Source organism: Phocoena sinus, chromosome 4, assembly GCF_008692025.1.
Source record: "Phocoena sinus isolate mPhoSin1 chromosome 4, mPhoSin1.pri, whole genome shotgun sequence".
NCBI lineage: Eukaryota > Metazoa > Chordata > Mammalia > Artiodactyla > Phocoenidae > Phocoena > Phocoena sinus.
Genome location: NC_045766.1, coordinates 61,711,148 through 61,781,574, shown reverse-complemented (window position 1 = coordinate 61,781,574; position 70,427 = coordinate 61,711,148). Strand labels below are relative to the sequence as shown.

The 70,427-nt window shown below is 53.4% G+C and overlaps 1 protein-coding gene across 2 annotated transcripts; it reads right to left on the bottom strand.

Moving 5' to 3' along the window:
• Positions 1–35,458: 35,458 nt before the first annotated feature.
• Positions 35,459–55,487, bottom strand: EPHB3 (EPH receptor B3). Of its 2 annotated transcripts, XM_032631314.1 has the most exons (16): positions 54,915–55,487; positions 46,258–46,322; positions 44,357–45,029; positions 41,868–42,023; positions 40,731–41,081; positions 40,454–40,578; positions 40,132–40,291; positions 39,943–40,051; positions 39,504–39,556; positions 38,338–38,460; positions 37,981–38,228; positions 37,257–37,472; positions 36,996–37,145; positions 36,710–36,903; positions 36,451–36,606; positions 35,459–36,345 (listed from the first exon to the last, which is right to left on the bottom strand). In XM_032631314.1, the coding sequence occupies exons 1-16, from the start codon at positions 55,027–55,029 to the stop codon at positions 36,237–36,239; spliced, it is 3,003 nt and encodes a 1,000-aa protein (XP_032487205.1). In that variant the 5' UTR covers positions 55,030–55,487; the 3' UTR covers positions 35,459–36,236. The 2 variants fall into 2 exon arrangements, with proteins under 2 accessions (XP_032487205.1, XP_032487204.1); XM_032631313.1 differs by having other exon boundaries at positions 35,460–36,345; positions 36,996–37,472; positions 54,915–55,467.
• Between the last annotated feature and the right edge of the window lie 14,940 nt (positions 55,488–70,427).

Sequence of the window (70,427 nt, the reverse complement as noted above, 5' to 3'; positions counted from 1 at the left end):
CATGCACAGTGTGTATATGTGTGGGCACCTGGGCATGAGCTGTATGCCCTTGGGTAAGTGCCTCAGCCTCTCTGAACTCAGGAGATAATAATTTCCAGGTATGCGCATATTCTCCTGGGCACGGGGTAGTCCATCTTGCTCCTATTAGAAAAGGAACAGCCTCACGGCATAGCCACTGTTAATACCTTCATACACACTGAAAGGAAAAGAGAAGGAAACAACCCAGTACATGCTAGGTGCTCTGTATACAGGATGCCAGATTGACTTTGGGGGTTCAAAAAACCAAAGCACATGAGTTCAGATCCTCTGAGAAGCTAGACCCCAAGATGGGATTAGATATGCAAGAGAGTTATTTGCCGAAGCATCTGTGAAAGAAAAAGGGAAGTGAGCCAGAGGAGCACAGAACTGTCAGGCCGTGCTGTGGGTCTGAGCCCTGTGAGGGAGAGAGGGAAGGAAGAAGGGTGGGATGGGTAGTGTAATTCTTGGGAGGTTTCAGCCAAGCCAATAGGAAGTTTTTGAGCTAAAGTCACTCCCAGAGGAGGCTGCATCGCTCAGGAACGGGCTTCTCTTAGGACCCCTGCTGTGCTCGGTGTGGGGAGAGGGAGAGCAGCCCGTGGGAAGTGTGGCCCCAGCACCGATGCTCAGCAGCTGGGGCCCTTGGTCAATTACACCCACCAGGGTAGGAGACCTGGTCAGTGCATTTTCATGGCCACTACCCAAAGCAAAATGGAACCACTTCATAGCCCAAGAAAGGCTCGGTACTGAAGTAAAGACCATGAGTTTGAGCACACCACACCATGAGGCTCCTCTGCTTACTAACTGTGTGATTCGTTAGATTTTTCGCTAACCTGATTTTCAACTTCTCTACAGAATGGGATAACAACTCCTTTTTCATGGGTTGCTAAGATAATCTAGGACCTGAAACCCTCCCTCCCCAGCTCCAATAGGGAAAAACTACCTGGAACTGATTGACTGAAAGCCTCAGTCAGAAGCCCAAAGGGGAACCCTCTTTCATTTTTCCAAGGGGAGGGGTCAAGAGGTTGGAAGACTGAGAAACATGGATAGAAAGGAAAGCCTCCCTGAGGCCCACTCAAGGTAGACGTGGATGTGGTATGGTCACTTGAGGGGAAAAGTACAGATTGTTCTGCACCACCTTGATATTAAGTGCTTCATAATCTCATAAAAATGTATAGGTTCTACAATTATCTCAAAAAAATTTGTGAACAAAAAGTTTATTCACAAAATTTATCAGTTAAGAATGCCTTCAGAAAACCCAACTAATTGTGTCTTACGGGAATTTCCTGGCAGTCCAGCGGTTAGGACTCGGCACTTTCTCTGCCATGGCCTGGGTTCAGTCCTTGGTCAGGGAACTAAGATCTCCCAAGCCATGTGGCACAGCCAAAAAATAATAATAAATAATTGTGTCTTAAGCAGTAAAGTCATTTAATTACCTCACATAACAATAAGTTTGAAGGTAGTTTAGTTTCTCAGTGATGTCAGGGTGCTGGATCCACGTCTCTGTTCTTCTTTTGGCCTTTGCCTCATGGTCACAAGATGGATACCATAGCTCCAAACATCACACCCTCATACAATAGTGTTCCAAAGAAAAAGAAAGGGGAATGTATAAAAGGTAAAAAGGTATAAAAGAGGCATTTACCTCTCATTTTTTCTTTTCAGGGAGAAAAACCTTTCCCAGAAGCCCCCTGAAGATTAGTCCCTTATGTCTCATTGGCCAGAACTAGACCACGGCTCAACCAATCACTGGCAAAAGTATCTCTGGGCACATGGCTGCTTGAACAAGATCAAGATCTGTTAGCAAAGAAGACTGCAGGAATGTCACTTGAGAAGGCAACAAGAGCACCTGCCACAGGAAGAATTTCTGGAAACAGAATGAATCTTTCCATCCTTCTGAGCATAGCTGAGGGGTTACACAAGCACATAAACACATACAGTGTAATGGGAACATGATAAATAATGTATAAGACACAGGAATCAGGCTAAGAAAGAAATCCATTCAATCAATGAAGGGCAGGGATTCAGGGGTGACTAGAATAGTGGACACAGTCCATTATAGCGGAGATGACAGACTCTTTGCCCTGGGGGTGGGAACAGGTCAGAGAAACCCTCACAGAATCTATGTCTGAACAGAGTGCTACCAGATGAGTAGGAGTTCACAGGCAAACTGTTTTGGAGATGAGCAGACTCACCCACAAAGAGCCATGTTTGTGCAGGTGAACAAATGGTTCAGTATTTTGAAAGGTTAAGGTTAAGGGATGGGCAGTATTTGAGAGGAGGCCGGATCCATGCAGGGGCCAGGAATTGGATAATGGGGAGCTGTTGAAAAGTTGTAAGCAGGAGATTGGCTTAAATAAATATTCACTTTTAAATGATTACAAAATTGAAGGAATCTCAAAAATATTTTGCCAAGCAAAAGAGTACAAACTATATGATTTCATTTATGTGAAGCTCTACAGAATAGGCAAAACTAATCTACGATGAATGTTATCAGAGCAGCAACTGCCCATGGGAACAGGGATTGACCAAAAAAGATCATGAGGAACATTAAGGGATGATGGAAATCTTCTATATCTTCACTGGAGTGGTGGTTACATGGATGTAATATACTTATTAAAATTTATCAAATTGTATACCTAAAATATGTGCTTTCATTGTATGCAAATTATACCTTAAAATTTTTTTTGGTAGAAAGTATCCTGATGGGTGGATTGTGGGAGAATCTGCAGGTGGGGAACCAGTGAGAATGCTGCGGGCATAGTCTAGGAGGAAGATCCCACAGCCTGAATTGAGGCAGGGTGTGGGAGCAGAGGAAGGACAGGGCTGGAGAAGGAACGAGGCTGTTTGATGCATTGGATTTGGGAGGGGAGCTGGCGGGAAAGAGAAGACACAAGATGACTCCTGGCCTCTGGCTGGGATGAATGGCATCAGTCTCTGAGACAGAGACTCCAAGAGGCTGGGAGGAAGGAGAGATGAGCTTAGATGTGGAAACACTGAGTTTGTGATGGAGATGTTTTTTGGGCTATTAACATGTGGATCTAGATTTCAGGAGAGAGAGATGGGCTGGAGAGAGTTTGGTCCTCAAAATATGGAACTAGATGGGTCACCCAAAGGGAACGAGCTGAGTGGGAAGAAGTGGGCAGAGGCAGGAGGGGAGAGAGCCCTGGGGAGTACCAACAGCTAAGTGCTGGTCAGAAGACAAGGCTCCAGCTCAGGGAACTATGAAGGAAAGGTAAAACATAGGAGAAGCGCTGGGGTAGAGGGTGTCCTCACAGAGGCTAGAGGAAGGAAGGAGGTCAAGACGGGGAAAGTGGTCAGTTGTGTTAAATGCTTCAAAAATGCCATATAGGCTCAGAGAGAGTGTGGATAGATTCGAGACCAACACACATAGGTGAAATGCACTCAAATTCACATCTCCTGACTCTAGAACCAGTGCTTTTTCTATATCCTGTGAAACAGTGGGCTCCAAAGGAACATGAAAAATGCAAGAGAATCTACAAAGGCCCTTCCTTATCTTTTTCTCAGTCAGCACCATTCATGAAGCTTCCAGATTTAAATAAATTAGGGTTCAACTGAACAGCTGAGTACTATGGAGCTGTTTGAAATAATAAGGTAGACCTATGTGTACTTCTGAAAGACGCTCACTTTGCTGACTACATGTTTTGTCAGAGGAAATTATACCTCTGGGAGGATATACACCAAAATGTCAACAAGGTTAACTCTGAACTGCCAGATGATGTGTGATTTTTGAAACTATGTTTAAATTTTTGCTAATGTGTATTTTCTAGCTTTTCTAGACATAGAAATTTTAATCTAGAGTGTAAAGGATGCTTAGCTGGATCCTGGGGGAGAAGAGAAGATCCCTGTCTCAGGGGGAGTTCAAGAAGGGTTCATGGAGTTCCTACTGTCACAGCCATTAGGAAAGGGAAGGGATGAGGTCCCAAGTCTCCTCCCAGCAGTGCAGGGACACTGGGTGGCCAGGTTCGACAGAGAAAGTCTTCACTGAGAAGGCAAGTTTGGAGATGACAACAGATGACTGGGACCACTGGGGCCTCCTGGAGAGGTCCTGGAAGAGGCCTTGGCAGGGCCATCTTGACACGACTCATCTAGACCAGTGGATGAGGGCTGGGGAGACCATGGGCCTTCATGGAGTCTGGAGGCTCAGCTTGCCTCATGTGGCCCTCTCTGCCAGGAATGCATACCCTGTTCTGCCTGGAACACCCTCTACATTCCTCTTCCTGGCAAACACCTACCTTGTTGTTGGTTTTTTTTTTTGGCCACGCCATGTGGCTTGTGGGATCTTAGTTCCCTGACCAGGGATCGAACCCGGGCCCCCTGCAGTGAAAGCGAGGAGTCCTAACCATTGGACCACAGGGAAGTCCCTACCTACCTAACTTTAAGACCCTGCTCAAATATGGCTTTCTTGGAGAAGCCTCCCGCAGCACAGAGGGAAAAGACATCACACACATACACCACTGTCTTCATGCCTTGCAATTGCCACCTTCTATGTAATTAACCTGATTTCAGGTCTGTGTACCTTACTAGCCAGTGTGCTCCTCCAGGCCATTATCAAGCTGACTGTCAGGAAGACTCATCCATCCTGTGAGTCCACAGCTGGAAGGTCCCCAAACAAAAACAGAGGTTCTAGAGGAAATAAAGGAGTCCAAGAATGAGCAAATGGGCCTGTGCATGGAGAGAGCCCCCCTCGGTAACCAAACACTCCTAGTGAGTGTCCCCACCCTCACCCAGTGTGGGCACCAGTGACCAGACCCAGGTGCTAGTTCCCTCCCCAGGTGGTTACCCCAATATGTGTCCTGGGGACCAGATGCCAACTAGGTGTGACAGTCACACACTAAAGGCACTGGAGAAGGGAGGATGTATTGAGAAAGGGGACCACCACCTGAGAGAAAGGAAGAAAAGCAGGAACTCAAACAAGATTCAGAAATTGGCCCTTTCTGAAAGCTTTCCACACTGAGCTTTGAGAACCAAGATGAAAAGCACAAAGACTGAATTTAAGCACCAAAGGCACCGTCTAAGGAGAATGGGACATTTCCACGTAAGGCAACAAAATTAGAAGAGAATGAAACTCTCCTGATGCATGAAACAGCTTAAAGGGACCCAGAGATTACTCGTTAGTTACGCAGAAAGCTTCTCAGAGAACTAAAATGATAAGGACTGTGCCAAAGAAAGTGGAAGTCAGGCCAGGTTGTGAAAGAGGGGTACATACAAGAAAATAACAAAAGGCTGTGGAGAGAAAAATCAGAAGAGTCGTTCAGAAAAAGAAATGAGACACAACTTGTCTAAGGTAGCAAAAGAATGAGAAAAACATTTTCTAACTCTAACAGGCCAACAAAAGGGGATAAGGAGATTATTGGCTCATTTTGAGTTGGGGAGAGAAAGTCTATAAGCAATGACACTGAAAAAGCAGAGGCTTTTAATTTTTTCTTAGCCTAAAAAGGTCAGCTGTGATCTAAAAGCTGAAAGAGGCACTGCATGGGATCATGAAGGGGCAGGAAGCCAAGGGGGAAAGGGAAGAACTTGTGTATTCACATGGTTCTAGAGGAAATGAAGGAGTCCTGATGACTTACATGCTTAGGTACTTAAAGAATTGGCCCAAGGTGGAATCAGATCACTAGCTCTCACTCTGAGGGGATTTATGGGGAACTGGTGAGGGGCCTGGAGACAAGAGGGAGACCCAAGCAGTCTGTCCCTGCCTCTCTTTAAACCTGGAGGAAAGCAGATGCCTTTGGAAGTTCTGGGACCAACAACCAAGCTGCCATAATAGATAACTACTGGGACACGTCGTCAAAAAATCAATCTGCAAACACTAGGTCATAAGGAATTAGGTAATAACCAGCACTGCTTTCCAAAGAACACATTCTGTCAGAGTAATCCAATTTCTTTCCAGGACAGAATGATGGGCCTGGTAAACCAGGAATGGCAAGAGACACATAATCTTCCTTAACTTAAAGAGCATGGCATTTAATTTCACCTTTCATGAGAAGTCTCAAAAGAAAAACTAGGGATATGGGGTCTCTGGTTGGCCTTTCTGGGGTTGGGCAAATGAAAAGAGGTTGAAGGGTTAACCCAAATAGCAGTTCTTTATGTTCTATGTAGTGTGGATGGTTTAAAATGGGCAGAGGTAGGGGTGGGCAGGGTAACTGTGCTGGTGGTAGCAGGTAACAGAAGTGTTAAAGGAGATGAGGGGGTAGTGGTAGTGGTGGTGGGGATGGTGATGGTAGTGGAGATGGTACTAGTGAGAAAGGTAGTGATATTAGTGGAGGTGATGGTGGTAATGGTGAAGGAACTAGAGGTGATGATGGAAGTGATGGTTGTGGTAGATGTGGTGGCTGTGAATGTAGGGATGGTGGTGGAGGTGGAGGTCATGGTTGAGACGATGATGGAAATGCTAAGAGTGGCGGAGGTGGAGTTGGTGGTTATAGTGGAGGTGACGGTGAGGAGTGACGGAGATGTTGCTAGGGGCGAGTGTGGAGGTGGTTATGGTTATGGTGATGAAGACAGAGTGGTGGTTGTGGTGGAGATGGACGGTGATAATGGTGGAGAGAGAAGTGGTGGGGGCACAGATGGTGGTGGAGATGGTACTGGTGATAAAAGGTAGTGATACTAGTGGAGGTGGTGATGGAGTTCATGGTTGAGGGGGAAATGATGGTGATGAGACTGATGGTGATGTTGATAGTGGTGGGTGTGGAGGTGGTGGTGGTTATGGTGGTAAAGATAGAGGTGGTGGATGTGGTGGAGATGAAGATGATAGTGGTGGAAATGGAGACAGTGGTAATGATGGAGATGGAAGCAGTGGTGGTGATGGAGACGGTGGTAACAGTGGTGGTTATGGTGGTAAAGATAGAGGTGGTGGATGTGGTGGAGATGAAGATGATAGTGGTGGAAATGGAGACAGTGGTAATGATGGAGATGGAAGCAGTGGTGGTGATGGAGATGGTGGTAACAGTGGTGGTAGAAATGCAAACAGTGATAGTGGTAAGAATGGAAACGGTGACAGTACTGATGGTCATGGTGGTCACAGACTAGACCTGGTAAATCTGGGTTTCACAGCCGTCCTTTTGGACATCTATAATGGACACCCACACTAGCTTGTTCTTCCCACATCTTTCCTGAGAGAAGTGGGCACCCTGTAGGCCATTTGGAGCCCATCCTCATTCTGACCACCTCACCACTACCTGTTAGTCCTGGGGCAACAAACCCCTTCTCTGTCCAGATGGGCTGGGTGGCGGTGGACCTTAAGAAGTCCGTGTGGGGAGGATTTCCTCCAGCCCAAAGGTGTGAGCATGGCCTGAGAGGCCCCATAGCCAAGGAGAGGGAAAGGCTCCCTGGGCCAAGTGGAGACAGGCTGTCTGTGCTCAAGAGCCCTTGTTAGCAGAAAGCTATTCCCAGCTCGGGAAGTTGTACAAGCTGGGGTCTGGGGAGGCCTTTTGCGGGTTCTGGTTTATACACCTCTTTCCAGCCTGACTTCTATTACTGCAGCCCATGGACTAGGGGCTGGGAAGGGTGGGCTAAAAGCTTCCCTCCACCTTGGTTTCTGCCAGGATGTGGCTGTTTTGTTGATGGGAAATAAAATTAAAACACCTCCCAGGTGTGTGGGCCAGTGTGTCTCAGGAGCCCTGGGGGTGGGAAAGAGGTGGGTCGTTGGAGCCTACAGCAGGCTCCGTGGAATGTGTGGTAGAAGAGGGGGTTGCCAGCTCGGGCTGGACTCCCTGAAAACATTCTTGAGGCTGGGAACTCAGCTCCAGATTGAAAAATTCTTGCCCAGCTCCTTGCTGTCTGCACAGTCCCAGCTGGCTGTGTGACTGGGGGGAGGTTCTTGAACCAATTTGGGCCTTATGATGTCCCCTTCTACCCTAGAGAGTTGGACGAGATGGTCTCTGAGGTCCTGCAGCTATAGGTCCAGTCTCCTAAACGTACTTCACACCCGCAATGTCCACAAGCCCACCCCACCCACCCGACTTCACCCATCCTCTCCACCTGTAGGGCCAGAGTCCTCACGGTCCGTGGCCCCAGCTCAAGGTCCAGCTCAAAGCCAGGTCAGCTACAAAGCCCACCTGTGTTGGGCAGGCAGAAGCAACCTCTTCCTCCTCTAGACCCCTGTCGCCTTTGTCTACCCCCTGTGTTGAACTGTCAGACAGGAGGGTGCCAGACTCAGTGCCTTCACCAGCTTGTCTGGACCTCATAGGCTTGAACCTCATTCATACCCTATCCCTCTTGGCAACCAACACAGGGCTGGCTGAAGATGCTGGAAAGTGAAGAGTGAGTGAATGTTATACCTAGAGAAACCGAGGCCCCAAGTGGTCAAGTAGCCAAGATCTCTGGGCCTCTAGTGCATTCCCAGATATGGTGCCAGGGCTGGAAAGGCCTATTGTAACAGAGGTTCCACCTGTCTAATCCTTGCTTAGAGTCTCCCTTCTCATAGATCTTGTCTGTGAGCTCCCAGCAGTTCATAGACCCTGTTTGTGCAGTAAAATGTTTAACTGAAAAGAGTTCTATCTTTATAACTGCTAAATTATTTTAATATCATTGAAATTTAAATCCAGATTTTAAAAATATTCAGAGAACTTAGGAATTCTGAGAATAGGTACCATCCTAGCTCACAAACTCATTCACAGGAAGGTGTGAATGACTGATATAGCCTTTTCACTGTGTTGCTAGGTCCTAGGGTAATTTGCATTTTTAAACCTACCCTTGGAAAGGACAATGCATAACTTATCAGGTGGCCTTATAAGGTGAAATGGCAGTCCTTGGGTCAACCAGCATGGTGAAAGGCTCTTGAAACCCTTCAAAAGAAGCTCTGTCCAGGACACCAGCTCATGCTGTGTTTAAGTTGGGGATGGATATGTGTGTGTGTGCACATACCCAGGCGTGGGAAGGTAAGGGGGCGGGGAGGGGAAGAGGTTCCAGGTTCCAGTTCCAGAAAAAGGATGGCTTCCTCTTCCAAACTGCCACTCTGCTTCCCAATCAGCCCTGCTGATGAGGGAGGGCTCTCCACAGTACTGCAGACAGCCCCCCTGCCCTCCCCCTCCACCCCACATACACACATACACATAGCTTCTCCCTCCAGGCTGCACTCACATGCTCTCTCGTCTCTGCAGAGATGAGGCAAAAAAATTCAGTCCCCATAAAACAGCAGGAGCCCCGGAGAGGTGTCTGGTTCTGAGACTCACTGCGTAACCTTGGGCACACACCCTCTCTGCACCTCTCTCTCTCCAAATGAGAGATTTGGATTAGATGGTTTCAGAGGTCCCTTCTAGCCCTGACCAATTCTCCTCTCCTTATGTCATGAAAGGTCCTGTGGTGACACAGAAGGGCAGAGGATTCAGATTCATATGAATCTGAGTGCAAATTCTGACTCAAGTTCTTTTTAGCTGGGCGGTCTTAGCCAAGGTACTCAGCTTCCCTGAACTTCACTTTTCTCATCTTTAGATTAAGGATAACACCTTCCACTACACAGACTCATTGTAAGCATTAGAGATGAAAAACGTAGTGTGCCTGGTTTGCTCTCAATTAATGACTTATTATTATTATACCAGCTGAGGAAGGTTGTGAAAAGCCGTGTGCATAGCAGCTGGAAGCATGGACGCTGAAGCCCCGTACCCTGTGTCTGAATTCCAGTTTAGCCACTATCTAGCATTGTGACCTTGGGTAACCAACTTAACTCTACACCTCCATGTCCTCATCTCTAAAGTGAGGATAATAATTAGACCTATCTCATAGAATTGTTGCAAGAACAAAATTATTCAATAAATTGAAACACAAGATGATGTCATGTAGTGAGTACGCAAAAATAACAACTATGTTATGAATAGCCTGGGGATAGCTATGTGTATGGGTGTATGTGTGTGAAGGTGGGAATGCTCCTACCACTCTCCATCTCCTCCCACCCCCACTTTTTCTAAGTTAAGAATTTGACGGAATGCCTGGCAGTCCAGTGGTTAGGACTCTGTGCATCCACTGCCGGGGGGCCGGGGTTTGATCCCTGGTCGGGGAACTAAGATCCCGTAAGCCACGTGGCACGGCCAAAATAATAATAAATAATAATAATAATTTGAAGTTCTAGTCTCTTTCCATCATTCAGCTCCTCGGCCTATGAACCTCCCAGTTTTCATTCAGCACCCGGAGCCTGGTGACCCTCATCCTCCCTGGGTCTTTCAGGAAGCTGACCTCATTGCTGGGCCCTCCCTGAAACCTGCCCTCCTCTGCCGCATGCAGCTTGTTAGCTTGTTCCTGTAGCCTCTGTGGAGCCAGGCTTCACCCAGCCTGTATGTGCCTAGGTAGCCAGCCCTCACTCAGAGCTCAAAGGGTGTGTGATCCACCAGGAACACAGGAATGTGCTCACAGAAAGGGATGGTGCTGCCTCCCTTATCTAGGTCCCGATAGCATTCACTGACCCTAAGTTCTTCCTTAGAGCTGCCCTACACCTCTGCTACTCATTCTTGAGATCTTCTTCAGGTCTTTACAAACAATGCTTTCTTCAGCTAATGAGCCTTTGACCAATCTGTACAGAGTCAGGGAAACAAATGAAAACAAAACTGAAAAACTCTTTTTTGCTCACTAGATTGGCAAATATGTATATATTATACGATACCTAGTGGCAAAGATGTGAAAGAATGGGGATGCTCATACTTTGATGGAAGGACTGTAAATTGATACAAAGATACTTCCCTCTTTGGAGGGAAGTTTAGTACTATTCGTAAGAACTTAAAACAAGCATATCCCTGACCCACTGATGCCACTTCTAGGAATCTATCCTGTAGAAATACCTCTATCTGCTCAAAGATATTCTTACAAAGATGGATATGTATAAAGCATTGTGATTGCGAAACCTTGGAGACAATATAAATGTCCAGTGGTCGGGAAAAAAATAAATAATAAATGGAATAGCTATACAAAGGAGGATTATACAACTTTAAAACTGGCATATATATATGTGTGTGTGTGTGTGTGTGTGTATATATACACACACACACACACATATATATATATATATATATGGGAATATTAAGGTAAAAATGGCATTTTGCAGAAAAATATATATGGTTTGATCTCATTTAGGAAAAAATAATGCCCACTCTTTCCCCCCTCATCTCAGCTGGGTGGAGGCTTCCTGCAAGTTCAGGCTGGCTCAGGACAAGCTGCACTGGGTCGAAAGCCCAGCCCCTTCCTTCCAGCCAAATGGGTCAGTGCCCCAGGATGGCCACACCTGGGGAAGGAAGGACCGCTGAGGCCCCAGGGTCAGAACTCCTACCCAGCGAAGCAAACTGGAAGCAGCCTCCAGTCTGAGGCAGTCAGACCTGGGTTCAAGTCAGGCCTTCAACTCTTACCAGCTGAGTGACTTTGGGCAAAGTTCCTCACCACTCTGAGCCTCCATTTCTCCATCTATAAAAGGGGATTAATAACACCTACTGCACAGCGTGGTGGGGAATTAAATGAGACAATGAATAAAAGGATACAAGACAATCTCAGTAAATGCCAGCCCTCTCCTGTCTCGTCAAAGATTTTTTTTACTTTGCTTTCCAATTCCTGCAATCCAACCTCGGCAGCATCCCTGCTGCCATCCCTGCTTCCATCCTCCCACCCTACTCCTGATTTGGCCTCCATGGTGAATTCTTCCCAGGTCCACTCTTACTCCTCACTAGAGGACCACACTGAGGCCTCCTCCACCACTGAGTTGAGTTGAATAAGGCGATGAAGAGTGCTCCCTCCAGGTCAAAACATCCTCTCCTCCTCCCCCCACCTATCACCCGGATGTGTCTCCTTCTGTTCCTTCCCACCTGTGCCCTAGCTCCCACCCTTTGGCCTGCTTCAGGACATGACCCCATCAGTCAACTCCCCTTTCTCTCCATGGCATCTTCAACCCATCCCTCCCCTCCACTCCAACCTTATAGTTAAGCTCAAGCAGGTCCCACCATAAAACACACACTTCTCCTCCCTGCTTCCCACCCCATCTCCCATCTTCTTTTACCACGGAGCCGCCTCCTTCTGACCCTCCCGCCATCAATCCGGGGACCTTTGCTCAGTCTCCTTCCCCGGGTCCCTCACTTTGACTTCTGGTCAACAGTAGGGACAGTTAGCCACAGGTCCTTGGAAACGTGCTCCTGGTTTCTGCGACTCCAGATGCTCTGCAACGCCCAGGATTCTGCCCTCTGACACACACCTCACACCTCCTGCAGCCCGTCCCCTCTCCATCCTCCGACAGCAACCTGAGGGCTGGACTTCCAACCTGTCGCTGACAGAGTGACCCAGCTTGGGAATAAATTTGACCCGTGTTCCCCCTTTTTCAGAGTAGAAAACTGACGCCCAACAACATCGTCAAGTAACTTCCCCAAGGCCACACAGCGGGTGAGTAGAGCCCTGTAGCCTTTATCATGGAATCAAGTGCTTCCGGAACTTTCCTCTCTCCGGAAATTCTTCCCTTCTACCCTACACCCTTTCTCCGTCCTAAAAAAAAAAAAAAAAAAGCTCAGCCAGGTGCATATTTGAATTAAAACGTCCGTAATTAGTCTCCATTTCCGCCAGGGTGGGTCAGACCCCGCTGCGTGGGTCCCAGCCTCTGGCCCGCGCACCTCCACGCCATCCTCTGCCGGGCCCGGGAACCCCGAGTACCTGCCCGGAAAGGGGGCGGGAAGCATCCGCAGAGGCCGGGGCCCTGCCCTACGCTGGCCGGTCCGCTCGGGCCCCCCACCTCTAGCCCTTCGCCCCTCGCCGCCGAGCGCACCCAGCGCGCGCCTCCCGAGCGTGGGAGGGTTTGATTGACCTTGGCAAGAGGCAGCCAAGCTCTCAAAGGCCTCGGCCCCTCGCGGCCGGCCCGGCGCCGGGGCTCCAGTTACTGCTGCCACCATCTCTGTTTCGCGCCCGGCCAGGGCCCGGGGGAGGGGTGCTGGGAGGAGCCCAGTCCGACCCCCGGCAGCAGCGGTCCGCTGCCGGAGACGAGATCTGATGAGAATGTCTTCCTGCAAATTAAGCCTTCTCAGGACTCTCCATCCGGTGCCGGCAGCGAGCCGGGCGCACTGGGAGCCAGTCCTGGGGGCGGCGCGGGCGCAGCGGCGGCGGCCAGGGCTCAGCACCCCTCCCTGCGTCCCCCCACCCTACCGCCTGCACACAGGGTCGGCCGGCTCCGGGTCGGAGAGTGGAGCCCACCTACCAATGCCTCCCAGAACGAGTGCCAGCTGTGCCCCTCCTCTGCCCCGCTCCGGCTGCCGAAAGTGTCCCCGCACCTCTCCCTCTTATACCTCTTACCGGTCGGGAGAGCCCCCCCCCCTCTCCTGGGTTCTAGAGGCGAGACCCCTGGGGTCCAGTCTAGTTTTTGCTCCGAGATAGCAGTGGTACTTGGACAACTGCTTCTCCGTTTCCCCGGATGTAAAAAGGGGTAACAGTACCCTTCTCTGCTGGTTCTCGTGGGGATTCATGATCCTGTATGCGAAGCACGCGCCGCAGTGCCCGGGACGCAGTAAGCCGAGGGTCCTACGCGGCATCAACCCTAGGGCTACAGGAACTCTGGGAACTCCGCCCACCCCCATTGTTTGCAAACGTTATCCACCTGAGCTTTTCAGTGAAATGAATCTGAAGTCTTCACTCATTTAGAGTAGTCTCCAAGGGGTGCGAGAGTTTCAAGTATATTTGGAAGAGGAAGAGGTAGAGGCAGAATTCTGGATAATGGCGCTCTCCTGGAAAAATAGACTGCAAGATTTTCTCCAGGAAAATAAAAAGCAAATGTCCTCACGGAAAGAACTTCGCCTTGCACTTACTATAGGCAGGCTTATAGGCAATGAATTTCATTATTGTTTAATAACTATTATTATCCCCATTTTACAGGTGAGGGAACTGAGGCTCAAGTGATGCCCCCAGGATTACAGAATTGTTTAAATAATGGAGTTCCAAGTTGAACCCAGCTTCTCTAACTCCAAGTCCTGTTTTCTTCTTTGCTACCCTACACCGCCTCTGGACGGGACTATTTTGTGCTATTTATAGTTTCTGAACTTTTTTTCTTAGTATTGGTGAATTTTTTAAAAAAGATTCCTGCCTGTTTTAACTGCGCTGAAGGAAGACGAAGAGGAAAGCGTGTGTCTGCACTTGCATCTCGATTCAAAATACCAAGCAGGGGTTTGGGGTGGGGTGGCAGTGAGCAAGTGTCAGGGAAGGTGAGATTCCAGGAGCTGGAGTGGCAGGGCGTCTTGGGAAGCCACTAGGGATCCCCTCTGGCTCTAACCACAAAGAGGTGGTGCCTTAAACACAGTCCTCCCACACTTCCCACACTGGGGATCCGGGTAGGTCTTCAAGCCCTCAGCCCCAGGCCTGCCCAGCTCTGCAGTGGGAAGGATGCTTGGCCCAGAGGTGGCCCAGCACTAGGCCTGCCTCCCTTGGGGGTATCTGCCTGGCAGCCAGGGCAGGACGCACCTCTGGGAGGACAGACAGAGAGGCATTCAGAGATTGAGACAGGGACAGACAAAGGTGGGGAGGAAGCACTAGAATAAGAGGGAGAGACAGGAACCCAGAGGGGAACAAGGGAGCTATTCAGAGTTAGAAAGAGAGGGGAAGCCGCTGGGGAGAGAGAGAAAAGACAGAGAAAGGGGAGAAAAGAGAGACAGACAACCAGGCAAGGGGATGGTGGACACGAAAGGGAAGAGACAGAGCAGAGGGTGAGAGAGTGGAGGAGTGAGAAAGATGGGCAGAAAAGGCAAAGCAGAGAGTGGAGACAAAGGGGAGAAAGAGGAGAAAGGGAGAAGCAACAAGAAAAGAGAAAAGGTCAGGAGGAGAAGGGAAGGAGAGAAGAAGGTGTGAGGGGACGAGAGGGAGAGCCGAGAAGGCCAAGGGGAGGAAGGCGGAGGCAGCGCCAAGAGCGGGGAGAGGGAGGGGAGTGAGCGGCGACGAGGAGGGCTGCGGGGCCGGTGGCTGGGACCGTGTGCTAAGGCTTTTCTCTCTCTTCTTTGGAGTGGGCGGCGGATCTCCGCCGAGATAACCCAGCCAAGCCCCCTGCCCCGCGTCCCAGCGAGGGGCCGCAGCTGTATAAATAGCGGGGGTGGGGGAGCGGGGCTGCTGCCCAAGGGTCAGCGACACCGGAGAAGGCTTTGCTGTCATTAGCTAATTGAGCCCCAGATGTTAAGAAAAGGTTACGTCCTCCTCCGGAGAGTTTTTCTTTTTAAACACTTTACACAGATTCCCCGGCCAAAATGGCCGGGAGGCGCCCGGGCCCGCACCCACCCTGCCCCCAGCCCACTCCCCTCGTCCCGCCCCCCCCCCCCCACCAGGGCCCCATCCCCCGGGACTCCCGGAAGCTGCCCACCGCGGCCGCTGCCCCTGTAATCCCAGTGGCCTGCCCGGAGGCGCGGCGGGCAGGAGCGGGGACCACCGGCGGAGGAGCCAGCCCCCAGCCCGGGCCGCCGACTGGGAGGTCAGCCCGGAGGGAGGGCGGCGGGGAGCGGGGGACCCCGGGGAGAGGGTCTCTCAGGCTCTTAATCCCCCTGAAGGTTGCAGATCAAAGACGCTAGCGCGGAGGCAGAGGCGGTGCGGGTGGGGGCGGGCGGCTGGCTCGGGCCGCAGCCTCCCCCCTGCGCCGTGGGCGGGGCTCCCCGGCCTAGGAAGCCAGGCTGCCAGCCGCGGGGGAGGGCGCTCCGACTGCGGCGTGAGGTGCGCAGGCCCGCGGAGGAGTCGCCCCAGCGTCCCCACGGTGCCTTCGTGGAACTTCCCCCTCTTCGGGGACTGAGGGAAGGATGCATGTTCCTCCCGCCTCCGGAGAACAGAACTCCAGAATGCCAGACACTTGACCTATATTCTTCATTTAATCTTCACAGCAATCCGAAAATTGTTATTATTATTAGTTCATAAATAAGGAAAGAAGCTTCTGAGACGTTAAAGCCACTTGCCCAAGGACACACACCGTTAGAAAGCTGCAGGGCTGGAAATAATTCCACAGGGTTCAAGGCCCTGCCCTGCCCTTAGCCCTCACTACTCTCCTCCAGCCCCTTTACCCTTCCCTCTTCTCTCCCATCCTCTTCCTCTGTCCTCCCAGGCTCCTGCAGTCCCGGAAGAACAGAGCCACCACCTGTGGCCCTGGCAGGTGAGGTAGGGTGGGGGAACAGCCTGGTGTCGGAGGTGCGGCCAGTGTGGCAACAGCTACAGGCTAAATGTGCAGGATGGGGCCGGGCAAGTGGGCAAGCGTGTGCGTGGGTTGAATCTGAGCTGAACGAACGCTCCTGTTGCCCCTGCCCCAGGGGTGGGGCTCCCTGCTCAGAAGAGAATCAAGCAAGTCAGAGCTGGAAGGGGCCTTCAGATGATCTGATCCAATGCTCTTCTTTGACAGATGAAGCTGAGCCCCAGAGAGGTGATGTGTCCTCCCCAAGATCACACGGCTAGTTGGTGGCAGAGCAGGAATTCGAGTCCGGGAATTGCCCTTTGCTGAGTGCCTACTTGGTGTCCCACACTGGAATGGCCCTGCACACACGATCTTGTTTAGCTCTTCAGCAACACTACAAGGTGGAGATTTTCATCTCCATTCTAGGGATGCGGAAACTGAGGCTTGTAGAAGCTAAGGGTGCCCAAGTTCTCCCATCTAGAACTTGCTAGAGCTGATTTTGAACCCAGATCTTCCTAACAACTTCCCTTTCCACACACCCAGTATATTGGGGCGAAGGAGTGGGGATTGAGGGATGGAGAGGGTGTCTTGAGCTCAACAGCTCTAGAGACACAAAAGGAAGGGGACACAGGCTGGGAAAAGTCCCTTCCTGCAGTATAAGTCTAGATCGGCTCTCCATGGCCTCCCTGAGTGGCCCAAATACTGAGGTCCTACGAGAATTCCCTTTTGAATGTCAGTGGGAGGGAGAAAAAAATTGGCTGGTGGCCCTTTTGGGTTGTGAGGGTCTGGAGAGGCAAGAGAGGCTTTAATCCACAGGTTCCCTCTAATTTCCTGCTGGGAAAGGGGGTGGGGGATGGAGGGGGGAGGGGGAGGGGCAGCAGGCCACAGTTCAGGTCCAGGCAGATGAAGAGGCCCTAGAACTTAGCTGCCCCATCCCAGAGCCACACGTGGCTTCTCAGGGGGCACCATCAGTGCCATCCCGCTCAGCTTCATAGACTCCAAAAGCTTCATCCTCATACCTCTCCCCCTTCGCAGCCTCCTTCCGTGGCCCTACCCCACCTCTTCTTTGCTTCCCACGGACTCCATTTCACTCACTCATCCATAAATACATTCAACAAAAATTTGTTAAGTAAGGACTATGTGTCAACACTGTGCTGGGCACTGGGGATGCAGCAGAAAGCAGCCTTTCTGGGGCTTGCAGTCTAGCAGTAAGGCAGAATTAACCAAACAGATATGTAAATCAACTTATAATGACAAATTGGTGTTAGGAGGGAAAGTACGGGGTGTTTTGAGAAGTTATAACACTAAGAGGTCTGTATGTATGGGATGATTATTGAGACAGTAGAGACTAAAAATGATTATTGCTAATAATTACCCAAACAGGAGGGCTGAGGCAATCATGCCCACGCACCACCTGCAATTCTAGGGTGGGTCGCCAGTCCTCCCCCATGCGGTGACCACCCAGTCTGTCCCTGAGGGCCCAGCTGATATGGGTGGTAGTGGAATGATTAGATGGTGGCCCCGATGCCGACAGCCCCCTCTGCCACCCTGCTCAGAACTGAGGGGATGCCCAGTCCGGAGGTGGTAAGGAAGCTGGGGGCAGGGGTGGGCTGGGTCTGGAGGAGGGGACAGTGTGCCCAGCTGATGGGAGTATGAGCCTCTGGCATCACTCCAGGGAGAAATCCCTCCCTGCTCTGTCTTCTGACCAGGTCCTCCCGTGTGCACTCTGGCACTCCCTGACTCTTCAGGGAAGGGTCTGTGTAAAGTGCAGTAGAGCTGGACAGGCCCTGCGTTGAGGTCAGACAGCCTTGGCCTCAAACCCCACTGCAGCCGGTTCCTGACCTTGTGACCTCAGGCAAGCCTCTTGGGACCCTTGAGCCTCCTGTCCGCTCTCTGTTCCTGGAGAGGGCAAGAGCCTAGCCATGTATGGCTGTGAGGAATTAATGAGCTCATGCACGGAAAGTACCGGATATAGTGCCTGGCCCCATGGCTCGCCATTAATAAATGGCAGCTGTCACTCTGATTGTATAACATGATAATTAATATATAATGGTAATGAAAGAAACCTCACTCATGCCCCCTGGGCTCCCACCTGGTTCCCTGAGCCTCTCGGGGAGGTCGCTCCCATGGTCGACCTCCTGTGAGAAGGAGCTTTAGAGGTCTGTGAAAATCATCTCAGCAACCCCAGAACCTCTTGAGGTCAAGTCAGGACACACAGTGGGTGCTCAGCATTGACTGGGGTAGCTGGGGAGGGGTGGGGAGGCAGAGTCTGGAAGAGGCCCATGTATGCTGCGGGGGACGGCACCTCCTGGCTCTGAACCCCAGGCTCTCTGAGCGCAAGGTGGACTGTCCCACTGTACTGAGTAGGGCCTGGCCCAGCTCTATACTCTTCACAGGCTGGAGGGCCAGGCTGGAAAGGTCTGGCCCAGTTGAGCGCTCCCAGTCAGTGGGGCAGAGTCACAGCCAAAGCCACCGCAGCTGCTTCAGCGGCTGCAGGGCACAGGGCACACCTGGAATCCATTAGGCCCGGCCAGGGGCTTGTTCCCTCTCGGCATAAATAGAGTGAAGGGTTTGTTTTGACTCCTTTAAATTGTGAAGATTGTAGGGCCTGAGAATTGGAAGCCCCCAATGCCCTGATGGACAAACAGACCATGAGACAGAGGGCTGAGATAGCAGGATGAGAGTCCAGTCTGTTCCTGGTTCCTTGTCACCTTCCCTGCTTAGCTAGGCCTCCAGTAATGATAATCACAGCCATGCACGGGCATCATGCTTGCTCCTGTGCCTTATCTCCCCAGCAACTATGCAAGGTAGAATTTGAGGCCCAAACTTCTAGATGAGGAGGGGCAGTGACTTGCCTAAGGTCACTGGGCTAGTAAGGGCAGATCTGGATTCCACACCAAGCTTGTCTGATGCCAAGGCCAGTAGAGGTCTTTCCAGGGACCACCAAGACTGCAGTGGGGGTGGAGTGGAGCCCTGGGTCACTGTCAGGAACTCTAGACACACAAAACTACAGTTGCTCAGACCCACACCTCAGCCAGAAGACAGGAGTCTGAACCTCAGCACTGGGCTCCTTCTCCCAAGTCACCAGCTCCTGACCTCAATTGCCCCGGGCAGTTGTGCCCCCCAGGTCAGGGTCAGGTTGACCTTGGCGGGAGGGAGAGTCTGTGGGCCCTGGGCTGCTGCCAGAGGCCTCACGAAATGAAAGGGAACCTTGTCCCGTCCCACACAGGGCCCATTCTCTGAGCATCTTGTGCCAGCCCAGCCCCCATGGACCAAGACCTGATCCCTCTTTGCCAGCTATTCATAGACTCACGGAAGAGCATCCGTCGCCAGGGGCAGAGCCCTTAGAAGTCCCCGGGCCCAGCCCATAGGGTTTACAGTTATGGAAACTGAGGCCCAGGAAACGGAGGGACTTCCTCAAGGCCATACAGTTAGTTATTGCAAGAGCAAAGACTCAAACCCTGTCTGTCCCTTTTCCCCAGGATCTGGGCCTCACCCTAAACAGGCAGTCTGCCGTACCTCCCTCCCTCATGGAGAATCCACAACTGCACTCCCCGACCCTTTTTCACTTCCACAGAGAGACCAGCAATGAAGGTTTGTTGGATTCTCCATTTCTAACTTTTCAGTCATCCCAACTACCCAACTTAGAAGGGGTTGTCTTGTGAGGCAGTGATTGCCCCATCCTTGGGAGTGGTCAAGCAGAGGCTGGTTGCCCGCTGGTCATGGAGGTTGCAGAGTGCGGACCCTGCTCTCTGAGAAGTGGTCTCTCTAGACATTCCCAGCTGACCTGGCTGGACTCCTCACAGCCCTGGGGTGACCCAAGTGAAGATGAGGCCTTGCAAGAGCACTGGGCCCAGAGTGCCAAAGTGCTCCCACAGTGTGCGTGCACTGGCCCCGTCCTCTGGTGGAGAAGACAGATTTGTAAAGGTTCCCTCTGAGAGCCTGTAAGCCATCCCCTCGCCTCCAGGCTTCTCACGCTTCCTTCGCCATGGGGAGCCCACACCTTCAGACAACAGAGGTTTGGTCCCCACAAGAGCCACCCAGCAAAGTCTAGGCCTTCTTAGGCCTCTGATTCCATTGTCCTCCTCATCTTGGGGAACAGACCCTTGGGGCTGAAGCAGGGTATGAAATCCCAGAGGAAAGCAGGGCCTCCTGGGAAAGGGGAACCCCCGCCCATCCCAATTCTCCCCAGGCTGAGCCCTGGGCTTGGCCCAGCCCAGCGGGTCTGTTCAGACTCCAGAGTAGGGACCTGGAGTGGCATGGGCCATTGCTTCCCCACTCCCTACACACTCTGTGGTTCCCCTTGAAGAAAGGGCCCTACCGCCTGGAGAGGAAGGTAAGCCTGGGAGTGGGGAGGGGAGCTGAGAGCAGAAGGTGGGTTGGTCAAAGTTATTTTCCTGGGAAATAATCACATAATGCAGTTGCAAAGAAAATCTTATTTTCTAGGAAATAAACACACTGCTGCCCCTCCGCACTCTCACAGAGGCACATACAGTACCTCAAAAGTCGGCCCTTTTGCTGGTTGAAATGTCTCCATGTATCATAATGGAAATCTGGTTGAACCGGGTGAGGCCCAGGTCCAGAAGGGACTGGAGGGCAGCCCAAAAGAGGTCCTCAGGGGCTCTGTCAATAGCCACAGGAACCTGAAGGGGGATGGAGTAAGGGGCAGGAACAGGACATTGGGGTGAGTACCTGGAGGGGAAGGGCTGAGAAAATGGCGCTGTTGGACTTTTGCAGGAAGAGGCCAGGGGCCAGCAAGACTAGGGGTTAGGACAGCAGCGGCTGATATTCAAGTGAACGTGCTTGGCTGCACTGTGCTGGCGGCATCCTTCTGACACAGCCTAGACCTTGGTTTATGGCCCACGAGGCACAGCCCAGAGTTCCTGTGTCCTGAGTGGGGCAACGATTCAGGAAGACACCAGCCACCACAGCAGCGGGGAGGAGAAGCACAGACATCTCAGGAGTCCTTGGAAATACTGACGGGGTGGGTTGTGAGGGTTTCCTGTGTTGCTGGTTTGGGAGCTTGGGCCACTCGATTATTATGAATACTTGAGCATTAAAGGGAAGAGGCGATCCTTGGAAGGCTAAGACTTGCAGACACCCAAGAGGTGGACACAAAATAAACAACGGCTTTTAACTAAGAATCTGCCATGCCAAGCACTTAACATACATTGTCTCACTCACTGGCATAACAGCCCTGCCAGGGAGCATTATTATGCCCATTTGATAGATACAGAGACTGAGGATCTGAGAGGTTGTGTCCAGCCCAAGGCTGGTTATTAAACAGCAGAACCTTGATTCTTAACTGTTGTCCAGAGCAGTATTCTTTCCTCTGCTCTACAGCACCGAGAAGGGCTGGAGCGTAGTATCAGGGGTTGCCAGACCCCTTGCCATGCCCATCACACACCCTCTCACATCTGCGGAAAATGAGGGGCCTGGAGAGGTGAAACACTTGTCTGCGATCACACAGTTCCTCAGGAGTTGAACCAGGCCAGCCTTCAGGGCAATAAAAGTGTTCTGAACTGCTGACCAGAGGGAAACTCCCGCCCCCATCAATCTGTCACATCCACCCTGGTTCAGCTTCTGTGGTTGTAAGTCGTTTTCTTAGACCACCCCCCAGCGCACACACCTGTTGTTTGGGGGGTCTTGAGACAGGGCCCTCTGAGCAAGATACTGCCCCTCATTTCAGCCTTTCCTCCCCCACCATCCACCCCAGCGGATGGCTTGCTCCCCCCTCCCTGGCCCCAGCCCCCAAGGGACCCTGGGTCTCTGGTTTTTGTCAGGCCTGAGAGCTGGTGGGATTGATTTATGAGACGAGCCCCTAACCCCCCCTCACCCTGAGCCCTTGGTCCTCCTCCCCCTTCTCCTCCTCTTCCTCTTCCAACTCCTCCCCCCCGCCCGACTGCCTGCTCAGTTTTCCACAGAGTCAGGATTTCCCTGGGGCTGGGGGCTCCAGGCCAAGAACAACACAAGACCGGTTCCCCTACCTCCCCTGCCCCTCCCATCCCCCTCTAGCTCACGCACCGCCGCTGCACGGGCCCCCTCAGTTGAGAGGGGGAGTTGAGAAGAGAGGTCTGGGCCCAGCCAGGTCCCCAAGGAGGGGCCAGAAGCCGAGGCCCCTCCCATCCTGAGCCGTGGCTGCCCTCCGCCCCCCTTCATTCCCTCAGAAGTGCCTTTCTTCAAGGGCTGCCACTGGGGAGTACACAGAGGAGGACTCTGGAAGTCCACACTGGGCTGGGGGGAAAACAGAATTCTGAGAGCTCGCTGAGGTCGGGTGGCGCGTGTCAAGAGTGGTGAACACGTCCTGCACTCTGACGGGGCAGGTCCGTGAAGACCCTGAGAATCTACACTGAGGGCAAAGCAGAAAGGAGTCTGGGAGCCTCTGTTGGCTCTGGGAGGGGCCAGGCAGGGCAGAGAGGTGTCCAACACACCCACACTGGAGGTGGGTGGGGAGTAAGGTCTCCAGAAGGTTAGTGGGCTCAGGTGGGAGTGGGAAGGGGGGGTCCCGATCAGTCTCTGGTTTCCTCTCCACAGGGTGGGACTTGAGTCACAGGGAGGAAGGAGATAGAGGACAAAAGGTATGACAAAGGCAGAAGCCTGCACGATGGGGATAGTGTCAGAGGAGCAGCCAGCAGGCAGAGCCCAGGGCAGGGATCAGGGTAGGAAAGGGTCAGGGCCGAAAGGGGGCTGGAGTCGTGGCCTGGGTCTGTGTCCTTCTTCCATCCTGATCCCAGACTTGATTCTGGCCCTTGAATTTAGACCAGGAGGTATGGGAGTGGGGTGGCTGAGGAACATTGTTTCCTGCTGGAGAAGGGGTCCAGACACCCAGACCACGACAGGCAGACTGACAGAACTTCTCCCTAGAAAAGTACTTCCTTGGGCTTCCCTGGTGGCGCAGTGGTTAAGAATCTGCCTGCCAATGCAGGGGACACGGGTTCGAGCCCTGGTCCGGGAAGACCCCGCATGCCGCAGAGCAACTAAGCCCGCGCGCCACGACTACTGAAGCCCGTGTGCCTAGAGCCTGTGCTCCACAAGAGAAGCCACCGCGATGAGAAGCCCGCGCACCGCAACGAGAAGAGTAGCCCCCGCTCGCCACAACTAGAGAAAGCCCGCGCGCAGCAACGAAGACCCGAGGCAGCCAAAAATAAATATGTTAAAAAACAAAAAAAGGAAAAGTGCTCCCTGGAGCTCCGCCCACAGCTGGCCAGCCAGCAGGACAGGAAGCTGGCGCTGGAGGAGCGAGCGACCTGCTGTCCCGCTGGCCACTCCCTCCCTTAGCCCGTCCCCTAGCCGCTCCCCCACCCCACCCCCATCAGAAGAGGCCTTAATGCCTCTCCAGGCGGTGTGAACCCGGTGACCCCTTCAAGGTTGCCTCTTTCACACAGCAGCTCCTTTGATGAGTCTCTGAAGGCCTTGGTTTTCCTCTGCTGTGTGTGCCCCTGCCTGGCCCCGCAGTGAACCCCCCATTGCTCACCCCTCCCCTTATTTCAGAGCAAGACCTAGTCCTGGCGCTAACTGGGGAGGAGAGGCCCTCCCCTCTGCCCCGTGAGGGCCAGCCCCAAGACACCTCCGCAGCTAGGACAGGGAATGAGGATCCATCTTCAAGTCACACCTCAGAGCCTTGGCAATCAACTCCTCCCCAGTCGCTGAGGGCCCTCAGCCAAGTTCATCCTTGTACCCTCAGGCTTAGTACAGAGCCAGAGACTTAAAAGGGAAACGGAAATTTTGAATGAATACTTGGTAAGATGGGGAGTCACAGGGGCTCCTCTGCTTCAGAAGTAGAACAGGAACAGAGACAGGGGGAGGGATGGGGCAGGGTCACAGCTGGGCAGTCCTAGGGAGTCAACGATGGCCTAGCCCCGTCCCCTTCAGGAAGGGCACATGGGTGCCTGGGCACCTGGCTTCTCCCTCCTGTAGCACAGCAAGCAGCCCAGGGGATGGCTGCCCACTTCTACCCATGACAGCCCAGGCCTGGGCTCCTCCTGGGAACACACGTGGGAGTCCTGTCCAGCCCCTCCCCCCTCAGCCAGGGCCCAACCTCCTCCACCCCCCAAGTAACCCCCCTTCCCCTCAGGCCAAATCTGGCCAATTTGTTCTGAGACAGGGTTCTGGTTTCATCGCCTCATTTGAATGATTTCCAACCAGAATTCCCTCCTCCTTTGCAAAGCTCTGCCCTCCCCTCCCCCAGCCTGCCTCTGCCTGGGCTGCTGCCTCAGCCATGGCTGGTGTGGAAGGAGAAGGGATGACCCTCCACCCCCGACACTCAAAGTGACACCGGCCACCACCACCCCCGGCCCCGCCCCAGGCACTCCCGGCCTCCACACAACTTGCGACCCCAAAAGAGAGGCCCTGCAGGCTGGCTCCTCAGAGCTCTGTCTCAGGTCTGAGAATGTGGGAGCTTGGGCTCTGCTATCTGTCCTTTCTGGGGCCTCAGTCACCCCACCTGCCACAGGAGCAGATGATGTTCTAGAGCTGAGCCCAGAGCCCAGCTCTGCCCTCAATAGAGTTGAGCTGCCAGACTAGAGCAAATCCCTATCCTACTAGCCGCCCCCGCCTGCCTCCAACACATTCTTTAGTCCCCTGGAGCAGGAAAACTCTGTTCAGATACCACAGCAAGGGTATCAAGAGGAAGCTGTCCCTGTGCACAGCCAGACTTGTGAAAAAATTACAGGCAGCCCCCGGGGTGCTGTCTCATGCTTCCTAACACTCCTTACCAACAGAAAGATCAGGCAGAGATCCGTTCCCCCACCTCTTTCCTAAGACTGTGTTCTGACCCAAAGTCAGACCTGCACAGTGTAGATGGTCTCTCTCCCTCCAGGCCCTATGCGCAGAAGGTAGGCAGAAGAAAATTTCTACCTTTGTTTACAAACAAGGAGTATGAAGCCCAGAGATATTTAGTAACTCGTCTAAGATCACACAGCAGGACTTGAGCCCTGGCCAGTGTCCGCCACCCCACACTGCTGGGTCTGGGTCAGCCTGGAGGGCATTCTTCAGCCCAGGACACCTGGCCCTCCTCCCTCTTAGGGACCGCTGAGCCACCATCTGCAAACTCCTCTCCTGGGAGGTGATCCTAGAGATGGGTCCAACAATCTGTTCTGCAGTGCAGGTGTGTCATTTCCTGAGCCCTCGGGTGGGGGCTGGGTTGGCACAGATTCAGCGACTTCGTTTTATTTACTTATCTATTTATTTATTTTTGGCTGTGTTTGGTCTTTGTTGCTGCGCGCAGCCTTTCTCTAATTGCAGCGAGTGAGGGCTACTCTTCGTTGCGGCGCGAGGGCTTCTCATTGTGGTGGCTTCTCTTGTTGCAGAGCATGGGCTCTAGGCGCACGGGCTTCAGTAGTTGTGGCTTGCGGGCTCTAGAGCGCAGGCTCAGTAGTTGTGGCGCACGGGCTTAGTTGCTCCACGGCATGTGGGATCTTCCCGGACCAGGGCTCGAACCCGTGTCCCCTGCATTGGCAGGCGGATTTTTAACCACTGTGCCACCAGGGAAGCCCCAGCAACTTCGTTTTGCACACACAGAAGAACTAGGCTCCCTGCACAGAGTGGCATGTGAAGCCAGAGCTCTGGCACTGAGTCAAACAGAAAAGCACCCCACTCCTCCCTGTGCTGCTGGAGCTTCTTGCCTCCTCTCCCAACCCTTGTGGGGGTCCCTGTCTTCAAGGCCCCCTCTCTAAGGTACCACTTTTGCCAAGTGTCAGATACCCTGGGTTAAAATACAGGCTGTAACCTTCAGTAGGCACGTGCCTTCAGATAAGGCAGTTTCCTTATCTGTAAAATGGGGCAATAACAAGTTCCTTATAACCTCATAGGGTTGCTGTGGGGATGAAAATACATTAAAAAAAAAAAAAGTCTAGTACAAGACACAGTCATTCCCTTCTCCTCCCTTCATACATTCTGTGTTCAAGCCCAGTACAAGCCCAGTTTAGGAGGAGAAAGTGCCCCCAGCAGAGTCAAAAGTCCAGCTATTCAGTATTAGAGATCTCCGTGAAACCCAAGGCAAGATGCCCAGCCTCTGTTCTTCCACCTGAAAACATATCAACATGGTAGAGATAAAATGAGACAAGAGAGGTGAAAGTAAGAGCAGTGGGAAGGGGAAAAGGTACAAATCCCAGTTTCTGGCTTCCTTTAATCCACACGCTCCCCACCTGCTCACACACTGTGGGAGAAGGCTCATTCCTGGATAAGAGGAGGAACCCTCTGCCCCTCTTTTCTCCCAGGGCCATTCTAGGGTCTCCGTGACTCATCCTCCACAACAAGCCACTCTTTTTTGTTCAGCACTGAGCGGGGTGCCCTGCCTGCTGGTGCCTGGCCCAGAGAGACAGGAGCAGGGGCTGTGGGTGGGTCTGGCCTCCACAGGGGTTCCACTGCTAGATTCCGGTCCCACCTGCACCCCGATGCCACTTCTTTCTGCCCAGGCCTTAGAAATTGCCAAGGGGCAGAAGGCAGGGGAACGGCTTCTCCAGGAGGTTCCCATGAGGCTGTGCTGGTCCCCAGAGGCCATGGGGACCCTAGACCCATGACATCATTGTCCCCTCAAACCTACACTTCTTCCTAAATGGACGCAGAGCAGAGAGCCTTAGCTATCTACCCCTACCCTCAAGTAAAAAATGAAACCTTCACACTTTATTACCTCTTGAAAGCATTTGTTAATGGTCTACTATGTGCCGCACACTTTCTTTTCATCATCTTGTTTCATTTTTTCATTTTCTCAGTGACCATGTGAGGTGGATGCTATTAGTTCCCCTGCGGTAGAGCTAAGGACTTATAACTGGATGCCTTCAGAGATGGGTCCTGCCTTCTAACTCAGCAAGGCCTCATTCCTTCCAGTCTGCCTGACCGCTACTTCCTAAAACCCCTTCTCTACCTGAGAAGAGACATGGCTGTCCTGCCAGCCCCAGAGAACACCCCTCTCCCCTTAACACTGTGCCCCTAACACCTTCTGTGATGCCTGTTTCCTACTTTAATAACAACCTTCCAACCCTAGCATCTGCTTGTGTCCTGGGGCTCTGGGGTTAGGCCTATTAAAGAGACCACACAGGGGACAGAGGGAGGAGCCCCTCCTCTACCACTCACCTTCTTCCTAGGCTGGTTATTTGGAAGGAGCTTTCCCAGGCCATCAAAGCAGAAGATGAGGAAAGGAATCAGGGTTGCTGGAATCCGTTCCAGGATGTCTCTGTACTGGGGGGTGGGGAGGTGTTTAGGACCAAGCTTTGGTGTCTGGTTGTGGGTTTGTGTGGGGTGGGTAAGACAGGACAGATTCCATACACAATGTGGAAGAAATGGCCAAGAGAAGTCATAGATATATCTAGGGAAAAGGATAGAGGCTATAATTTGTGGGTTTCCTTATTCTCTCTTATAGCCCTAAATACAGGAATTCATTCCTTTATCCAGCCAACCATCTAAACATCCACTCATCCATCCAACCATCCATTCATCCAATCATCCAGTCATCTGATCATCTAATTAGCTGTTCATTCATGTATCCTTTCATCCATATACCCATTGTCTTATCCATTCATCCTACCATTCATCCATCTTTCCATCCACCCATTCATTTATCTACTCATCCATCCATTCATCCATTCATCTGCCTAAAAATCTTCTCATCTATGCTTGTGTATCCATTCATCTTTCCATCCCTCCATCTATCTTTCTATCCAACCATCTATTCACCTATTCTTCCATCTCTTCTCATATTCATCCATCCATGCATTCTCTCATCCATACACCAAGTTGCCTATTCTTTCATTCATCTACTATTCATCCATCCATATATCCATTCATCTATCCATTCACCTACCCGTCATCCATTTATTCAACTATTTATTCATACAGACATTCACTTATTTATCCATCTATCCCTCTATCCACCCTGTGATTTACTTTCTCACCTACTCATTCATTCATTAATCCATCATTCATCCACTTGTTCATATATACATACAAACATACATACATATTTTACTCCATCCATCAATACGTTTATCTGTTAACTCATTTATATAGAAATAAATTAAATAACTTAATCAAGTTCTTAACACAGTGCCTGGCACAGTAAGCATTCAATAATGGTAATCAGAGTAGTTGTTCTTATTCTAAGATTTTATTTGAGAAGCAGAATACTGTGGGAGTAAAAAGAATCAACTCTAGAGCTAGCCTACCTGGATTCAAATCTTGGCTCTTCCATTTACTAGTTCTGTGACCTTGGACAAGTTATTTAACTTTTCTTAGCCAAGTTTTCCCATGTGTAAAATGGAAATGGCAAGAGTACATTACCACTGAGAGTTGGAAATGTAGAGTTGTCCCGGAGACTAAATGAATTACTAAATGTAAAGCACTTAAAATGGTGCCTGGCACATAGTAAGCCCTTAACACATTGCTATTATCATCCATCCATCCCTCAGGCATTAACGTGCTTCTATCTTGTGCCAGACCCACGTACATCTTCCTGGGAAATATGCTTCATAAGGACATGGTGCCTCCTTCAAGGAGCACACATCCAGGCAGAGAAGACAAGCAGGAACACTTATAAGGCATGTGATAAGAGCTCTCAGAGAGGCATGAAGGATGCCTAGGAGTAATGAGGGGGACATTCCCCACATACCCACCTCAGCCTCTTCTCTTCTCTATAAACTCTCTTGGGCAATCCTACCCACTATCTGAACTTCATCCCTGGACTCCATCCTATGCCTGATACTCCAGCTCAGACCTCACTCCTGAGCTCCAGATCGGTATATTGAATGGCTTACTGGCCATCTCTCCTTGAAAGCTTCAAACTGAGCCTACTTTTCTCCTTCACACATCCTGTTCTTCTTCCTGCACTCCTGAATCCATAAAAGGTGCCAAAGGACACCCAATTGCCCAGTCCTCAGAATCACCCGGGCCCAGACATCTACTATATTTCCCCTCCCACATCCAGTCAGTCACTAAGCATGTTGCTACTTACCTTTGCAAGATCCCTCACACCCTGTCTTCTCCTCACCATCTCTACAGCACCTCTTCCTCACCGCATTTCCATCCAGGACCTTATTACCCTTCCCCCAGACCGTGGCCTCCTCCCCTGCCTACCTGCCTCTATCTCAGTGTCCTCCAATCCATCCCACACCTGCCTCACTCCACTTCCCAAAACAGTGTGCTCAAGATGTCACTCTCTTCAAAATCCATCAGTGACACCTGGAATATTCCTATATCACCCTGTCACTTGTCTTTCTCCTCCCCTGGACTGGAGGCTTCTTGAGAGCAGCTCACTTATCTACATGGCCTGAGGCTCCATGCCTGGCAAAGAGGAAGTCTAAGTGTTTGTTGAGAGGATGCATTCTTTTAGTAAAATAGGAGATGATAATGGAAGAAGGTGCAAGTGGGGGCTCGAGTAGTGTAAAGTCTGCACAGCTGCTGCAGAGGGAATTTTATTGAAAATTAGAAACAAGAAACAAGAAACAAGAAAAGGATTGCTCAGAGAGATCATGGTGGGAATGTTTGGGAGTGGGAATAGTCCAGGTTGGGCAGGGAGAGAAGTGCACCTCAAAAGGCCCCCAGGTGAAGAGAAAAAGGGGTTTGGGGACCAGAGATTTTGAAACTAGGCAGACAGGAGGAAGTGGTGGGAGCCAGGGGTATCAGACTTGCAATCTGGAGGAGATGGCTAAGTGATAACCAGGATTGCAGTGTAGCCCAATGTGCTGCACTAAATGGAGGCCAATTAGAAATGAAAGAGGAGGTCACCGGAGGTGAGAGGTCAGCATCTGGGTGTGAAAGCCAAGAGGTTGGAGCCAGGAAGAGAGGTTGGCCAGGTACCAAGTCCCAGAAGAAGCTTAACTGTGAATCTGAGGCTCAGAAAAGTCAAGGGAGGTGAGGATGGGAGGAAGGTAGTACAACGGAAGAGTTCAAAGGTGGCTTCAAAAGTAAGTGGAGGGTTTCCCTGGTGGTGCAGTGCTTGAGAGTCCGCCTGCCGATGCAGGGGACACGGGTTCGTGCCCCGGTCTGGGAAGATCCCACATGCTGCGGAGAGGCTGGGCCCGTGAGCCATGGCCACTGAGCCTGCACGTCCGGAGCCTGTGCTCCGCAATGGGAGAGGCCACAACAGTGAGAGGCCTGTGTACCGCAAAAAAAAAAAAAAAAAAAAAGTAAGTGGAGAGGATGGTGGGAGAACAATGCCTGGGAGCAGTGCTGGGGGTGGCTGAGGGGAAGGAGTGGCAGGGTGTCTGGAGAAAGCAGGCTCCAGTGTCCCCCACATTCCTGCAGACACTCCTTTCCTGATCCCCTCAGGCAAATACCACCTCTCTCTCTCGCCCCAAGTTCAACGCCCAGGGAAGGAAGACGGGTCCAGGGAGAGTTGTCTCCTGCCTTTCTCCTTCTCCCTATCAGGCCACGACAAAGCAGGGAAGGGGGTCTTCCCCAGCCCCCAATAGTCAGGGTCAGGGCAGCCACCTCCGGGCTGATGTCACAGCCGGCCTCCAGCCAGAGCCCAAGTCTGTTTTCATTCCTGCTCCATGAGACAGGAATAATTAATGAGAAACAGAGAAGGGCAGAGAGGCAAAGCGGAGGGACAGAGCTGCTTGCCTGTCAGACCGCCCCCTCCCCCAAGGTGGAACCCTGTACCATTCCTGGACTGTACTCCTGACAAGGGCCTTCAGCACCTGGGGGCCCAGCTCTCCTCCTCCCTCTCCACTCCATTCTCTGAAGAAGGAAAGCTGAGGCAGCCCTTGCCCATGTGTGCAGAGCCCCCCCCCCGCTTGGGGGGAGAGTGTCACTCTGAAGTGGCCCAGGTGAAACACTTCTAGGTTTCCTTAGGCTCCTTTCCAAGCTATCCTGTAGTGGGAAGAACACAGAATCGTGGGTAGGTTAGGTCTGATTCAGATCTTGGCTTTGCCATTGACTGGCTCTGTGACCTCAGCCAAGCCATGTCATCTCTCTGAGCTCTTCTGTAGAATGGGGACAGAAGGCATCAGGTGCTCAGAAACGCTTGTAGACAAATGTGCCTTGCAGCAGGGAACAGGTAGAGCAGAGGGCTACAGAAGTAGCAATGGAGAGGGTGCCCAAGTAGAGTTGTAGAACTGCTGGGACCAGGTGCCCAAGACTAGTCTTCTGGGCTGTGAGAAGTGGAAGGCCCAGCTGGGGAGGAATTATGGGAGAGGGGAAGTCTTGGTCAATGTCATTTGTCCATGACCCTGTTCCTTCCTCATCCTGAGTTGGAATGTCCTGTGTGCCCCTGGACTGCCCTGCTCTTACCTGGCACAGGACCTTTGCAGATACTGCTCCCTTCTCCCCTCTTGCCAACTGCAAACAGCCTCCAAGGCTTAATTCAACTCACCTTCTGTGGCAACCTTCTTTGATGGAATTCCCAGCCCAGGTCCCTTCCTTCCAGCCCCTGGTGCTTACCTAGCTGTAGCACTTACCTCACCACATTGTATTAGTTGATTTATATATCAGTGTCCCCCTCTGAGCTGTGTGTACCTTGAGGAAGTGGGAGCTGTAATCGGTTCATCCCCACACCCTCAGCTCCATACACTCGGACTGGCATATGGAAGAGCCCAATGAAGGTATGTTGAATAAATGGAGGGAGGAAGGGAGGGAGGGAAGGAGGAAGGGAGGGAAGATACACTCAGGGTCAGATACCAAAAGGCTAAATAAAGGGACCTGGATAGTAATGGGGGTCCCAGCTTCCTCTGCTGGGCATCAGATAACTGGTTAGAGGACCCCTGGCCTTGTCCTAGACTGGCTCAGGTCACTAAAGCTGTGATTTTATCCTGCACCCATAACATTTACTTTGCCTTGTAATTATATACATTTCTTTGCATGATTATTTGAAGAGCATCTATGTTCCTATTAGACTAAGCTCTTTGAAGCAGCATCTGTCTTTGCTCTTGTTCATCACAATATCCTAGTGCCCAACACAATGCCCGACACATAGCAAATATCCAGTAAATATTTGAAAAATGAATGAATATTGGAGGGAAGGAATCCCCTCCCCCACCCCCAAACAGACCCAGGATCAGGGCACTAAGAGGAGAAATGCAGAAACCACGGTCCCTCGGTTCCTTGGCAAGTTGCTGCATTCTCTACCCCTTAATGAGCTTCGTCACCCTCACCCTCACTGCCATCAAACCACCCAGGCCCCAGCAGCCCTATCCCAGGAAGTAGGCCAGTGCCTGGGCTAAGCCTGCAGCATAATGTCCAGCATCCCCGTGGCTGAAACAGGGTTGGTGGATTTCCCCCCGTGCCTTGGTTTCCCCCCTGCTATGCCACCAAGCACTACTCAGCATTTTCCTATCTGTTCTTATATTTTATTCAAACGTCATACTAATAAAAATGGTAGCTGACATTTTTGAGTACTTACTATGATCCCAGCACACACTTTACATGTATTAACTGATTTAATGTTTGCAACGGTCTCATGAGGTAGAAATGATTACTATACCTTTTTATAGATGAGGACATCCAGGCACAGAGAGGTCAACCTGCCCAAGGTCAAAGACTAGGAAGCTGGGCTTTGACCCCAGGTCTGCCTATACTCTAAATCTGCAGCCATTCCCACTGCACTACCCCAGTCACCCCAGATCTCCGGGTTCTAATCCAGGGTCTGGCCACCCAGACTTAGATCCAACAGCTGCTGTCCAGGGACCTCTCCCTGGGGCCATCCTGGAGGAGGGGGATACTGTCAGGGGCTGAGCACAGTCTAGAGCAGCTTACTCTCTCTACTTATCCCTACTCTCTGTGTTCAGGCACAGAGAGAGGCACGAAATGTGTCATTTGGGGCTGCAACTCCCTCTCTGGGGCAGATGGGATGAGGGAGGTGAGGGGAAGCTGCCGGTACCCCAGGGCTAACACTTCCCCCCAGCCCCCATCCCACTGGCTTCCCTTTTTAAGCACTAACTTGGGAGATCTAATTTTCTGCCCCCAGGAATGTGTAATTAATTAACGAAGACTCTAACCAGATTAAGACCTTACTACCTCTCATTCCTCACCTGGCCGCAGGAAAGCCAGACCCCTCCGGAGTACCCTCATCCTTCCTATGCCCTATCCCCATCCCTCTTTACCCAACTGCTCCTGGGTCTGAGGACTCATCCCAGCCCCCAGTGAGACAGACACAGGTTAGCAGGGTTAGGCGGCCCAGGTGGGAATGCACTGGGGGGGAGGAGCCTTCCAGGAAGGGGGATGGCTTTTGTCCTTCCTTCTCGGCATCCCTTCCCCCACCTCTTTTCAGTCGTGGGAAGCTCTTATGGTGTGTGAGTTGGGAGATGGGGCCAGGGAGGATCTTGTAACAGGACGTGAGAACCTGGGTAAGGGAGGTGACTTGGGGACATAGCGTGCATGCAGGGGAGTACAGATCTGATCACACGTGAAGGGAGGTATATGTCCTGTGCTGCACAGGGCACATCCAACAGAGTACCTTATGCACCCCGATTGCTGAGTTCCAGACGCCCCTTGAAATCTTTAGCCTGGAGCGCACACACCAAGTGTCCCTTCATTGTGCGGCTCCCAACCCCCTACCCTATCCCCCCCACCCCACGCCCCGCCCCCGGCGCTCAGCGCCCAACTGTCCCGCTCCCTCTGCCTACCCAGTAGGCGGCGATGCCTTACCTCTTCGTGCGGAGCCCCCAGCCCAGACTCCCGCCAAAATGATTAGAGTGAAGGAATAAGTTAGGGGATCACTCCAGGAGACGCGGGCCACGAACCCTCCCCCATTCCGCAGCCTCGGGAGTAGGAAGTGGACACTTGAGCAGGAGCTTGGAACGCCCCCTCCCCTTTATCTGAGCCCTCAGCCCGGGAACGCGGCGCAGGGTGTGCAGGACGCCACTCAGCACCGCGTCCCCTCCCCTGGCCGCCCGCCACACCTCGCGCCGTTGACAGCGGCGGCGCCTGGGCCCAAGGCGGCCTCGGGGCCCCGCATCGTCCCTTCGAGCCCCCGCCCTCAGCAGAGTCCCCAGCCAGGGAAGAAAGGAGGGCTCGGTGGAGGAGCTCCGTCCCACCCGATCCCCGGTCCCCGGGTCCTCCCCCACCCCCACCCGCCTCCTGCCCCACCCCCTCGGGTCCGCCCCTCCCCCTCTGCAGCGCTGCTGGGCTCCGTGGGGGGAATACTAAGGAGCGGCGCGGCGGGAGAAGCCCCAGAGCCCCAGAGCGGGAGCGCGCGGCGAGGGGCAGAGCGGGCCCGGGAGCCGGCACCGCGCGACAGCCGCGCCCCTGACCCTCTCCCCGCCAGGTTTTGAGCCGGCGGGCCGAAACCCTCCACCTCCGCCTTAGACCAACTCCATTCCCGCCGGCCTGGCCTGCCTCCCGGGGCCGGTCCCCTGCACCTGAAATAGCCGCCTGGGTCTCCACAGCTGCAGCATCGCCTCCCCCTAGCTACTGCCCCCACTTAGAATTCCTCTACGGAGCTCTGCCCTGCCTGGAAAGATGTGCGAGATCTGTGAGGCTTTGTCCACACTCCCTCCCGGGTCCAGCCAGACCCGGATGGGCAGGTTCTTTAGAAACCTGTTCCATGCCCCACCAAGGTTTATTGCCCAAGGTTCCCTCCTTCTGACACTGGGAAAATGACTGCACACACCTCCCACCCCACCTCCCTGCGTGTGTCTGCATCTATGGGGCCTCTGAGCCCCACGCCCACTCCACCCCCTTTCTCCTTTGACATTTATTTCCAGAAGCTGTTTTCCTAACCCTCTCCCTGGTTCTGGTTATTTATCCTCTGAACCTTTCAAGTGTGCAGGCAGTCTCTGGGTGGGAATCCCAGCCTCAGGCCTCACTTACTGGCTCAGGGACTTTGGGCAAGTTACTTAACCTCTCCCTTTCCTCCTCTGTAAAAAAGAGATAAAAATACTTCCTTCCCTGGCTGGGTTGTTGTGAGATTAAATAAGATCCGTGTATAAATGGAGCGGTTTAGCCCAGTGCCAGGAGCATAGTAATCGTTCAGTAAAGAGGAGCCACACTTCTCCACTGACACTTGCTGAAAGGAGCTGGCCTCTGCATCCGAACACCAGTGGGTTCTCATCCCCTTTGTCCAGGGCCATGTGACCCTGGGAGCTGACCAACTCCCTCTACCCCCAGCCCCCTCAGAGACAATGGGTGTGAAACACCATCCGTAAAACACCTTCCAGACTCCGACAGCCCCTGGGAAGGCCTGGGCCTTAGAAGGAAGGAGCTCTGGGGTAGTTTCCTCTCTACTGTTACTGCCCCACTTCCAAGAAGTTAGATGCAGCAAGGCTGAAGCATAAAAGGGAAGTTGAACTTGGAAAGGCTTGCATCTGGCCTCCCAAAGACTCCTGGGAATTCTGAAGGGCTGGTGCTGAGGGACTGTGAACTCGAGGGCATCAGGGAATCCTGCCTTGGGAGGTCGAATGAGAAGGGGCAAAAGAATCATCTTATTGCCTTTATTTCGCTGACAGCCCAGCTGGCCCCACGGCAGGGCAGAGGGCCAAGCTCTCACCCATACTCTCTGTGCAGGCCAGTGCGTACACACACACACACACACACACACACACACACACACACACACACACACACTCACATCCGACCTCTGGCTCTGAGAGTCAGTCTCTGGGGGGCAAGGGGTTGCTCCTCAGCCTGCCCCTGCCTGCCCTTTTATGACAGCACCAAGGGCGGGGGTGGGGCAGGGCCCTCAGCCCCCAGAACAAGTCCCTGTGCAAACTGGAGGGGCCAGCTGGCTTCGGGATGGGGGTGTCACATTTCCCCATTCCCGGAGTTCCCTCCTCCAGTTCCTGAGGGAGGGACTGCTCTCTGCCTACCTGGGGGTCCAGACCCCTGCCAGGGCTGGGCCCTATGGAACCCAGGTTTATTCCCCACCTGACCGCGCCAGGACCTCCAGCACTGAAGAACAGCCAAGTCTGAGGTGGTGGGGATCCCCCACTGGAGAACAGGAAGGCCAGGGCCCCGAGGGGCTTGGGAGGGGTCATCACCCCCTCTCCTAATCCATCTTCAATATGAAGAGGTTTGGGGCAAACTTCCTGGGGAGGGAGCACAGGCCTGGAGGAGAAGTCCTAGCTTGGGCCTTCCCCAGACTTCCATCTTCTGGGCCACAGCCGAAGGCCAGACATCCCAAAGTCCCGAAGTCCAGCCAGCTGGTCAGAGTCCCTGCACAGTCCTTGGAGGGCACCCATCCAGTGGGAGCTGGGTGTCAGACCTGCACAGGCAGCGTCTGGTTCATCTGCAGCCGCATGTCCTGGATACTGCTGAGGATCTTCTTCTGGTGGCCCGCCAAGGTGACCCCGATCCGGAGCAGGTCTCTGCAGACGGGCCAAGGGCACAGTCAGTCCCTCCCCGACTGCCCACCACTCTGGGCCCAGCTCAGGGCCCCCAGCCCTGCCCCTCCAAATGGGAGGCACACTCACTCTGCGGTCATCTGGGCCACCAGGTCAAAGGATGCAAACCCCGCACTGACAAAGCTCTCCTTGTACCGCCCCATCTTGATGGCATCTAGCCAGTCACCAACTGTCGTGAAGGTCGTGTAGTCTGGGACCGTGCGGTCCAGGAGGGGCTGTGACATGCTGTGGGGAGAAGAGAGGGACTTGATGAGTCCTGATGTCAGGGGAAGCAGGGGGAGTGCTGCTGGCTCGGGAGCAGGGCAGGGGCAGAGGCAGAGGAACTGACCCAGACTGGGCACTGGCGATGACCTTAAGGCTGGCGGCGTTGCGGATGAGCTTGTCCAGGGTGTTGACGATCTGGGAGAATTTGGGCCTGAGGTTCCGGTCCCGCACCCAGCAGTCCAGCATGAGCTGGTGCAGTGCTGTGGGGCAGTCCATGGGTGGGGGCAGCCGGTAATCCTGCTCCACGGCATTGATGACCTGAGCCAAGAGCAGGAAACCCTGGAGTAAGCCACCACTCTGCTCCCCAGCCAGTTCCCGCCCACCCGAGCGCTCTGGCTGGCCCCACTCACATCCTGGTTGCTCATGTCCCAGTAGGGTCGCTCGCCATAGCTCATGACCTCCCACATGACGATTCCATAGCTCCAGACGTCACTAGCAGAGGTGAACTTCCGATAGGCTATGGCCTCTGGGGCGGTCCAGCGAATGGGGATCTTCCCGCCCTGGTGGGGGGGGCACATGCCCTTCACCCTATGTCTCCGGGCTGATCCCCAGCCCCGAGCCCCTGCCTGGTTGGCCCCGCCCCCAGTCTCCCTCCCGGCGGCTTCCTGTACCAGGGAGCTGGTGTACGTAGGATCAGAGGGATCATCCTCCAGGAAGCGGGAGAGACCAAAGTCTGAGACTTTGCAGACCAGGTTGCTGTTGACAAGGATGTTGCGGGCAGCCAGGTCTCGGTGCACGTAGTTCATCTCAGACAGGTACTTCATGCCGGCAGCAATGCCCCGCAACATGCCCACCAGCTGGATGACCGTGAACTGTCCGTCGTTGAGCTGGAGGCAACGAGCAGGCTCAAGGGGGTGCCCATTGCCTCCTGCCTGGCCCCAGGCCCACCCAAGACCCTCCTGCCTGCCCGCCTGCCCACCCTCTCCAAGTCCTCCAAGACCACGCCTCATCTACCCCTCTGACCATGTCCATCGTGCACTGAGAGTAAGGAAGCTGCCCTCCTGTGTGGCCGGCATCTGTATATATCAACCCAATTAACCCCTGTGAGGACCCAAATAACTTACCACTCTCATTTTACAACCAAGGCAGCTGAGACTCAGAGAGGTTAAGTAAAGCCTGAGGTCACACAGGCAGTAGGGGGCAGACAGAGTCCGGATGAGAACTCTGGTCTTTCTGGCTCTGAAGGCCCAGCTCTTTCCCTGCACCATGCCACCTCGGTAAATGTTTGGACTTGAATAGGGTCTGCCTGACTTGTGGGAGGGGGTGGTTTGCCCAACCTAGCTCTCTGGGGGGTGGGGGTAGGAAGAGGGGGAGGGGCCAGGGGCTGGCTCTTACCCGGAGGAAGGAGTCCAGGGCACAGTTCTCCATGAACTCAGTAAGGATCATGACCGGCCGACTTTTGGTGACCACGCCCTCCAACCGGATTATGTTGGGATGGTCAAACTGACCCATGATGGAGGCCTCGCTGAGGAAGTCCCGCCGCTGCCTCTCTGTGTAGCCCACCTTGAGCGTCTTGATGGCCACAAACACTTCCCGGCGGCCAGGCTGTTTTAGCCGACCCCGGCACACTTCCCCGAACTCCCCTGCAGGGCACAGGGCACAGATAGTAAGCTATTTCTGTACCCAACCACCTCTGCCCTCCCTCGGGGTCACCACCAGCCTCTCCTCCCCACCGTACCCCAGGGGACTCACCAGCTCCAATCACCTCCTCGATCTTGACACAGGACACATCGATCTCCTTGGCAAACTCCCGCACAGCCTCATTAGGGTCTTCGTAGGTAAAAGGGTCGATATAAACCTTCATTCCAGGAGCAACTAAGGAAGAAAAGGTGGGTGTGAGAGGGGGTGAGATCCTTGAGCTGGGGACAGTGAGGGAACTCTGCGACCCGGGATACTGCCCCAGGCTCTTCCCCCAGACAGGAACACATTCCCAGCCTCTCTGCTAAACCTGCTCCGTATTCCTCTGTTGAAGCCAGAACTTGCCCCTCCCCACCCCACCACTGTCCTCTTGGTGAGAACTAGTAACCATGACGGCTAGACACCTAGGATTCTTCTTCTTTCTCCCTCATCTCTCATCGTGTCAAAACCTATTTCAGATCCGTCCCTCTCCTCATTCCCACTGCCCCCGACCTTGTCTAGGCCATCAACACTCAGACTACTGCAATAGCCTCCCAGCTGGGCTCTCTGCCTCTAGACTTTGCTCACCAATCTAGCCCACATACCTGTCTTCCTACAACAATACTTTCATTGTATTGCTCCCCAGCTTGAGAGCCTTTCAGATTACCGGTGGTGCAGTCAAGTCCCAACTCCTCTGCCTGCCTTTCAGGACCCTCCAAGGACTGGCCGCAACTACCCAGCCTAGCTTCCCAGCAGCTGTCAAACCAGCCTCTCACTGGCCCCCGTGTCGGGCACTCTCCCCACCCCACCCACTACCTTCCAGCGGCTCCTCTAGCCAGGAATGCTCTCCCCCACCTCTCTAAACCCTGCTTATCCCACCTGGCTCAGCTCAGCCCAAGGCTACGTCCTCCAGGAAGCCTTCCTCTTTTCTGAACTCTCACTGCCCTCTGTCCCAGGAACACCCGGCTTAACACTTAATTGTTCTCTCATTGTTTCCTGTGTATACCTACGAGGTCTTTCTTACAAGACTGACTACCCCTGAGGACAGGGGTCACATCTCACTCATCTCTGGGGCTAGCAGGCGTGAGGTAGGGTCTCAGGAAGTGGCACTTAATTGGAAGCAGGAGGGGGCAGCCAGGGCAGGAGTTAAAGGAATATAGTCCCAGACAGGGAAAGGGGTGTCTCCAAGCCCTGCAGGGACGAAGGGAGCTTTGGGAGGTTGGGATGAGGAAGCAACTCACCGTATTGCTGCAGCTTCTCCGTGTACTCTGAATCAGAGCTGTGCCGCTGCTTCCTGGAGGGGCGGGGTGGAGGGTAGGCATGAGACAAGTCCGCAGCTTCTTCCCTTCAGGGGACCCTTGGGCTCACAGGAGGGGCAGAGAGCATAGGGGACCACCCAGTGCCTGGTGCTATGGTCAGTGGCTACAGCTGCCACTGGGTCTCCGGGCAAGAGGCTCAGTGGACTTGGTCCCTGAGGGAATCTGCCAGTAGATTCAAGGGACAGGGAGGGGACAGGACGAGGACATAGGCATGGACTGGAGAGAGCCTTTCCGACAAGGATAGCCTGGGCCTAGGAAGGCTGTGGTTCTAGGTCTGACGTGGGTGATGGTTCACCTATGTGGCGAGAGGGCTCTAGGGCACTGAAGGGAAACTCTAGTCAGCCCCTGGGCCTGGGAGTACCTGAGGCAGACGACAGCAATGACCACAACAGCTACCACGAAGACAAGCCCAGCTGTGGCAGAGCCCACAATGAGGGGGAGCTGCTCCTGGAGCTGCTGGGCACCAGAGCCTAGAGACGGGGAGGGACAGGTGAGTGGTGGGGTGGAAAGTGTGGACAGGGGCAGGGACAGGTGTGTGGGGGGTGTGTACCTCTCTCACTTGTGGTCTCAAACTCAGCCGGGTGGCTGTACTGCCCATAGCCAGCTACGGTGCGGGCGCGGACCTGGACCACGTAGCGGGCGTCAGGCCGCAGCCCATCCAGCTGCACGGAGTTCTTCTGGCTGGTCACTGTGGAGGCGATGCCCTCACTCTGCAATACCAGGAGGAAGGCTGTGTCTCAGTGGGCCCTGACGCCCATTGGCCCCTGCCCACCCCCCACTCAGTACCCAAGGCTTTGCTCTCAAGGGCCCCTGACACTATCTGGGGTAATCTTCTTGTCCCAAGGCTTCCTCCTGCCCCTGGAGGCTCTGACCTTCTCAAAGTACTTCATCTCGTAGTCCAGGATGACTCCGTTGGGCCGCTCTGGGGGCGCCCAGGACAAGGTCAGGCTGCTTCCGGAGCTGCTGTGCAGGTGTAGTGTTGGCACTTCAGACGGGGCTAGGGGAAGAGCGGGGGGCTCATCACGGGCCCTGGCATCCTTCCCAAGGACCCAGTTCCCATGGGACCCCCGATGGTCTGTGCCCCAGGCAACCTCAGCTCTATGTGGGGAAAGATGACCCAGGCCCTACCCTCCTGTGTGCCCTCCTCACCGGCCTGGTTGGTGGTGATATTCACAGCCGCGTAGTGGGGGGGCAAAGGGCTCTTGCCCGAGACACCGTTGACGGCCTGCACCTCAAAGGTGTAGCGCGTGTGGGCCAAGAGATGGCTGATGTGGACCCGGCGTTCTGTGAGGCCCAACTGCCGAGGCACAAACTCCACGTTGTCATCACAGCGTGAGCAGGTCGTGGTGCCCCCGGCCCCAAGGCCCCCATGGCACTTCTTGCAGATGACATTGTATAGGAGGTCGTCCCGGCCACCCAGGTCCCGGGGCTCACTCCACTCGAGGATCAGCGAGGTCTCATTCACATTGGAGATCACACCCCGGGGCGGAGACGGCACCGCTGTGGGAAAGGTGGAAGGAGAGGACAGTGAGCTAGGGCCCTAGGACCACCGTCTGTCCAGAGTTCCTGCACACTCCAAGCTGCTTCCTACCTCCTTGCCTTTGCCTCTGCTTTAATAAGCGGAATACCTTTTCTACACTTCTTCACTGGGCACACTCCTATTTATGTGGCCTTTAAGGCTCTACTGGAGAGGTCACCTCCTCTTGGAAACCTTCCTTGATTCATTCTCTTCCCGTCCTCTGCATTCCTGTAACAATTCCTGGGCATCCCTCCAGCCCAGCACTTAGCACATTATATGGTCATTATCTGTTTCTCCCACCAGGTTGCAAGCTCCTAGAACAGTGACTGTATCTTTTCCTCCACATCCCTGGCACCTGGCAATTCCTGGCACTAAAGGCTGAAGCAGGGAAAAAGCAGGACACCAGGCTGCCCCAGGGCTGTGACGTCCCCTCTCCGGTTAGAGTTGGGCCAAAAGAATAGCAGTTCTAGACAGAGGAAGGAGTAATGGACTAGAGGGTCCTAGCCAGTTTCTGATACCCAGCGAGGAGCTAACAAATGCTTATTAAATGTTGGTGCAAGGGCTAAGCCTTTCAGCTCACCTGGATTCTGGCTCAGGGCCGGTCACTTCCTACCTGTGCCATGTTGAACACAACATCTAAGCCCCCTGAGCCTCAGTTATCCTATCTGGAAAGTGGAGCTGTTCATAGAGACTGTTTGGGCAGCCCCGGGCTGGCCCGCAGAGGGAAGGCCTGGAGTGGGAGAGTATGAGGACACGCGCTCACTCACTGGTACAGGCACTGTCTGCGGAGTCGGAGTCTGCGCGGTAGAAGTTACTGTGGCAGGTGCAGATGCTGGAGGCTGGCGAGGTGGTGCGGCTGTTGGGTGGGCAGGGCAGGCAGGGCCCCTCTCCCTGCTTTGCCTTGTAGCTCCCAGGCGGACAGGCTGGGGGGGAGAAGAGGACGGACGTCTCACCTCTATCCCTGCAGACACCAACCGCCACACCTCTGTGGGAATCCGGCCCTTCCCAAGCACAGGTCTCGGTCCCCCACCTCCCAGACTGCGGGGGCTGTGCTGGTACTGCCTAAGTCCAGCTGCAGCTACAAAAGGCCCTTTTGCCCCGTGGAAACCCCACGTCAGCGGACTCCTCCCCGCCCCTGCCCCGACCCCGACCCCCAACTCTGGGGCCTCACGGACGAAGACGTCAGCTCCATCACCCGGACAGCCTGGACTTGTCGAGGCAGGGATGAGAGGGAGGAGGAAGAGGAGGGAGGGGGATGGGAAGAGACCATTAGTGGGCTGGCAGCAGCCTCTACTCTGCTGGGGTGCCCCACCCCTCCCTGAAGCTCGAGGATAATTATTCCTGAAGATCCTGAAGAACGCCCCAGAACAGCCAGGAGGTGGGGCCTCTGAGTTTCACAGCCAGCCTCTCTCCCCACCCAGCCAGGAGCAGGGAAGCAGCTCCTTTCTGCCCTGGGGCAGGGGTGGGTGCTGAGGAGGGGTGAGAAAAGGAGAGAAAGAAAGCAGGCAGGAAGGCCGGGGTCACCTGGAGTTCAGAGGCCTCAAAGCATCCACGAGGGGAACCCCAATCCCCAAAGGGAGCCCAGAGCTCGGTGCCTGAACACCCCTTCAGAGCCTCTGTTTGGGCCTGGCTCTGGAGAGTCCCCATATCTACGATGGCCATATAATTTATTATTCAAACTGCACTATTTTGAGAGTGAAAGCGAGCACTAGTAATAATCACGTTAGCATGACAGGCATAAACCAGGACTGCCCTGGACACACTAAAGCATATGGTCATCCTGCCCATATACAAACTGCCTTTGGGGAGGTCGTCCGGGGTGTTGGGTCTGTGCCCTTCTCTGGGGTTTAATCTCCCTCGACTAAGGTGATATTCCATCCCAGCTCTTTTGAGCCACTGGGAGAGGGGGCAGGGGCCAGGCCAGCCTGGTTGCTATGGGAACCATAGTGCATTTCCTGCTAGGGACCTGCAAAGTGTTAGCCGCTCTTCAGGTTGTCAGGCTCATCACCCCCACCCCTTTCTCCACTTAGGAGGAGGAAGTCTGGGGGCAGGTTCCCATAGAGAAGTGGAGAGGGGCAGGGCAAGGCACTGTTCACCTTCCCACAACAGCACCCGACACTGGGCCTCACAGCCAGGTTGGGCCTCCAGCCCCCTTACACTGAGGGTTGTGCTAACAGCCAGCTCCCACCCCTAGTAGCTTCAGGTTGCAAGTGCCAGGTGGGAGAACAGGGCAGAGGGGACAGAAGACAAGGCCCTCAGCACCTTGGCCTGCATGGTACAGCACTGGATGAGGCTGCAGTCCCAGCTCCCACATTCCCAGCTATGAGGCCTAGAGTGCAGAACCTCTCTGGGCCTTCTTATTGGCTAAACAGGAGACGTAGCTGGAATCTACCTTACAAAGTTGGGGTAAGCCTCAGATGAGAGAACCTCTCGTGAACGGGTGTTATAGCTGGAAAATCTAGCACACCGTGAGATCTTATGAGTCTCGGCAAGCCACCCAAGACAGGCCTCCTAACCTCCTCGTATATGAAACCAGGACCAAACAACCCTTGTCCCCCGTGTATCCCAGGGCTCCCGAGAGTCACAGCTAACATTTACATGGTGCTGTGCTTCCCCACGTCCCAGGCACTGTTCCAAGGGCTGCCATGCACTGATTCAGTTAAGCCCCACTACAACTCCACGAAGGAATCACCATTAATGTCCCCATTTTGCACATGAGGAAACCGGGGCTCAAAGAGTTAAATAACTTGCCCAAGGTCTCACAGATGGTAAGTGGCAGAGTCAGGACTCAGGACTTCAGAGACTGGGCCCCTAACCTCTGTGCTATAAATACTGCTTCTCAAGATGCAGATGAGACCCCCTCAGGTTAAACGGCCAATCACGAGGTGCCTGCAGCTCTGGGTCCCACCTAATACTTGCAGGGTGAAACGTAAACGTGGCACTGGACAAACGGGCATCTCTGCTGGCCTCCCGAGACTCTGAGCACGTTCTTCAGCTGCCTCCTTGTCAAGGATTCTCCATGTCTTCCTTCCTCTCTCTTTAGTTTCATTTTTTTCTCCTGGTATTCTGGTGTCTCTCCTCATTTTCTCTCATCTCCTTCCTTGCACCATGTTTTCTGCACCTGATACCCCTCCTCCCTTTCCTCCCTCTGCCCCAGACCTAAGGCCAGACCCCCCTGTCTGGCAGGTAGGAAGCGGTGGGTAGGGGGCAGCGGGCGGCTGTGGCCCAGACCCTCCCCAGGCCAGTCCCCACTCACGGCGGCACTGGGACTCCTTGGCGGCTGGCTCGTGGCCTGTGGCACAGGTGCAGGCACCCACAGGCACCATCCACTCCCCGTCACCGTTGCAGTAGAGCTTGAGGGGTACCGACACCTCCACGGCATTGGCGATGCAGGTGCCAGGGGCAATGACCAGTGAGGTGGGCTCAGCCCCAGTGAGGGTCTCAGGGAAGAGCGCGAAGCCTGCGGTGGTGGATGCGCACTTCTTGTAGAAGGCCCGCACGGAGATGAGCGACATGCAGGCGCCCTGGTCCTGGAAGGCCAAGTAGAAGCCGGCCTTGGAGAGCGGCCCGAAGCTGCGCACCTTGGTGTTGACACGGCCGGCATCGAGCCGCGAGAAGCTCTCATCGGGCGCGATGGTGTCCACCTTCACGTAGGGGTTCTCCATCCAGAAGGGGGAGGAGGCCGAGGCCACGTCGCTGTCAGCCTCATAGTAGAAGAGGTTGAAGGTCTCCTTGCAGGAGCCAGGGATGTTGGGGATGCTGTTGCAGTCACGCACAGTGAACTTGAGCTCCACGTAGACCCGCTGCACGTCCTGCCGCCAGATGAACCCTGTGCGAAGCCAGTTGTTCTGGCTTGACTCGCGCACGTTACACACCTGGTACGTGCGGATGGGGTTCATGGCCTCGTCATAGCCGCTCACCTCTTCCCACTGTGCAAGTGAAAAGGACAGAGAGTAAGCACCGGCATTTGCTAGGTGCTTATCACATGCCCAGATCTGCTATATTTACTTCACAGAGATGCTTCCATGGTGCAGTGGTTGAGCACACAGACTACGTGGGCTCAAATCCCAGTTCTCTGCTTGTGGTGTGACTACAGGTAAGTCACTTAACCTCCCTGTGCCCCCACTTCCCCATCTGTAACATGGGAAGAAGAAGATGTATAAGGAATAAATGACTTTAAATGACTACAGCACTTAGAATGGGGCACTTGGTAAGTACTATGTGAGAATTAGCTATAATGTTTATTATCTTTATGGCCTCAATTTCATTGTCTATAAAGTGGGACTGATTGCAAGTAAATGAGGCTGTGAGGAATTAAATCAGTTTAATATATGTAATGGGCTTGCACCAATGCCTGGTACAGAGAGAGCAAGCATTCAGTAAACTTTGGTTATCATTATTACCATCACATTTAACCTTCACAGCTCCTTAATAAGGTATTGGGTTGGCCAGAAAGTTCGTTCAGCTTTTTCCGTAACATCTCACGGAAAAACCCAAACAAACTTCTTGGCCTATCCAATACATCTGTTGTCCCCACTCCAGAGGAGAGGAAGTCAAGACTCACAAAGGCAGGGACTTGCCCAAGGTCACAGAGTCAGGCCTGGTGACTAAGGGCCTATAATATCACCCAAATCCAGTGTTCCAGAACTTAGTGTAGTTGTGAAGGACATCTAGGGAGGCTAATTAGAACACTTTAGAGACGTCAGGACTACAGGAATGTAACAGTCAAGACATGGAGGCCCAGAAAGGCAAACTGTCTTGCTCAAGGTCACACAGCAAGTCAGAGATCTGGAACCAAGGTTTCCTTGTTCCCAAGCACCCAGGAAGGAGGGAGATGGGCAGAACAGACATGCAAAGGGATGTCAGGCAGGAGAGGGATGGAAATAGGCTGAAGACAGGCTGGGGGGTGGGCAGAGGGAGAATGAGCCAAAGGTGGTGTGTATGGGGGAGGGGGGACAGAAGCAGGCTGAAGAGTCAGAGATGAAAACACTCACAGCAATGGACCATCGGGCAAAGGAGGAAGGTGACAGATGAAGAGGACAGGGATGCCGCAAGAGGGGGAACTGACAAGCAGTGGGCAGAGGCAGCCCTTCTTGAGCCCTGCTGCAGGGGTTAATTGGCAACCGACACTCAGGAGAAATGGTGGGGAAGTCTTACCCCACTTTCTGGATGAGATGTCCATGCCAACTCAGACGTCACCCATTTTGTATCCATGAGGGTCTCTGGGGGAGCAAAAGGAGAAAAAAGGTCAGGGGCCAAGTTTAGGATGAAGAGAAAGAGGAGGTTGCCCAGAAAAGGCCAGGACGCCAGACATTGATTCCCACCAGGTACTCCCACCCCATCCCCAAGTTGCCCAAACCCTCAGCTCCCCTGTCCCAGAGGAGACCCTGCAGCCACCCCCAGAGATGTCATAGCCCCAAAGATGTCTTGTCCGGCCAGCTGGGAGTGAGTGTCAGCTGCTGACCCCAGGTCTGGGTTAATGAGGCAGAAGCCAGGGCCAGTTCACACACCTACAGGCTCTGCTAATCTCCACACAAAGGGGCTGGCAGGGCCTTTATCCTGGAACAAAGGGCCGTGTGCTTCAGACCCTGTTGCTCAGGCCTCCCCTGACTCCACTCCCAGCACAAAGGCCCAGCTCCACACACGCCCAGGGGAAGGGAAGAGCAGTCACAGGCCAGAGCCCACTCTCACCCAGCCTCCCACAGACCATCTCTGGAGGACAGGACAGGAATGCTCTTTGAGGACGGGGTGAGGGCCACCAAGGCCCAGACTAGTTCCTCTAAAGCTAGTTCAGTTCTTCCTACAATCCTTGGATAAAAGTACTGTTGGCGTACCTCTTTTACAGATGAGGAAACTGATGCCCAGATACAGTACATATACGGCGTAAGGTAAAACTGTTAGGACTTGAGGTGAAAAGTTGAAAGGTGACTCAAATTCAGGTCTATCTGATTCCACAACTAACCCCTTAACCACGGCACTCTGACTGCTATATGCCCCTCTGTAAAGGGGGAACAGAGAAAACCTGGAAAGCTCTTGTGTATACTTTAAGTCCCAACCAAGATGTCATCTCCAGGAAGCCTTCCCTGAACCACCAAGTCAGGGTTGGATGCCTTCCTCTATGCATCCAGGGCCAGGTGCTTTGTCATAGCACCGATCCTGTTCTGAGCTTCAGATTTTTTTATCAGTTTCCTTTTGCTTGGCCACAGGAGGCGCCTATTAATGTTTCTGACTTAAACTTGCTCCCCTAGGAACCTGGATCCTGGGTTCTGGCTTGAAAACTCTCCTCTCTGACAGTGTGACCCCAACATTAGACCTAGGAGCAGAAAAGAGGCCCCACGTCCTTTCCCATAGCCTGGAAGACAGCCAGCAGTCCTCCCCTCAACTCCAACCTGGAATGGGGCAGGGCCGCCCCAGAACTTCTGAAGGCCTCTACCTCAATAATGGGGCAGGCTGGAGGTATCCAGGAAGGGAAAGACCCAAACCCCACAGGCTCCAGGCTTTCGGCCTTCGCCAGTTTCCTGCAGTCTGGGTCTGAGCCTAGGATGGTGGATGAGGCAGCTGTGGCCCCAGGCCCTCATGTGAGGCAAAGGAAGCAGCGAGCAGCAGCCATTCACTTTGGGGAGTGAGGTTCCCTCGTCTTCCTGCGGCAGCAGCTGGTCCCTGGAGGGCCCGGCTGCAGGATGCGCTATCCCAGCTTCATCGTCGGTGGCCTGACAGGCCCCTCTGGCAGACAGACAGACACAGACATTTAGCAGGGGGGTAGAGGGGTACGGAAGGGAAGACGGGATGGGCAGAAGCAGGGGCCCCAGAAAAAGGCAGGGAGGAAGACAGGCGGTCGGAGCAGGCGGATGGTGGGCGGCACCGAACTGGAGAGATGTGCGGAGCCGTCTGGCTAGGACCAGACAGCCGGGATGGCCGGCGGTGGACTACAGAAGACAGCGAGATGGAGAGACAAGGAGGCCCCAGGAGACAGACACAGAGACAGAGAGGGAGGCTGCCAAGTAGCCTCTTCGCTAGCCAGCGGCTCGGAGTACCGCTGTCCCTGGGAGCCGTGGAGCCAAGCGCACCCCCTCCCCCCAGCCAGTCCGCCTGCTTGTCTGCCCGCCGCCCGCCGCCCGCCGCCGAGCAGGCCAGGGCTCCCACCGCTCCCTCGCGCTGCCTCCCTCCTCCATCTCCCTCACTTCCTTCTGCTCAGCCAGTGCCAAACCCATCTGGAACTGTTTAAACCCAAATATTCAGCCCCTCCCCCCTCCAGCCAGATTCCTCCGCAGTTTAAAACAAGCCCTGCGCCGGCTCGGAGAGGAGTGGGGGGAGGGGCGGGGGGGTTTGGTGGGGTAGGATCTTCGTTTCTGTTTAATTTCTGGGGGGCGAGAGAGGGAGGGGGCGGGGATCGGCCCTCGGCCATCGCTCAGCCTTGGCCATCGCTCAATCTCGGCACATTTTTCCCATTAATGAGGAGAGGACTTAGATTTCGAGTCATGTGTGCCTGAGGAAGGGCTCGGTCACCCTGGTGGGGAGGGGGCTTGCTCTCTGGGGGAGGGGAGGGGCCTGCTCGCTTCAGCAAGAGGGAGACCCGGAGGTGCCTGGGTCCCAGCCTCAGGAAGAACATGGGGGGGGTCCCCAGAATCCATCTGTCTGGGGGGTGGGGCAGGGAGAGACCCAGCCCAACAGAGCCCACCTTTTCTATGTGTGTGGCATGTGTGGGTGTGGGTGTGTGTGTAGGTACACACGCGGGGGTAAAGGATACAGGTACAGGGGACAAGGACAAAAGAGGAATGAGGGAGCAACCTCCACACTCCCCAGCTGCCAACTGCACCCGCACCCCCCTCTGTCCCACCAAGTGGCTGCTCCCCGATACAGCCCCGCCAACCCACGAAGCAAGCAGGGAGGTGGCCACCAGGCCTTTCTGGGATGTTCTGGGACTGGGGCTTCAATGCTCAGAAGGAAAGCAGCACCCCTTTCAGGTTTCACAGGGCCGCGGGGAACAGCCACGTGGCAGCAGCCGTGTGGCCCCGGCCTGTGCACACACAGACGCACACACATCACCCAGTTCTCAGTGGCTGGGCTCGTTCCCGCCACTGGGGCCAAACAGCGACAAGTCACACGTATGGTGGACAAAAACACACAAAGCCACAGCCACCCGCAAACACACACACGGCTTCACACACAGCTACAGTCTGTCTTTGACGGACACACGGATACATATGGTACAAGCAGATCAGTCTTCCTGAGACATTCGTATACAATGAGTCTTTCCTACACGCAGACCGGGCTTGCCTTAGGCAAGGACTCACTCTCACAGCCCTCAGATGTGCGGATCTCCTGAGACACATGCATACGTGAGGGCACGTGCATTCAACAGTGCGTTCTCCCTACACACCCAACTGCACACTGTTGCCGACCACAAGTCACAGTCTTGAGTGTAGTCAAGTACAAACACAAACACCAGTTTCTCTGTGCAGACACGGTGACGTGCTCTTACACAGTCACACACAACTAGCATCAGCTACACATGCACAGATGCCCGTTTGCACCAAAACATTCTGCAGGAGCGTGCAGACACAGTATAAGTACCAATATCTAGAGGTTGTGTGCATCCTCCATGCACATCTCACACACACACCCACACCCACACACCCACACACACGCTACAAGCACGATCTTTCTATGAGGTGAGTTTTCAAGTGGGGTGGAGGAAGAGTTGGGAGAGGGCATTGTCTGCTGAGAAAGCAAAGGTACTGGGGCAGCCTCGGCCAGAGGCTCAGGGAAGGAACAAGCCCCAGACCAGCTTCCTGTGGCCCTGACCCAGGCAGGAGCTGTCACAGGTCACGAGGCTAGGGGTGGGGCAGGGGCATGAAGATGATTCTGGGTGTGGCTGGGTGCAGCCTCCCCAGGTGCAGCCCTTGCCCAAGCAGCAGGCCACTTCCCGGCCAGTACAATGCCACCATCCCCAGCACTGAGCCCTTGGGGAGGGGGTGGCACGATGAAGGCATTTAGCCTCAGGAGCTTCGGGCAACACGTAAGTTGGGGGCCCAGCAGGAGGAGAACATCGTGGGCACCCAGCCTGTGTCTGAGGGCCTCACTGGGCCGCCCTGGTGCTGGGAGCCTGCCACCTGCCCTAGTGAAGGGCCAGGGACACACAACTTTATGGAGCTGCCAGACCCCACAGCGACCCCAAGTCCCAAGTCACACAGAGCACCCCACCCTGGGAACAGGCATGCCAGTGAGACCAGAGAATCAAACAAATCTAGAGACCGGAGCAAGAAACCCACCGGCCCAAACTCCAGACCGAGGACGTTGAGGTGGTGGGAAAGGTCATGGTCCTGGGCTGGGCCAGCAGCGCGTGCAGGGGCAGGAGGACAGAGGGGCAGGGTGCAGGCGAGAAGGCACACCCTGGAACCCTGCCTGCAAAGAGAGGGAGGAAACTCCCGGTCACCTCAGAGTTGGTCCTCCTCTTCCACCTGGGGTCCCTACCTCAGCCAACCAATCCAAGGGATCTGTCCTGTCTTCTCCCATCCTTCTCCTCCCCTGCGTGTCGGTGTGTGTACACGCGTGTACCAACCTGCACACTCCGTGTGGTCAGCCCAGGGAGAAAGGGGTCTTAGGCAGACCCTGCCATGGGACCTGGAGGGCCACCTCCCTCCCCCTGCCATGGCCCCGAGGGCCTCCAGTCTGGGATGGAGGAGAGGGGAGCATCCCAGAACAGAACACATTTTGGTTTTCATTCTTCCCCTCAGATCACGGAGATTTATAATTAAATAAACCTGAGAGGGAGGAGAAGGGAGGAAGAAGCACAGGACAGGAGCCCAAATGCCTCAGTGCTCATCCATAGCCCCCCATAGCCCCCACCCCAGTTGTGGCCCTGCCAGCAGCCAGAAGGACGGATGAACAGCTAGCTTTTGAGCCCTTCCCTGGGATCCCAGCCACAGCGGGTCTGACCAGGAGTCTGGGGGCGGAGAGGCAACAGGAGACCCGATGCCAGGGCCAGCCCTTGGGGCAGGGGGCCTCTCCCACCCCATCAGGTGCCCAGATGTATCCAGTCTCCCTCCCCCCACTCCCAGCTGCCCAATCCCGACAAACCAGTTTGACTCAGCACAACAGGCAGGGCTACAATTTTCAAACTATGCAGGCCTGGTGATTCAGCCTCTTCATGCTGTTTAATTAGTGTAAGGCGGGTGGCGGAGGCCTTGCCCACAGCAGCTTTGGGTTAGCTTGCTGCTGCTGAGGCCACAGTGGCCGCGGTGGCAGCAGTTCTGGTTAAAGGGAAGACAGTGACGGACAAACTGGTTCCCCCCAATCCCTGCTGCTGTCCCTTGTCGCAGCTCTGAGGTGCCAGCTGAAGACAAACAGGGGCGGGGCGGGGGGGCTGGAGAGCCAGAGGCCACTCGAACAAGTGAGGAAGCCACAGAAACCCCAGCCTGCTGTCCCCTCTTAGCTGCCACCTACTCGGTGGTCACTGCTGCTGCCTCTGAGAAAGAGATGGGTCACACACTGCCTCTCCCCCGCCAGGGCCTGCTTCCACTACAGCAGCAACTCAGCTACAGGGCTTGCCTGGGAGAAGGCTGTCCAGCCCCCCCCCTTACATCTGGTAACTGTTTCTTTTTTCTCAAAAGAGTCTCCTCCCAGCAGGGACCTCTTCACCCCATCTGAGGTATAAGGACCCTATGGTCCAGACATCCTTCCTATCCCACGCCTCGTTCCTGGTCCGCTCACCTACTGGACCCCACTCCCTTGCTCATGGTCCTGAAGGGGAGAATGGTCTTGGCTTGGGGGACTGGGGAATATTACTTGAAAGCAGAGTGAGCAACAAGGTGGCCCTGTTTCCCTGTGAGTGAGGGTAAAATCAAGGGCAATTTGTGTGTGTGTTTGGTGCGGTGTGTGTGTGTGTGTGTGTGTATGTGTGTCTGTGTGCAGGTGGAAATCAATCAGAGGGCAAGGAGAGAGGTGTTTCTTCAACCAAGGAGGATAAGCAAGGACCCTGGCTCCATCCTCATGGAAAACTGATGAGATATTTGGATGCAGAATCTTAATGAACCCCAAGTGTATAGAGAGGAAGAACAACCAGGTACTAGACAGCATCTAATCAATGAGACCATGAGGGACAGCACCCACAGCTCAAGGACCCTGGGCCTAAATATAATGACCTCAGAGGCCAAGAGCCTAAAGGCTCCCCTAAGGCCAAGGGCAAACCAAATCCTGGCAAAACCAAAGGGAAGGCTGGATGGAGCAACGGAGTGAGATCCTCCACCCATAAAGCTTGGGGGGCTGAAGAGAGCTTCAGTGCTGGGCGTCCCACCCAGCCCTGTCCTCTGGCCACGACCCCTAGGTCCACCCATCCCGCCATTGGAGCTCCAGAGGGATGGGGTACAGGCAGGAGTCAAGGACAGCTGTCTCCTGACCCAGCTCTCTTCCCATCCCATCCTTTCCCTCCCAAAGCTGGAAAAAGATGGAGGTGGGGGGACAACTTCCTCCCCAGACGAACTTTTCCTCCTCCCATTATTGCGTCCTCTAAGCTCCCTCCAGCAGGGCAGGGTGCACACCAGTTTCACTTTCTGGTGCTCCCCAAGGAGCAGACCCTAGGGTAATAATAGTAGCAGTTAATCCTTGAATAACAATGGCTGTGCTAAGCACTTGACACACATTAAGGATTCAATCTTCATTACAGCCCTAGGAGATGAGTTCAACTACTATCCCATCTCACAGTGAGGGAGAGCAGGAGTGTGGTTAGGTAGACCACTGGGCTGGGGTCAGCACCCTGAGGCGTCATCTCTCTTTTTCCTTTCATTCTCACGCCAGCGGAAGACCCTAAGTTCTCATATATGGCAAAAGTGAAGGAACTCGTGAAAGCCACACTTGGGAGGCACTGCTACCTTCCTAGGGGCACCCCACACTGGCCTGGCCTCCCAGCCACCACCCACCCAGCCAGGGAATAGCCCCAGATCCCACTTCACAGCCTGAGGGAGAAGGGGACAGAGTAGGGGCAGTGGCCCCCCTGTCCTCTCTTTCCTGGGCTGCTACAGCTCATCAGGCCTCTGCCTCCTGGTCAGCCCCTCGGGTCCTGGGCCTGGAGGCTTGGATGCCAGCTCCCAGCTAGGGCCTGCCAGCTGGGGTCTAGAGGGACCAGCAGATTATGAGGGGTGAAAAAGAGGATGAAAGGAAGGGAAAGAGGAAGAAGGGAGGGAGGAAGGAAGGGGTGAGCCTTTTCAGGTACCCCTTGCTCACCTGACCCAAACCACGCCCCCACTCCACTCTCAGAATCAGCACCCACCACGCCCCACAACAAGGGCTTTGGGGCCTGGCACACACAGTCCTGTAAGTGCGTGTTCCTGTGTCGCCTCTCCTGGGCTAAGACACAGACCTGGGAACTCCAGCAGGCTCCCTGGCTCACACCCTTGAGGCAATCAACAACAAAGCCCCACACCGGTTTCTCACGCCTGTGATCCTATCACACACATGTGGGAGAGTGTGCACAAGCGTGGGCGCGACCTCGGTGTGTCTGTCTGGATTTGCATGTGTCCACCCGTGTGAATCAGTCTGTCAGCACCATTGGGCTCAGAGATAAAAGACGTTCAGAAGAATGTTTTATCCCCCCTGGAGAAAATGAGAAAGAACCAGAGAATGCCTTTCTCTCCGAACTCTGTTCTTTTTTCTTTCCAACCTTCAAGTTTACCAATTACGAACATATGAACAAACCAAGTCACGTGGAATTCATATGTTTGTTCTCAAACTAAGAAAGTGACCGGATTTGTTAAAGATACCAAATATAAGTACTGCCTATAATCCCAATTTCCCCCAAATTTCTGTGGTGTCCTTCCGTCCGCCTTAAGGAAGGTTTTTTTCCCCTCATTTAATGGCTCCAAAAATTTGGGGAACTGTGCGTTTGTGTCTGCATCTGTTTGTATGTCTATTGTTTAACCAGTGTCAGTGCCTCTGTCCCCTCAGGCTTGTGTCAAGTGGATGTGTGTGAACTCTCCCACCGGGGCCAAAAACACTTGGGCTGTCCATCCAACCACAGTCGTTTGGAAGTTGGAGCAGTCTCGGCAGGTTTCACAGAACCCATCGAGAGAAGCCTGGCCTTTTCCCACCGGCTAATGCGTAAGGCACCGGCTCCGGCACTACCTGGGACAAGCCCCGGAACCTCAGGGGTTCGGTGGAGACCCCAGCACACGGGGTGTCCTGCTAGAAGGCAGAGGGGGTGCCGCAGAGCCGCGTGTAACGCCGGGTGAACACAGCACCTCGTGCATAGTTGGTGCTCGTAAACCGTAAACAATAACAGGCCCCCGCCTCTCCATCCCCGCAGCCATTCCCTGACAAAGCGGGGTGAACGCACTCACACTCTCACTGATCACTCCAAGGGGTTCCGAACCAACGCCGCCCCTCAACCTGGGGAGTCCCGCTTCGCCTCCACCCTCCACAGCCCCGCATCGGCCTCAGAGCCCCCGCCTTGCCTGGTGGGTCGCCCACACTTCCTTGCCTCCAGGTGCCCGGGGCCCCGCTCCTCCGCCCTGAGTGCGGGGTACTCCCTCAGAAGCTCACGGCCGGGCCATGACTTTCGGGGACGCTCTCCCGAGTCGAGCTGCCCGCGATCCCGCAACCGGCGGACTGCCTGCCACAGAGGTAGCTAGAGCCTCCGAGGCGGCGCCGAGAGCGTCCTCCCCACCCCATCCTCCGGACCCTGGAAAGGGCGCGGGTGACCGAGCTTCCTCCGAAGTGCGCCCAGCCCTCATCGGACCAACACCGCAGACCCTCCCCGGCCCACGCTCGGGCGACCCCGGACACCTTAACCCTTGGACGCGCCCCCCGACGCCGCTCACCTTCCAGCGCCCGGCAGCCGGAGGGCAGCAGCAGGGGCAGCAGCAGCAGCGGAGAGAGCAGCGGCAGGAGCCCCGGCGGCGGCGGCGGCGGCGGCGGCGGGCGGGCTCGGGCCATGGCCGGGGCGGGCTCCGGGAGCCGAGCCGAGCCGAGCCGCGCCGGGCCGCGCCGGCGGGGCTGCGGGCACCCGCGGGAGGGTCCGCTCGGCGGGCTCCGAAGAAGGCTCGCGCACGGTGGTCCTACGAGATCCAAGCAAGGAGAGGGTGCAATCCAGGCAGGTGGCTCCGGGACCGAGGCGGCGCCCTGAGCCGGGCGATGCTGAGGGATGCGGGCAGGTCGGTCCCAGGGGAATCTGGACGGACCGGTCCTGGAGGATCCGGGGCGCTTGGAGAACTCGGAACCAGTGGACTCGGGGGGGCGGGCCGGGGAGGGAGTGCGCAAGTGGTAGCAGTTCGGTGTGCACAATAATCCAGAGGTCTGCTGCGGGTCCGACTCGGATCGGGGACTCCGGGTGCGCGCGCCGTCCGGGGTCCGAGCTGGGCTCTTGCTGCGCCGCTCACGTACTCACTTCTGCTGTCCCCAGCGCTGGCGCGGCCGCTCTGGGCGAGAGGGGTGGGGCCGGCCGCCTGCCTGTCATCTCTGAGGCCCCACCCTTAGCCATCCTCCACCCACTCACAGACCGCCAGACGCGCTGGTTCGGCCTCGAGAGCACTCTGCCGGAGTTCAGTTGGCGGCGGCTCCATCACGCCCACCCTCGTTCTCTGCGGACTGGGGTGGGCGGGGCCAAGGAAAAGATGAATCAGATTGGGCGGAGCGATACTGTCCGTCAGAGGGAGAAGCCCGCCTCCTGTCCCCCATTGGCGATTAGTAACCGAACCTGAGTCCGGCGAGGTGCCATCCACGTACAACGAGCCGGGGGCGCCCCCGTGTGGTCTGTACGTGCCCGGGGCCGCCGCCATGTGGCTGTGTTTCCAGGCACGTCCTGACACTAACGAAACTCGGCTTAGGCAATACCAGGTGGGCGTCCTCCGCGACGCATCCTGCAACGAGGGCCTTCTCGCTTGTTTATTTATTCATTCATTCATTCAGCTGTGTTTTATCATTCTTTGAGCCAAAGACTCTAGCAACTTCTGGCGATACAGCAATGGATAAGACAGAGGTTCGTGCTCTCTTGGAGCTAGTTTAGCGATGGAAGCAGGCATGAAGTTATCACAGCAGAGTGTAACTTATTATTATGGAGGAAGGACAGAGTTGCTGGAGCACATGTGAGAAGGACGGCTATGTCTGGCCCTGAGGAAATGACATTCAAGCTGAAATGTGAAAGATGAGTAGTAGGTGAAGGATGTGTGTTTGGCGGGGGCAGTTTCAGGCAGAGCAAACACTCTTTGTGTGAAGTCCCAGGGGCAAGAGAAACATTTATCGGAGGAAGCCGAAAGAAGTTCAGAATATCTTAAGTGTAGAGTTGGAGGCTGAGGGGGGCCAAAAGGAAGCTTGCAAATCGGTGTGGGGGACCGGAGGAATTTTTTTTTAGATTCATAAGGCCTTCCTGGAGTGAGGGGGGGGAAGGTTGGGATTGACATATGCACACTACTATATATGAAATAGATAATAAGGACCTACTGTATAGCACAGGGAACTCTACTCAATACTCTGTAATTGCCTACATAGGAAAAGGATCTTAAAAAGAGTGGATATATGTATATGTATAACAGATTCACTTTGCTGTACAGCAGAAACTAACACAACATTGTAAATCAACTATACTCCAATAAAAATTAAAAATAAAAAAGCCCTCCCTGAGAGCTAGGGTTTGAAGCAGAACCATTACTTTATCAGATTAACATGGCTTCTCTGGGAAAGAAGAATGGGAGGAGGAAAGGGTGGAAACAGGGAGATCAGAGAGGAAGCTATGCAGTGGTCAGGCAGAGGAAGATGGTGACTTGGACTAGGGTGGTGGCTGTGGGGATGGAGAGAAGTGGGCAGGTCTAAGATATTTTAGGAGGGCTTCCCCGGTGGCACAGTGGTTGAGAGTCCGCCTGCCGATGCAGGGGACACGGGTTCGTGCCCCGGTCTGGGAAGATCCCACATACTGCGGAGCGGCTGGGCCTGTGAGCCATGGCCGCTGGGCCTGCGTGTCCGGAGCCTGTGCTCCGCAATGGGAGAGGCCACAACAGTGAGAGGCCCGCGTAACACACACACACACACACACACACACAAAAGAAAATAAGATATTTTAGGAGGGCTTCCCTAGTGGCGCAGTGGCTAAGAATCCACCTACCAGTGCAGGGGACACAGGTTCGAGCCCTGGTCCAGGAAGATCCTACGTGCCGCGGAGCAACTAAGCCCGTGCGCCACAACTACTGAGCTCACGTGCCACAACTACCGAAGCCTGCGCGCCTAGAGCCTGTGCTCTGCAACAAGAGAAGCCACCACATTGAGAAGCCCACACACCACAACAAACAGTAGCCCCCGCTCACAGCAACTAGAGAAAGCTTGTGTGCGGCAACAAAGACCCTTCGCAGCCAAAAATAAATAAATAAATTTATTTTTTTAAAAAAGATATTTTAGGAGGTAGAGTCACAGGATTTGTGATTGGGTGGTTGAGAGGTATGGGGCAGATAGAGACATCAAGAAGAACTCCCAGGTTTCTGGATTGGGCAAATGGACTTGTACCCCATTTGCTCAACAAACATTTGCAAAGTGCAATAAACACTCTGAAAAAAAGTCTTGTTTATTAAGAATTAGAAGTTATCATAGCCTCATTTTACAAACAAAACTGACATCTAGAAAGGCTTAGTGACTTGCCTCAAGTCACAGTGCTCATAAGTGGCAGGGTGGGATTTGAATCAACGATTGTATAGCTTTTAGACTCACTCCTTCTACTTAATCAGAGACCTAAGGATCACCTAGATTCTTGTTAAAAACTAAGAAGTCGGAGCCACCCACTCATCTTGGATTTTGGGACTCAGAATCTCTGGGGTATGGGGCCCAGGATTCTGCATTTCAAATAAGCATTCCAGGTGATTCTGATGCACATTGAAGTTCAAGAGTCACTATCACCATGCAGCCTCTTACTGTCCTAACTGGAGAAACATCCCTCCATGGTCCCTCTGAACCTTCCCCAGCTACCCTAAGATTTCTGAGGACAGAGAGTGTGAGAGATCAGATTCTAGGTGGCCTCGGAAGCAAGATGGTCACTCTTAATCCTCTGACCATGAAGTACCCTAGATGTGGTGCTAAAAGCTCCATTAGTGTCAATGAGGTCATGGATCCATTGCTCAAAGACATTGCTGCTCTAGAGAGCTCAATCCTCCTGGCCAGAGGTATGCATGGGTACCTGGGGCTGGGGTGGGGGTGGAGGGAGGAGGATGCCATGAGATTCCCAGATTCCACACCCCCACCCCACCCCCATCCCCAGGAACTTCTGCCTTCGATCTCTTCTTAAGCCCTAGAGACTCCCAGCAACATCATTCAAGGTTCTAGACCACAAAAGGGATCTTGGAGATCATCTTGTGCAACTCCCGCATTGTAGAGCTAGAAAGCCTGAGGCTCAAGAGATAGGTCAGCTTGGCCTAGAGCCCCCTCTGCCCTGGGGCGCTGGTTGCAGCAGGGCAGGGTAATATTTCGGCAGGTGGCCTGGCAGTAGCAACACCTCCCAGCTGAAGCCCTGCTCATTGTAAGGCAGATCCGTGAGGCCGACACTCCTGTTTGCCCAGCATCTGTGCCAGGGTAGGCCTCGCCCTGGACAAACACAGCCTGTCTGGCGGCAGGCACAGTCTCCTTTGTTCTTGGGCCTGATAGCAGAGGCAGCCGGGCCAGCAGGTAACAGAGGGCCCGTCCTCACCGGATGTTGGCACCATGGTTCCCACGGGAATGGTTCCTGATCAAGAGGCCGACAGGCTGGAGGGCACCTGAGTACTGGCTACAACAGCCTGGGGCAGGAAGTTGACCACCTGGCAACAGAACAGACATGAAAGGAGGGCAGGTGGAGGGACAGGAACTAAAAGCCAGGCCAGATAAGGAGGGCTGGGACACCTCCATCTCTCCAGGCCTGCATGGGCAGAAGGTCCTAACCCTCTTATCTTTCCAGGCTGACGAGGTACCAAGGAACCCAGGGAGTGGGCCACAACCTTTGATCCGGAATGAAGGAAAAACGTCCAGACTGAGGTCAAGATGCCTCTCTCTGTGCCCATCATTCTTTGTCTATTTGTTTCTAGGAGGAACCTGAATATAGAAGCAAGACCTTGGGCTTTGGCATCAGAGGGACCTGAGTCCAAATCCTAGCTCAGTCATTTACCAGCTGGGGAACTTATGATAAGAAGCTGAACCTTTCTGAGTCCAAGTATCTACAGGAATGAAGGTGGGACAATAATCATACCTCCCTTGCAGGGCTGTTATGATGCTCTGGCCAAAGGGTCAGGAGCACTGCAGGTGCCTAATAAATGCAGGTGCCTCATAGCAATTAACACTCAGGCCCCAGAACCAATCTTGAAACACGATCAGTTTAGGGATAATCAGAAGAACGTGTGTGAATTGAATTGGGGCTTAATACTCCCGTGGCTGTGACCAACTCCAGATTCTCTTTGAAAAAGATAATAAATATGTGTCCCTGGGTTTGCGGTTTGGGGATAGTGGCAAGAAAGACAAAACTGGGAGAAGAGGGCTTTGGGACAGTAAGTGATGGAGGGATGAGCGCTCTTTGGGCTTCAGTTAAGAACTAGGGTGGTGGCAGGGAGACCAGTGAGGAGGGCACAGGCAAGATGTGATGGCGACAGGGCTGGGGTCATAGCACACTAGTCTGAGCATTGGAGTGGCTGGTCATTTATGGGAAGAGAAGTAAAAACTTGGGGAAGAGCAATTTGGTTGGGAGAGAGGGGAAATAGGGACTGAGGGTGTCATTTTGGACTGGGTAGGATGGGGAGGCCTGTCAGCATGGAGCAGATGGCTGGCTTCACCACTCCCACCTCCTCCACTGACCCTCTCCATTGCCATCTAAGCAGCCTCAGTTCTGGTCTCTCTCTGTCCCTTGGAGGCACCACCTCAGGACCTTGGCACTGGCTGTTCCCTCTGTCTGGATCTCTTCTTCCAGCTGTTACAGAGCTGCCTCTCAGAATTTAGGTCTCCGCTTAAATGTCACCTCCCTGACCACTTGGATCTCCTCCCTCCTCCCCCACACCATCACTGTCTATCCCATTGCACTATTTTATTTTCCTTATACTACTTAGCACTAGTTGAGATTATATTAGTTAGCCATTTGTTTACACGTGCATCATCTGTCTCCCCTTCTAAAACGTTAGCTTCCTGAGAACGAGGGCTTGTCTTATTTCCCACTAAATCTGCAGGGTAAGGACCACTGCCCTGCATGAAGTAGCAATTTACTAAATGAATCAGTAAGTACAGCAAATATGTGTGATTCCTGCTGCCACGTCCTCTTCCCAAGCCTATGGCAGACGTTGTTCATCAATTATGGGCTCTTTCCTCACGTGATGCTGCAGACAGCCCTTATCAATCTCAGAGTTGGCATAGAAGTTCCACCTACCTGCCATCACTGTAGTGGACAAAGGCCCTCTGCTGGCTACCGTGTGACCTTGCATGAGTCTTTTAAAGTTCCTTGGGCTTCAGTTTCCTCATCTGATGTCTCATCCCAGAGGTAGGGGAGATTTCCACCCCTATGGGCGGGGCCTCCTGTCAAGAACTGACATCACGTGCAGACGTGCCAAATCCCCTCAGACAGGATGCTCAGCTGAGTCACAATCACTCCTGCACTCTTCTGTCTCTCTGCTTTCTCCATTTTCTCATCAGCCCCAGAAGGCAAGCCTAGAAAGGACCTTTGACACCTGGCCCAACAAAACCCTCATTTTCAGATGAGGAAACTGAGCTCAGAGAAGAAAAGTCAAGGGAGCCAGAAATCTAACAAAGCCTAGTTGTCCACACCCAGTGCTTTGGCCGCGGCCATCCCTCTCCCCTGATCCCCACCAGGCCAGGCACTCGCTGCCATCAGCACCTCCTCTCCCGGATGGGAGCCGGGCCGCAGCTTCCTTATTCTTGGGCACGTTCCCAAACTCCAGGAGGAGGGCGGCCTGGCTTCCCTCCAGGCCCTGGACAGTTGGCCGGAGAAGGATGCCCCGTGGTTTCCTGGCTCCTTCCTCCACTTCTGAGCTGCCCATTCAAGGAGGTGAGAAAGGTGCCAGCCTCCTCCTCCACAGTTGCTTTCGGAAATTGGAAATTGCCTCGGGGTGTTTGGACCAGGGCGAGGTTCTCAGCTGTTCCAAAGCCAGCTGATGCCCTGTTGGCAGCTTCTGGCCCTCATCTTCTTCTGATCCAACCTGGATCATCCTCTCCACTCTCTTGAAGCTATTCTGCAGCCAGTATCCTCCCTGACAACAGCTCAGTTCTGGCTTCCCTTGAGAAAGGGCGGAGGAGGAAATAGATGTGTTGACTAAACCTCTCTGTGATCTTAAGTGGAGGTGCTCTAAACATCTCCCAGAGAGGGAGACACCTCAGTTGCCTTTGAACCTGCCTGTGCAGAACTCTTGTTTGCAAACTGTCTTTTCTTGTGGAGAAGCTGCACTTCCTTTTCTAGGAGCTATTTGGGGAAATGTTTGCAGGAACACAGAGCCAGCTCCCTGCTTAGGAGGATAGCAAGCACCCAGAGGGATCCAGAAGTGCTAATTAAAGACCAATACCCATAGACATTTGGGGAAAGTTTCAAACACAGAAAAGACTGGGCCTTTCATGTTTAATTAGGAAAGAAGAAATATCAGGGACTAAGGGTGACTTTTAGGGAGACAGATTTTAACTTGATATTTATCATTTCAGACATTTATTGAACAGTTACTGTGTGCCAGGTGCGGGGGAACAACGGTGATCAGGGAGGTCATGGTCAGAGGAGGAGGGCACGTGTCAAGAATTCACAGGACAAGCCCAGGACAGCATGGGGCCCAGGCACAGATGGGCACCCAGTCCACCTTGTCAAGGAGAGTACCGTGACGGGGTCCAGGAAGGCTTCCCAAGGAGGCAGACATGGAGCTGAGACAGGGCTGAGGCCCGGAGAATAAGAGGAGTTGGCCAGGAGAGGGTGACACAGGGGAAAAGTCTGAGCAGCAGGGGTTCTCAGCTTAGACACTTTGGAGTCACCTGGGCAGTTTTTAGAAATGAAGGCTACCCACTCCCAGGGATCCCCGGCTGGGGGCAGGGTCTGGCACTGATGTGTTTTAAAAGCTCCCCAGATGGGTCTAATGTCGGAGGAAGGTAGGGAGAAACACCAGATCATAAAGCATGTTTTGGGGGTGGGGTCAGCAGTGGCCACGTTGCAGAGGACTTCACCAGCCATGTGAAGGAGTTTGGAGTTCAGCCCGAGGGAGACAGGAAGCCCCTGATAGGTTTTAAGGTTTCAAGCAGAGAAGTCAATCAGTCATATTTGTTTTTTAAAAGAATGCCTTTCAGTCTTGCATTTCCCTTCTTCCTCCCAAACCTCCACCTGATGTGGAAGGATCCCTAGAGAGGCCCACTCAGGACCTCTCTCAGTGGGACCCCCTGGGGGCTCTCCTTTCCTCTGCAGAGCTCAGGCCTTTGCCAGGTCCTGCCTCGGGTCCCTGGGCAGTACAGGTCCTTTGTACCTGCCCCAGGTGGGGAGGGGTCATTGGAATGTCCAGTCCTTTCTCCCCGATTATCCCTGCTCTCCAGCACCTGCCCTGATACTGGCTCTAACCAATTTCGCCCCAGGCTTCTTTCCCAGCCCAGCCGGAAATGGTACTTGATCTGCCCCAGAGTTCCACAGGCAGAGGAACAGGTGAGGGATTTTCTTCTCCCTGTTTGCCGAAGCTACCATTCTGGGGTCAGACCTAACAGCTTTTTCCTTCTGGGAGTGTATTTTGCCAGGCCCGTCTGGGTTCCTGCTGCTACTGTCAGAATCCGCACCACACCTCCTGCTCCCAGCTGAAGGGAGAATAGCACGGCGAAAGAGCAAGGGCTTTGGAGTCCATCAGACCTGGGTTACGAACCTGACCACACCTTTCATCAGCTTTGTGACCCGAGCAAGTCGCTTCATCTCTCCGAATCTCCATTTCCATATTTCTAAAATAATGACACCAACCTCATAGGACAGTTGGGAGCATTAAATGGGAGAAACATGTAAAAGCCTGAATGGAGTACCCAGCACACAGTAGGTCATCAATAAATGGTAGTGCCGTTTACCATTATAAGTTAATGTTAATCATTATTATTGCTAGTGCTGGGCGCTCTGCTAAATGACAGAGTTTCTTTGAACAAAACTTGTAGAATAAGGGGAAGACATGATATCAGCTTGTAGCGTTGCTGTGACATGTAGCATGCAGGCAGTTTGAGAGAATTTTTTCAGATCTGGAGGCTAGTCGTGGGCCAAGAAAATGCTGACTACCTAATAGGCCCTTCAGACCTTTGGACTCCTGCTCCGTTCTGGAGGTTTCCACTGCTACTTGCTGGCAGACCGGCAGGAGCCTTTCCAAATGCATCAGGATGAAGCCCGGGACTGTGGTAACGTCACCATCGTCTGGCACAACGTGTGTGGACTGTGCCCACGAGAGCACAGCCCAGGGTTTGCATTGTATTCGAAGCTCCAAGACAGATCCTCCCAGGGACAGATCGTCATAAACGGCTGGAGGGCAGAAGCCAGCTCTGGTCTGTGCATGTCTGCCTTCCTTCTTTCCTTCTTTCAACTGATTAAATGAGGTAAGTGGTCTAGTAGATGGCCAAGTCTTGCCCTCCCATCACCCCACTTTCCACAAAGTTTCCAAGGCAGTGAGGATAAAAACACGTGAGAAACCAACTTGCCTCTTTATTATTAGCTGGGTGAGTGCATGACTGTCCCAAAGCGGGTGTCTCTTTGAGCCGGTGGGGCACCTTCTCAGCCTCACAGCCCAGACCAGGGCCTTACCAGGGGCACTGGCCTAAAGGAGGAGCCCTCCCAAGTGCCCTGTACTCGTGTGGAAAGACAGGAGAGGAGAAGAGGCCAGCTCCCAAGAGAGCACAGGCGGTCACAGATTCAGGAGCCCAGGTAAAGGAAGGGGAAGAAGAGTCACAGGAATGTGGGTGCGTTTTAATACCCTGTGACCCTGTCCCTATCTGAGCCTTGGAATCTGACCAAGTAAATGAGCATCCCTGGAAAAGGGAGGGGAGTTTCTCCACCTCCTACAGGGATACAACAATAAGCAAGACAGGCATGGTTCCTGCCTTCATGGAACCTCAGGTCTAGCAGGGAAGATATTTACTGACCTCGTTAAGTTATTACAATGTAGTAAGTGCTGAGGTGTCATAAAGCTCGCTCCAGAGGCCAGGCCAGGCTATGCTCAGGAAACGCTGCAGACACTGAAACGTTAAGATTGACTTACAGGCCGGGTGAGGCAAGGTGGGGAGAGGGGGGCAGGGCAGGAAGAGGCAGAAGGAACCACAGTGATGCGCAGTAATGAATGAGATCGCTTCCCTGATGTTTTCTCACGAAATCCAGGCCCTGGAGAGTATTCTGAACAACCCTTAGATGCTGTGATCCCCAGGCTTGCCTTTCTGCTCCTCAGGCCTTTGTGAGTCTCATGCTACACAGTGCCCTCGGGGACACCAGCTATGCCTGTGGCTCTTTCCCATGCTCCAGACCCCATCTCTCCACTGGCTCCTGGACATCTCCATCTGGGTGTCCTTCAGGCTCCTCAAATACAACATGTCCAAAGTTATCCTCATCTCCCTTCTACCCCCAATCCCACCACCTCCTCCTCTGGGTTCTGCTCCTCCGGGAAGGACAGTCCCATCCACCAAGTGCTCGCATAGGAACCCTGAGCGTCTGCACAGACTCCTTTTTTCTGTCCTACATCCCACTTGTTATCAACCATGACAGGTTTTAGCTACTTAACATTCCTTTTCCTGCTCTCCAGTCATTCATGTCCTCCTGTTCATCTCAGCTCCTGCCTTGGTATAAGTTAGCTCTTCCTCTCCTGCCTGTTTGATTGCAATTAGCTTCTAACTGGTCTGCAAACTCTTAACCACTATGTTATTCTGTTAAATTACTATTTGTGGTCAAGTGAGGTATCCCCGCAGTCCCCCTTCCCTGGCATAGAGGTTAAGACTATGGGCTCTGCAGTCAAGCAGGTTAGGTTTAAGTCCTGTCACTCACTGTCAGTGTGACCTTGATCAAGCCGTTTAACCTCTCTAAGCCTCAGTTTCCTCACGTGGAAAATGGAGATAATAACAGCCTCTAGGTGGTACACAGCTGCTGTTTTTGTCCGCCCCCAATACACTTCTCTCCTTCTCACCCTTCCTTTGGATGACAAACCCTTCCTCAACTCCACATGACAGGGCTGCCAATCACAGAGTCTGATCCCAGAGCTGGGCACCGGCCCAGGTCAGGCCAGTCAGAGCCTTGCCCTGGGAACTGGACTCTTGAGAGAAGTCACAGGGACTGAAGGTAGATGATGCTGAGCCAGTCCACACATAACCATGGCAAGCCCTGGTCCTGTCCCAGCCCACCCCAAAGCCTGGCTGTTCATGGTTTCCTTCAGTTCTGTGAACTCTCTCTCTCTCTCTCTCTCTCTCCCCCCACCCCTCTCCCCACACCCCTACCTCCTCTCTCCCTCTCTCTTTCTTTGCTTACCTTAGGGCCTGTTTCTGACTCTAAATCCTGAAATCTGCATCATAGCACTGTTGCCAGAGTGAAATGGAGCCGTGCCTGTCAAGCACATTTCCAAGAACGTTAGCTGTTGGGAGGATGACCCCACCCCCATCGTCCTGGAACCAAAGCCTGCTGGGAGGGGAGGCTCAGTGGAGGCCATTCAGTGGACATGGGCGTCCAGTAGAGGGCGAGCCACGGGAGGGCAGGGATGTGTCCTGTTTGCTGACCACTGACCACTCCCACCCCCACCAGGCCTGCACGGTGGCTGGTACGAAGCAGACCCTCAATAAACATCTGCTTACTGTTGCTCTGATGCTCTGATGTCCAGAGCCCGCACATATAGCAACCTGCTGTTCTTGCAGAGCAGATGGTCCTTGTAAAACGTGGCTGGGCCTACGCTCCCTGGCTGTGGTTATTAGAGGCGCAAGTGTCATTCCTCCTACAAGAACGGCCCTCCAACTCTGAATCTCTCTTCCTAGGAATTCCTCAAGCCTTGACGCTGTTGCTCTAGATGTCCGTTATCTCTGTCTCTTGGGATCACCTCACCTACCCCCTCTTTGGAAAACTGCTTCTTCCCCACGGCAATCACAAGATTCTAGTGGGCTCTCCAGTCAGAGGACCCTGCCCCATGGCCTCAGGGGTGGTCAAGGAACTAGGGGAAGACCATGGAGTTGCCTTCCTTTCCCAAAGCTGAAATGCTGTGATTTAGGGCTTGCTGGTGACCATCCTCCCCAAACATGGAAACATTCTGTTTGCATAACAGAAGATGAGAGAGACAAGAAATGAAGAAAGCAAAAAGAGACTTGACAATATCATTTGAGTTCCTCTATCCAGTCAGCTTCCGGGATTAACCCCCTTTCGGTGAAGGACTGACTCATTTCTTCAGTTAACAAACTTGTATTCAGCACCTAGTGCATAAAGGGGAATACAGAAATAAATGAGATACTGTCACTGTCCTTGGGGGAATAAGTGTACTGTGACAGGAACGTGCATGTGTGTGTACACACACACACACACACACACACTCATCATGGATCACGGGGCAGGCACCAAGCAAGAGGGTACACTATTATCTGGGCCTAGGTCGGGGTGAGGGCAGCTCAGTAAAGACTTTGCGGAGGTGGTGACCCCCAGAGGCATCTTGGAACGCCACTGTAGGTGTCACCCTCAGTGGGTCTACCCTTTAAATTAAGAGGCTCGGCCGCTGCGGCTGCTCAGTTGGAAATCCCATGTGGATTTATTTCTAAGGATAAGCCTTTGTCCTATGAGCATACTGCTGAGCTGGTGGCCTTTACCTGGGAGGCGGCCCCATGCTGGAAGGGAACCCCTGAATGCTGGTGCCCTGAGCTGTCTCCCACCACAGATCTCCCATTGTGACCTGTCATTTCCTCCGGAAGTTTTAATGCTGGAAGGCTGCCCTGACCTACCTCTTCAGGTTGATCAAATGGCCCAATTATCCATCTAGGATCCCAGCTTGTCTTGAACTGAATGGACGGGAGTGAGGGGGCTGTCTAGAAAAGAAAGCACCAGAGGGAGTTCAGCCATCCACAAGCTGTTAGCTGGAGCCGGCTGTCCACAAAAGATCTCTTTGTAATTCCAGGAGGTGTTGTCACAAGAGCTTGGCCACAACTCACGCAGCACATCCAGGAACTGTTTTTGTGAAAAGGCTGGCAGGGAGCACTGTCTGGTGGCTTGGAACGGATTCTGATCTTGAGGAGACTGGGAGGGAAGCACCCGCCAGGCTGCCCGGCACCACCTGCCCCTGGAGCTGGCCATGGGCAGTGACCAAGAAGCACGGCCAGGCCTCCTCACTGAGAGCACCAGACCTCCTCAGGGGAAGGGCTTCTGGGCTGTGGTCAGCTCCCTCTCTGAAAGTTTCCGAAGGCTCCTACCTCCATCTTAAATCTTGCTTTGGCAGCAACAGTGGATTCTCGACACCTGGGCTCTTGGGCCCTCCATCATCTCTACATTGACCCTAGCAGAGTATCAGAAATCTGAATACTTTGGATAGGAAGCTGATCTGAATTGTCACTCATAGCTACAGTGACCGTATAATTTATCTTTCAGACCTAAGCACTTTGAAGAGTCAAAGGAGGTGCTCTTAATAATTTCTCTGGGACAACTGGCATGAACTGGGATCACCGCAGGCAAACCCAGAAGTTTGGGCTCCCTATTTATTGCCTCAAACCAAGGTCAAGACAAAAGGATGGTGCCTTGAAGCAGATTGCTGGTGGAGAAGGCCGACAGGCCCGTCCAAGTTCCCAGCGCGCTCCACATCTCTCACTCCATGTCTCTTAGCAGGATGTTCTTTCTGAATTAATAACGGCACAGCTTGCCTTAGCGATCTCCATCCAGACTTTGCTGAGGACTTAATAGCCAAGAACATGGTCTAGATGCATTCCCTGTGTAACTGTTCTTCTGTCGTTTTCATCACAAAAGGCTATTCGGCACAGAATAGGAAGGTAGGCTTGTACATGTGAGATCTGGCTCCACCAAGTGTGGGTGAGGGCATAGGGCAAAGGGCACACAGCTGGCATGTAGACTACACAGGAATTTGAAGTGCACAATGCCCTGAGCCCTGTAACTCCACTTCTGGATGTACACCCACCCTTGTGAAACTCTCATGTGTGTGTACAAGGACACCCATACAAAAATGTCTGTGGCAGCACTGTCTATAATAGCAGAAAATTGAGAGCAACCTAAGGGTACCTCAGCAGAATCATGGCTTTTAAAAAGTGATGATACTCCAAAATATACAAGCAGCTCATGCAGTTCCATATCAAAAAAACAAACAACCTAATCCAAAAATGGGCAGAAGATATAAATAGACATTTCTCCAAAGAAGATATACAGATTGCCAACAAACACATGAAAGGATGCTCAACATCACTAATCATTAGAGAAATGCAAATCAAAACTACAACGAGATATCATCTCACACCAGTCAGAATGGCCATAATCAAAAAATCTATAAACAATAAAGGATGGAGAGGGTGTGGAGAAAAGGGAACACTCTTGCACTGCTGGTGGGAATGTAAATTGATACAGCCACTATGGAGAACAGTATGGAGGTCCCTTAAAAAACTAAAAATAGAATTACCATATGACCCAGCAATCCCACTACTGGGCATACACCCAGAGAAAACCATAATTCAAAAAGACACATGCACCCCAATGTTCATTGCAGCACTATTTACAATAGCCAGGACATGGAAGCAACCTAAGTGTCCATTGACACATGAATGGATAAAGAAGATGTGGCACATATATACAATGGAACATTACTCAGCCATAAAAAGAAACGAAATTGAGTTATTTGTAGTGAGGTGGATGGACCTAGAGTCTGTCATACAGAGTGAAGTAAGTCAGAAAGAGGAAAACAAATACCAAATGGTAACACATATATATGGAAGCTAAAAAAAAAAAGTTTCTAATGAACCTAGGGGCAGGACAGGAATAAAGACGCAGAGGTAGAGAATAGACTTGAGGACACAGGGAGGGGGAACGGTAAGCTGGGATGAATTGAAAGAGTAGCATTGACATATATACACTACCAAATGTAAAACAGATAGCTAGTGGGAAGCAGCAGCATAGCACAGGGAGATCAGCTCGGTGCTTTGTGACCACCTAGAGGGGTGGGATAGGGAGGGTGGGAGGGAGACACAAGAGGGAGGGGATATGGGGATATATGTATATGTATAGCTGATTCACTTTGTTATACAGCAGAAACTAACACAACATTGTAAAGCAATTATATTCCAATAAAGACATTTTTTTAAAAAAGTGATGATAAAACCAATTGAAGAATGGGCAGAGGATCTGAATAGACATTTTTCCAAAGCAGACATACAGATGGCCAACAGGCATATGAAAAAGTGCACAGCCATTTGCAACAACACGGATAGACTTGGAGGGTAATATGCTAATTGAAGTAAGTCAGACAGAGAAAGACAAATACTGTATGATCTCACCTATATGTGGAATCTAAAATATAAAACAAACTAGTGAAGATAACAAACAAGAAACAGACTTACAGATAAAGAGAACAAACCAGTGGTTACCACTGGGGAGAGGGAAAGGGGGAGGATCACATTAGGAGTAGGGGATTGAGAAGTATAAACTACTATGTATAAAATAAATAAGCTACAAGGACATATTGTACAGCACAGGGAATATAGTCAATATTTTATAATAACGATAAATGGAGTATAACCTTTAAAAATTGTGAATTACTATGTTGTACACCTGAAAGATATATAATATTGTATATCAAATATACCTCAATAAAAAAAAATTTTTTTTAAACTTTATTTTTGGCTGCGTTGGGTCTTTGTTGCTGCGCCCGGGCTTTCTCTAGTTGCAGAGAGCGGGGACTGCTCTTCGTTGTAGTGTGCGGGTTTCTTATTGCAGTGGCTTCTCTTGTTGCAGAGCACAGGCTCTAGGCGCGCGGGCTTCAGTAGTTGTGGCACTCAGGCTCAGTAGTTGTGGCTCGCAGGCTCTAGAGTTCAGGCTCAGTAGTTGTGGCGCACGGGCTTAGTTGCTCCACGGCATGTGGTATCTTCCTGGACCAGGGCTCGAACCCGTGTCCCCTGCACTGGCAGGCGGATTCCTAACCACAGCACCACCAGGGAAGCCCTCGATAAAAAAAAACTATTAATGCACTATGTACAAGGTGCAATAAAGTGAAGCTCAATAAAACGAGGTATGCCTGTACCTTTAAAAAAAATAAAAAGAAAAGTTGTTCAAGACTTCCCTGGTGGAACAGGCTACTGAGCCTGCGTGCCACAACTACTGAAGCCCGTGCGCCTAAAGCCCGTGCTCCACAATAAGAGAAGCCACCGCAATGAGAAGCCTGGGCACCGCAACAAAGAGTAAGGCC

Bases quoted from the DNA above. Each gene is read 5' to 3' on its own strand.
- EPHB3 (XM_032631313.1), bottom strand. From the start codon at position 55,029: ATGGCCCGAGCCCGCCCGCCGCCGCCGCCGCCGCCGCCGCCGGGGCTC. The intron at 38,461-39,503 runs GTGAGTTGCTTC...TTTCTTCCTTAG, and splicing joins GGAGAAGCTGCAGCAATACG to TTGCTCCTGGAATGAAGGTT. The intron at 36,904-36,995 runs GTGAGTGGGGCC...CTCTTGGCTCAG, and splicing joins GGGACATGAGCAACCAGGAT to GTCATCAATGCCGTGGAGCA.